General features: G+C 38.8%; 1 protein-coding gene across 1 annotated transcript; it reads right to left on the bottom strand.

Annotated features, from left to right (window-relative positions):
• Positions 1-49,643: 49,643 nt before the first annotated feature.
• Positions 49,644-70,189, bottom strand: tin (tinman). Its single transcript, XM_067773814.1, has 3 exons — positions 69,995-70,189; positions 57,561-58,543; positions 49,644-50,161 (listed from the first exon to the last, which is right to left on the bottom strand). Exons 1-3 carry the CDS (start codon positions 70,147-70,149, stop codon positions 49,770-49,772), a joined length of 1,530 nt encoding a protein of 509 aa, XP_067629915.1. The 5' UTR covers positions 70,150-70,189; the 3' UTR covers positions 49,644-49,769.
• Between the last annotated feature and the right edge of the window lie 1,900 nt (positions 70,190-72,089).

Below are 72,089 nucleotides of genomic sequence, written 5' to 3'. Positions count from 1 at the left end.
TGTGAGTGATACTTCCACCGATGATTGCCTACTTTTGGGAGTATCTCAGATATATGCATTTGTTTGTGCTCTCCGCTGCGTGCATGGACATATGTATAGACACAATGATTTATTTGTTGATGTGCATACAAGTCACTGCTTAGTATTTGCTTAGAGATGATAGTATCCCTTAGCGTTGCTAATATTCATCATACTTCCCTCCACCTTAGTTTAATCGTCCCGATTGTTGTAGATGACATCACTGATCCTCTTCACAACTCTGCACGGGACTTCCCAAATGCACCAAAATTTGGATGCAACACCTTTCCGCCGGTGAGGGTTGTATAGCAGTACCAAATCTCCCTCCAAGAAACCTTCCAAATTATAGTTCTTATCGTACCTGTGTTTCGCCGCCGGTGAGGGTTGTATAGCAGTACCAAATCCCCCTCTAAGAAACCTTCCGAATTATAGTTCTTATCGTACCTGTGTTTCGCCGCCGGTGAGGGTTGTATAGCAGTACCAAATCTCCCTCCAAGAAACCTTCCAAATTATAGTTCTTATCCTACCTGTGTTTCGCCGCCGGTGAGGGTTGTATAGCAGTACCAAATCCCCCTCTAAGAAACCTTCCGAATTATAGTTCTTGTCGTACCTGTGTTTCATCCTACTACTCATTGCCCTAGGCCGTTCCCTCACACTCTGTTCTTTGGCCATTAACTACTTCGTAGAACTTGCGCTTGACGGACTGGCTTCGCATAATCAGTATCGTTCCCACGTTTCACAGCAGTAGTGCACCCTGGCTTGAAATTACCCTCGGATTCATTCTGGGACATTCTTTCCTTCGTTTTTGTGCGTCCATTTGGTTTTGTCAATGCCAATGATTCTCTCGCAGGTACTTTCGATTTCGCTTTATTTTGCCAATTCGATCCATCAACCTTTCCCTTTGACTTTCGTGGTCTTTGTCGAGTCTTCTCCACCAGTACTCAATTACTGCTGAACCCTTTCTCCAAACTGAAGTTAAGTAGCACATCCTGGTTCTTATAATGCATAGCCCTTCTCTGCATATCGATCTTGATGTCATGGTCACTAAGAAGTCCACTCCCAATATGACTTCATCAACAATCTCCGCCACAACGAATTTGTGTACAACCATTCCCAATTAAGACTTCACAGACCACTTCTCCGCGGACTTGGTTATATTCGCCAGTGACCGTACGCAACCTTGCTCCAGGTAATGGCTTTATTCTCCTGTTGACCAAATCAGATCTAATCAAGGAATGAGAAGTGCCCGTATCAACAGTCAGTACACGTTCTTTGCCATCCACATTCCCTCTTACGGTAAGACTGCTTGATTTCCTTCCAATTTGCGACACAGATATCACAGGATCATCGCCTCCAGCTTTGTTATTAAGACCACCCATGCTGTTGAAACCACTAAGATCATGTTCGCAATGACATGCAATGTGACCGGGCTTCCCGCATTTGGAGCATTTGATAACTCTTTCACTCCGCTTTTACGATCCTTTCAGCGCCTCCAATATTGTGTTCACCCAGTCTGGCCTTTCAACCCCCACACGGCGTGCTTTGAACGCTGGCTTACACAGAAGCTATGCTCTTTCCTGAATCAGAGCATGTGATACAGTTTCTGTGAATGTAGGTTTTGGGCTTGCGTATGTCGCTCACTTCGTTTCCACGTCCCGTATGCCATTTATAAAGCTCTGCATTTTTACCCTTTCCGTGTATTCCACGGGTGCGTCCGCATTCGCTAAATGTGCCAGCCTTTCAACATCCGACGCAAACTCTTGACATGTTTCACCAGGCCTCTGGAAGCGGTTCAGTAACTCCATTTGGTATATCTGTCTCCTATGCTCGGTTCCGAATCGTCTCTCTAGAGCGCCGATCAATGCTTCATAACAGTTCCGTTCGCCCTCTGGAATGGTTTGTAAGATCTCAGCAGGAGGCCCTTTCAATGCCATGAACAGTGCAGCTGCTTTGTCATCCGCATTCCAGTTGTTCACTGCAGACGTCTTCTCAAATTGTAGCTTAAAGACCTGGAAAGGGACAGAACCATCAAACGTTGGGGATTTTACCCTCAGAGTAGACGTTGAAGTGATTGGTCGATTCAATTGTAACTCCTGAATCCGATCTTTCAAAGCATCCATGTGGGCCTCCATTTTATCTTGTCTTTCACTAAAAACCTCCAGCTGCGATGAGAATTTTGTTTCCTGTGCCTCCAACTGCGAAGATATGCGATCTTCTTGTGGTTTCAACTGCTCAGCCAACAGATATATGCATTTGTTTGTGCTGTCCGCTGCTTGTAATGATATATGTATAGACATAATGATTTATTTGTTGATGTGCATACAAGTCACTGCTTAGTATTGGCTTAGAGATGATAGTATCCCTTAGCGTTGCTAATATTCGTCACAATTCTTTAGGCCGAGCTTCTCTTCCAATTTGCGTCGTGCTCCTTTTGTTTTTTTTTTTTTTTTTTTTTAATACAGCTTTACCTACTCGTTTTATGCCGAATCCGAACGGCATCTGCGTTTTCACTGAGAGCTTTTCATGGCAGAACTACAATCGGAGTGCTTGCCAAACTCTGACGAGGGGCGACCTCGCTTAGAAAATTTTTCTTCTAATTGAAAAATCTTGTTTGTAAAATGTTGATATTGCTTTGTCCGGGGTGCGAACCCAGGATTTTCAGCGTGGTACGGCGGTCGCTACTGTCTAATAAATAACTCATATAATCAGTATATAAATATATTTTTTATTTACCACACTACTATTGCAGTAGTACTTCACAATTAAATTACTTGTATACCTACGCCACATACTAAATCAAATTGATTGATTATTCCTTGGCTTGCGATGTTTTTATACTCTCAGTTGCCTAGTGCGTCTATTTCTCCAAGGGTGTAGGCTTTTTTGGAACAGCCTTCTCGATTAGTTATTTATTTCTCTAATACCTCTGCATCTCACTATTGTCTTCTATGTGTATAGGCGTGTATATATGTGCGTAATAACTCCTGCAATTTTAACTGATGTTTACACATATGTGTAATAATGTCTGGGCTCTTATTCTCTCTCCCTGTTGACTTCTATGCATACGTGTGTATATTGCTGAGTAATGTGCGCTGTCTATTGCTCTATGTGTGGCTGTTTACTCTTTCAGCGACATAGTGACCTACCGAATAAAATGTTGTCTTAGTTTGGCTGTGGAATAAAGTTTTTCACTTTTTTGAAGTCAAAATACAGAATTTTATGATTCAATTACTTAAAGTTTGTTGCGTAGTGACAGCAAAAATTATATTGATATATACATGTATTTTATCAATTTAGAAACCAATTTCGTTCTTCTACAGGGTGGAGATTGCCCCAGGAGACTCATTTCTATATGCCCTAAAAAACAACATTGTTTCAGAAAGAAAGGAAACAGCGAAAGTGTGAACGGGTATTGGCTAAAGAGGACAGCCAAAACATTGCAAGAGCCTTCCATAAATAATACGCAAAGGCCCAGAGGCTCCACTGTCAGGCTATAAAAGGCGGTCTTCAAGCCAGATATAAAATTTCTTCGACTTACAGTGCCATATGGTGATCTACGGTAAAGTTATAGTGAAGTTTGAATTTGTACTACCACTATGAGTTAAGTATTTGTTAGCAATAAATGGGTGTATTTTTTTGACAAATTGGGAAACAAACCATTACTTCTAAACGCACTTAGCTCGCTATAACTTCCGCTAAGGAAAAGCACCCAGTGCAGGTCTCCCCTTCCTCTGCTTATAAATACGGGTACCGATAGGAATGGTTTCTGATCCGGGAATTGTATTTCATTCTAACAATATGGCTTGGCATCACGGACACGGGCGTAAATCTTCTAGAGAACTTTTCTGCCGAGTATTGAATGCACCATTCCAACTTCTTTGGACACTATTCATTATTATAAACAGAGATAATATTCGTATGTTGATCTGAATACTTTCTGGTAATATTTTTTTTTAACCAAGTTTTCGGGATACCTTTTCTCCTCTTATCTTCTTGTTGAACGTAATTTTTTTTCCTCGTGACAGGACTTAAATAGTCCATAGTAGCACTTGACGGCAAGAGTAATTTTACGTTGTATTTTTAGGCTCACATTATTTTCGCCGCTATAGAAGGCTCACAGATGGACCAAGTTCTTTTCAATTTCGAACTTATTTCAGCCATCAGTGATGTTGCAGACAAAGCCAATAGTTTTTTTTTTTTTTTTTTTTTTGTGATACTTCGTATTGTCCTCATTGTATCGGTAATAGATTATACCAATGTAGTTTGGAACTTCACTTCTACCCTCAAAATTATGCCCCTATTACCGTTTACAACTCAACTTAGTTGGTTGTAATTAAAACAACTCAACTCCTGTTTGGTATTACGAATTACAACTTATTTCAGTTGAAGTTGAATTGGTGTTGCCAACCTAGGAAAGTGATGATTTGACAGATAAATGAACAGCTGATCAATTTTTGGCGCAAATTTAAGCATTTGCAAAATTGATTTTGTTATTACGAGATATTATATGATATGAAATCTATTTTATAATGGCGAAAATGTTGGTGACTGACATGTCGCGAATACGGAAAACATTCGCGTGATCATTCCTATCCCTTGGAACTACCAAGCACCAAGTAAGAAAATGTTTAAGTGACAAATGATGAGCTTCAAATGAAGTAATTTTGCAGCTTTGAAAGGAAGCATTTTCCTCATTACTAAACACAATTAAGAACCATTTCTGCAAACGCGTTCGAGGCAGGTTTTTATCCCTATTTTAAAATTATGCGCCACACACAGAGTCCTTGCTGATATGGCAGCTATCAAAAATGATGTGGAAATGATTTGGTGTTGGACTGGTTTTAGATATTATTGAGGAGCATATTTGTGCGAAGTGGATTAAAACCCAAACAGCAAAAATTGTATTTTTTTATATCTAAAACAGGATTCCCAAGAGTAGTGATTAGTATCAATGGGACTGACGAATGGAACTGCGGCCAGCCTCGTGCAACTTCGGAATATCGATCCATAAAGTCAAAAAGTTATTCAACGTAATCCTTCGTTTAAACGTTGTTTTTCTATAAATTTGTACAAAATTGTTGATTATTGTTTGATTGAAAAAGGTTTAACTACCGTCTTTCAATTTTTTGTTTTTATTCGGTAACGTTTTATGAGACCGTGCACCGTCTAACTCTTATCAAAGGTGGTAGTAAGACACGTGTTTCGGTCTCCGTTTTTAGGATTCGAAAGCGGAAATTAAAAATTTTATTTCTGTCGAAAAATATTTACAAAAACCCCCAAAATGGCCCCGATAGGGTCCGAAATATGAGGCCCGATCCATAGTTTTTTTGCACAGAACATCTTTTTGCGTGGAAGGCCTTCGGCCGCGATTTGTAAAAATAACCCTGAGTGGAACCATTAGGGTGTGCAAAAAATCCGGCAAAATACAAGAACCACATTACAATTTTAACCGAAGTGATATGACAGAAATTAAGTTTTTAATTTTTGTTTTCGGATTCTAAAACCGGAGGTCGAAACGTGTCTTTTGATAGCAACTTTGAAAATGTTTGTTAAAAATTAGGTGATGAACCGTCTTGTAAAACGCTACCTTTTTTAAAACAACTGCAAAATTGTATGAGATAACTGCTAGTAATCAGTTGTAAGATTTTGAGGTCTTTGACAACTACACCAACACAAGGTTGTAAACGGTAATGCCACAAAAAGTTGTTAGCTAGACAACTCAACCGACATTTTTTTTTGACAGGTTGATACCAAATTGTGAAATTTCAACCCAACCAGAGTTGAGTTGTAAACGGTAATAGGGGCGTTAAGTCCTCTCTTAACAAACAAAAATCATGCTCAAAAATCTCTTATCGTACTTGTCCGGTTGTATGCTGCAAAAGCATGGACGGTGACAGAAAAGTTCTTCGAAAGACCCGAAGAGCTATACGCGTTGGTAACGGCGAGTACCGAAGGGGCTCACAAGTTCTATACAGACATCAACATAGTCCATTGAACTTAAACACGGTAGCTTCGCTGGCTAGGCCATGTTATGTGAGTGAAAGATGATGCTCTGGCCTAGAAGTTAATCTTATCGGAACCTGCCTATAAAAGCAAAGGAAGAGGGCAGTTCCCATGCAGCTGGAAGTACCAGGAGGAAAACGATTTGAGTTGCCTTAGTGTCGCCAATTTGTGCCAATTTGCTCAGCCAAGAAGCCACAAGCCAAGATCGTTTCAACCGCTAAGCATCAACTTTATAAGTTTACCTGGAATCTCATTTTATTTCGAACGGCTTGCTAATGGCATCTCTAAATAAACCCAGACATAGCCTGAGCTGCCTTTACTCTCGTTCATACTTTCGAAGGTGGCAATATGCTCTACACGGAGTTAAGTCCAAGACTTAGAGTATAGTGAAAATTGGACTAATTGTATATCCAATTGGTCTTAATACGGTGCGCTTCTTAGTGTGCCAATACGCTAAATAGTGCAAAGAAATTTTACGTTGTTACAATCAACTCGCTTGAAGATAATGCAAATCCCTAACTTAATTCACAAAGGCCCTAACTAAAAAATTTTAAATTTTACAGGTGAAGCAAAAAGCATTTTTTCTTACGATCATGGAGTGGCGTAACTCCCTTTTAAATGCTTCTAATACTTTCAAATTTTTCCTGGGGGTGTATTTTAAGATATCATACCGAAATCTGCGAACAACACAGTTTCAAAATACTGTAACGAATTTACTTGCAAATCCTCTTATTTGCAACCTTCTGCTAGTTCGAATCACTAAACTGTTGAATAAATAACTCCAATATTGAATAATGGAAAAATGGCCTTTATTAAAGTATTTCACAATAACACTTATACTTTGCAACTAGCTGGCTTAATAACCAAACTGAATGATAGCTTAAATGAAAACTCTTTCAAAATAATACTGCTATTGCTCGCTAGATAGCGTCTTAATCGAAAAACTGCCCATAGCGCCTCTACCGCTGATGCTTTTATACTCTGCGATTTCCTCGTGGCATCTTCTAGGCGCTTCCAGAATTTACTTAGTTACCGCCATATAATTATAACTACAGATGCACGCATACAGCTTCTCATATGCGTGTGTATTTGTGAGCGACACTTCAACAATTACAATTGCATACTTTTGGGAGCATCTCAGATAAGATATCTGCATGTGTTTGTGCATCTCTTCTCTGCTGCGTGTACGTACATATGGGTAGACATAATGTTTTATTCGTTTATGTAGATACACGTGACTGTCTGCTTTATTGTTGTTGTGACTTCATTTGCTTCCCTGCAAAAACTGTTGGATTACGTATTCCATTTTCTTCATGTTGGAGTACTCTAACAATACTCCTTTGCAATGCGTTTGCGGACCACCATCAGCCGATCATTGCTCGTTTTTTAACGACCGTGATCACGACACGATGACGATCGAACAGAGTTGCCAAAAGTAAAATATTGCATGAAATTAACAGATAATAAAATTTTACTATGGCAACTCTGATAAAATGCAACCGCGCACTGGTTTTATGTATACATACTATAGTATGTATAAAGAATATTAGATTCTTTATTCACGAAAATGCTAAATAACATAAGAATATTCGTAGTATAAAATATAAAAGTTGTATTGCCCCTCTTCATTTACTTTCATTTTAAATTCAATTCACTTCGATAATTCTTTCCGACACAATTCCTCTTTAGTACTTTGGCATATGATCCTCTGTGGGTGTTCCATGGAGTACTGAGGTGAAAGTACTTTGGAAAGATTAGTTTTGGACAGTCCCTATACTCCTAAAGGTGTACTCGCGTTTTTTGAAGGGTTAGCATCAGACTAGGGATGTGAGTATCACTTAGTGTCACTCATATTCGTCACAATACCAAAATCTGCGAACAACACAGTATCAAAATACATACTGTATGTCTGTATGTATTGAGCACCACTGCGTATGACGAACAAATGCTTCGACACAAATGTGTGTTTTGCGTCATCTACCGGTGAGTAGTATTAACTTGTAGTCATCTTGTACAAGCACCCACCTCAACAAAAGTTGCTATAAATTTATATTTACTTGTGATTTACATATGTTCCTCTGCAAAAAACTTCATCATGGCAAAGAAATCAAAGAAATTGAAATTTTCTTTGAAGAAATTGAAATTTCAATTTCTTTGATCATGGTTCACGTTGGTTGTTCTTACAGAGAATAATAAATTCTTTGAAAAACTTAAGCCGTTTTTCTCAACCCAAGTTTTGTTTTACAAATTCAAGTAAGTGCAAAGCCGATTGCGGCAGATTTTGTTTGAAGAAGAGGCATGAAAATGTTGGTGGCTATAAACGTATGAATGAAAAAAACGACGCATTTACGAAATAAATTGATAAATTGCTTTGATTTGAAAAAAAAAAAAAACAGCTATTGAACAAAGAAGTCAGTTTGACTTTTTTCAAGAGGATTATTTGAGATATTTTAATATTAACTTAACTTTAGCTGTTATACAATACTCCATGTGTAAGAGAGGGCAAGAGGATGCTAGGATGCCTATCGTCTAAACTCTCACATTGGGTATTTACGGCACGAGTTTGGTGGATTGCCACGAAAAAAAAAAATACGTTTACCAAAAACCTTAAGAGAGTTTACAGACCATCAATGATTAGCATAACAAGTGCGCAGAAAACTATCCCAACAGCAGCTTTGCATACCATTCTGCACATCCTACCTGTAGACCATTTGGCAAAAAGTATAAGCATGAGAGTAGGCGGTATGGCAACAGCATTATGACGCCATTAAAAATACGATGAACGGACTACATGTCAAAACATACCATACGCGTGTATACCAACTCTTCCAAATTAACGGAAAGTGTGGGGTCTCATATGTTCTGTGTCGATCAAGAAATAAGTAGATCCTACAGACTGCCAAATCACTACAGTGTTATTTTGTGGACAGAAGCGCGAGGCTGAAAAATTCTAAGGTCGTGTGCAAATCTTAGGAGGTTAGACTCACAAAGTTGTTCATATCTCTAAAGAGACAAACTAAAGGCTCACGATGGGCATATTAACTAGATACTGCCTTCTGGCGTCACACGCTTATAAGTTAGGCCTTATCAGTAACAGCAGATGTAGGAAGTGCGAACTTCAGGAAGAAATGTTTGAGATTGTTCTGTATTCGTGGCCTGCGCTCATGAGGTTAAGGCTCCAGCTACTAGAAGCGGCAGAGTTACCAGACTTGGAGGAAACTTATTAGCAATTAAACAAGGTCCTAGAAAACTTGTAGTGGTTGCGTAGAGGACGGAGCTATTCTATAAGTCCTGGTTCCTAATTGGGGTTTTTCCGTTTGGTGATCAAACAAACTCTGGCAACACTATGGACACATTCAGTCTATGTGAAGTCCTCGTTGACCAGCCAGGTCAACCTAACCTAACCTAACCTATAGGAAATATGCCCGAACATTCTACCAGACAACCCGGCGCATAATGAAGGATTTTAAGACTCAAACAAACTTCCTTTTAGAACTATAGTAGCGATCTTTTAATCGCCATACAGCGCGAATTGAAGCTATGGACAACGCTTTTTTATTTGCTAGATTTCAAGGGAGACGACGAATCCGATTTCCTAAACTCTGACTACGCCGCCACCAAAGACTGTAAGCAGAACAGAATTGGGTGTAAATTTCATGCCACCACCTAACTATGATGTAGTGAGAATAGTAACAGCTCAGCTAAACTATAATAAAACGGGCTACCGGCCGAAAGCATATATCAACTCGTATGCAAAATCTGAACAGGCAGGTGTCAGCCCCCACAAGTAAGACAATCCCGCTAACCACATCAATTACTGCGACCAATACCGCAGAATCAGGCGGCTAAATTGCACAAATAAGGTTCTATATAGAATATTGTATGCTGTCTCCACTTCTTCTTCTTGTGCATATTAAAGACATCATTTGCGAAACAAATGCTACTTTGGGCTGGATAGGCAATTGAAAAGTAACGTCCAGTCTCGTCGAACAAAAATCACTATAAATAAGTCTTTCATCATACGTCCTGGTGTGTGGCTCGTAGTCATAAGCGATATAGGACGAAGATCGCGCAACCTTAGGGTATTCGAGAGAAAAGTTCTGCAGAATAAACAAAACCCTTCTCAAGAAGACAACTACGTACATTGAATATACGAACTTAGTGTGCGATTCATTTCTTTTTGTTGGTTTTTGACAGGGTTGAAAATTCTATGGGAATTGGATCGATTTTTCTTCATCTAATATATAAAATTCTTCTGTCACGGTTTTTGAGCATATTGGGTAGGTCTGAGAATCGGCCAACGTCTACCTTTTTTTCTCTACGTGCCTAGGGTTTTGAGATCAAAACGTGGACCCGGGTACCTATAGAAAGTGTTTATAAAATGTGGATAACAAATGAAAGCTGTTGATGAGTGCTTTAGTAGAGGGTAGATCTCATACCTATTGGTGACTAGGGTCTCGAGATATAGGCCAAACATGGACCCGGATACACCTAGAATGAGTGTGTATTATGGATATCAAATGAAAGCTGTATGCTGAGAGCTTTAAATTAATTTTCATTGTGACATTCGATTTAGTCGCATGAACCTGGCAAAACTGATAAATATGCATGCGAAGCCGAAATAAAGACATGAAGTAATAATACCCACATACCTATTTACATACGTCCTATTCGATTTGCCTGAAATTTGGTATATCAATTTGCCTATATTAGTATTTACGACGCTTTTTTCCGGGAAGTAGACCAGAGACGGACTGGGACTGGTATTAGGACTAGGGCTGGGACTGAGACTGAGACTGAGACTCGGAGTTGGACTGGGACTGAGACTCGGAATGGGACTAGAACAAAATACATACCACCTTCTGGGACTGGCAATAAGATATGAAGAAGAATGAGAAAAACTTGAGAGAAGAGAAAAGAGAGAAGGAATGTGAGAAAGAGATATAATGAGACGAAGATGGAAATAGATGAAGCGAAAAATAGGGAGGTAGGAGTGAATACAAAGATTATGAAAAATTTAGGGGGCGAGGGCAGAGTTAGACGGAAAAGGCTTATTAAAATGTATGCAGATAGACCAAATTTAGGGCAGAAGAACGTCTGCGTGGTCTGCTAGTCCTTTATTAAATTTGGTTTTTATGCAGTGCCGAAAGAAATCTATTCTAAAGATAAAATTTTAATTACAATAATAATAATAATAATAAAACAAAATTTGGATGTTGCGTCGGCCGGAAATTGAGTACAGAAAGTATTCCTATTGACATTCGTCTTTGGCGGCAGAGGAAGAGTGAGACCTCCATTGTGATGAAGAAAAATATGATGGAGGAAGGCACCATTTATCACGAAACTATGTAGACAAGCCCGCCTTTCTACGCAGCTTCTAAAATCGCCTATTCGCTTAAAAGTCTGTTAATACATATACACACATACATATGTACATTTCAAACTATAACTATAACTAAACTTTGTTGAAAAAACAAAAAAAAATTATTTCGGTTGATTGTTAATTAATTTGACTTTAATTGTCCTAGAACTTCCACTTGAAATTTTTTAAGATCAACGCAATTTTATATAAAGAAAACATTTACTAAAATATTATGTTAATAAGTCTATAAACAAAAATGTCACAGATTCCCACATTAAAATGTAATAAAGTGGAAATAAACATCTTAAATTCCATCTGAATATTTACATTAGACTGACCCACAAATACATAATTAACGCCGGCATGGGATATCATTCCATCTCGGCTGCGAGTGTGGAAACGTCCTATATAAGAATTTGTTCGATGAACTACCTTTACCTTAGGTTTTTTTATAAACGCCCCATCTCAGCTCAAAATATATCGAATTTATGATGAGATAAGGTAAACAAAATTTTGAGTTAGGGCGCTTTTAATTAAATTACAGTAAAAAAAGAGTTTCTGCTGTTTTAGAAGAGTGGAAGAAGAACTTGCAGAGGAGAGAAACTTACTCACGGTTACGGCTTTCCAAAACGTTCCACCAGTCGCTTCTTTGTAGGGTTAACTGGCGCCAATTCGTCACACCAAGGGAATTTAAATCGTTTGAAATTGTTTAATAAAAAATATTTTCTTCGCCGGAGTATTATATTTTATTCGCATAACATGGCCTAGTCAGCGTAGCCGATGTGTTTTAATTCGCTGGACTATGTTGATGTCTGCGTACAACTCATACATCTCATCAATAAATCTTTTTCGGTACTCGCCATCGCTGACGGGTAGAGATCCGTGAGTTTTCGAAGAAGTTTTCCTCGAACACTTCTAGAGCCGCTTCATCTGATGATGGCATGATCCATGCTTCTGCACCATAGAGCAGGACGGGTTCAATAAGTGTCTTGTAGATCATGATTTTCGTTTGCCGAGGGAGAACTTTACATTTAAATTGCCTACCTAGTACAAAGTAGCTCTTAAAGGCACGAAGTCTTTACAGGTTCGAAATTATGGCCACCAATAGTGGCGTCATACACCATCAAACCCATCTTTTCCATTTCTTTTTCCAGTTTGAAGAAAACAAGACCCACGACGCGGTTATTCAGGCCAATGATATCAATATCGTAAGCATATGCCAGTAATTGCACGCAGAAGATTGTTCTAGAGGAGTTAAGTTCTGCACATTTGTTTATTTTATCCAGCAGCAAATTAAAGAAATCGCACCAAGGTATAATCAGTTCTTTTTTCCTGTTTTTTTTTTTTTTTGATATTTGGCGTATAGCAAAAAACTGGTTTATGATAAATTTACCAGGTCTGAAGAGGCACTGATAGAGTCCAATCAGCTGATTCACGATGAGCTTCAATCTTTCGCAAAATACGCTTGACAGGACGTTATGTTCGGTATTGAGATGGCTGACTCCGCGAAAATTGCCACAGTTTGCAGGATCCCCTTTTCTAATCAAGTGTATAAGTAAGAAGTTTACAGGCACATAGTCGGCCATGAAAATCAGTAGGCTTTGAAATCAATGAGCACAATAACAACAAGCGAAAGTAAATCAATTAAAAAACAAGTAAGGAAGCTTAAGTTCGGGTGTAACCGAACATTACATACTCAGTTGAGAGCTATGGTGACAACATAAGGGAAAATAACCATGTAGGAAAATGAACCGAGGGAAACCCTGGAATGTGTTTGTATGACATGTGTATCAAATGAAAGTCATTAAAGAGTATTTTATGAGGGAGTGGGCCATAGTTCTATAGGTGGGCACCTTTTCGAGGTATCGCAATAAAGGTGGACCAGGGGTGACTCTAGAATGTGTTTGTACGATATTGGTATCAAATTAAAGGTATTAATGAGAGTTTTAAAAGGGAGTGGTGGTAGTTGTTTATGTGAAGGCGTTTTCCAGATATCGACCAAAATGTGGCCCAGGGTGACCCAGAACATCATCGGTTGGATACCGCTAATTTATTTATATATGTAGTATCTGCCAAGATTTTAAGGGTTTTTTATTTCGCCCTGCAGAACTTTTTCATTTTCTTCTACTTCACAACCATTTTACAAAGTTTTTTCTAAAGTTATATTTCTCGTCAATAAACCAATCCAATTACCATGTTTCATCCCTTTTTTCGTAGTTGGTATAGAATTATGGCATTTTTTTCATTTTTCGTAATTCTATTCTCGATATCGAAAAAGTGGGCGTGCTCATAGTCGGATTTCGTTCATTTTTCATACCAAGATAAAGTGAGTTCAGATAAGTACGTGAACTAAGTTCAGTAAAGATATGTCGCTTTTTGCTCAAGTTATCGTGTTAAGGGCCATGCGGAAGGACAGACGGAATACTGTGTATAAAAACTGGGCGTGGCATCAACCGATTTCGCTCATTTTCACGGAAAACAGTTAACGTCATAAAATCTATGCCTCTACCCAATTTCAAAAGAATTGGTTAATTTTTGTTCGACTTATGGCGTTAAAAGTATCCTAGACAAATTAAATGAAAAAGGGCGGAGCCACGCCCATTTTGAAATTTTCTTTTATTTTTGTATTTTGTTGAACCATATCATTACTGGAGCTGAATATTGACATAATTTACTTATATACTGTAAAGATATTAATTTTTTTGTAAAAATGTCACTTTAAAAAAAAAAATTTTTAAAAGTGGGCGTGGTCGTTCTCCGATTTTGCTAATTTTTATTAAGCATACACATAGTAATAGGAGTAACGTTCCTGCCAAATTTCATTATGATATCTTCAACGACTGCCAAATTACAGCTTGCAAAACTTCTAAATTACCTTCTTTTAAAAGTGGGCGGTGCCACGCCCATTGTCCAAAATTTTACTAATTTTCTATTCTGCGGCATAAGTTCAACTCACCTACCAAGTTTCATCGCTTTATCTCTCTTTGGTAATGAATTATTGCACTTTTTCGGTTTTTCGAAATTTTCGACATCGAAAAAGTGGGCGTGGTTATAGTCCGATATCGTTCATTTTAAATAGAGATCTGAGATGAGTACTCAGGAACCCACATACCAAATTTCATCAAGATATCTCAAAATTTACTCAAGTTATCGTGTTAACGGACGGACGGACGGACGGACATGGCTCAATCAAATTTTTTTTCGATCCTGATTATTTTGATATATGGAAGTCTATATCTATCTCGATCCTTTATACATGTACAACCAACCGTTATCCAATCAAACTTAATATACTCTGTAAGCTCTGCTCAACTGAGTACAAAAAAATGTACCTACCGTCTTTTTCAAAGTTTCAAAGTTTAGTTGCGTTGGGGCACCTCTAAACATACGATGAGTCAAATAAAAAATTTCAACCTTATTTCTGGTCTAGAAAGGCAACTTTCTGGAGGTCAGCCAAAAGCGATATCGAAAAAATATAAATTCACTCCACCCTAATTTATATACATACAAGTATAAGTGTTTCAACTTTCAATTGTTTGCTTTTTTGTGTGTTTGGGGGCTGTTTGTGGCGGAAACATGAGTAAAAATCCACTTGACATCTTTCGATCACAAATTGGGCAACAATTTGATCTTGACGCCAACATGTCAAGCAGCGAATGGAAGAGCTCCCAAAACAAAAGTTTGAAAACTAATCAAATTCATATTCGTAACAAAAAAGCGATTTGAATATGAAAGCAAAGGCTTAGATTTATGGAAGCCAGCAAAAAAGAAACAAATTGTTTGTATTTATAGTGCACTACAAATCCATGGCTCAACTACATGGTTGGCTCATCTCTACAGCAACAACATACCTTTGTTCAGATTGTCAAACTCTGCGTGTTGGTGTTAGGCGAATGGAATGGAATGAAAATGTAAAACTTAGTAGTTTTTGTGTGTTGTAAGGAAATGTTGCCAATGTGTTGGTTTCAGTTCAAGTTTGTCATCTCTTTTTGACAATGCCTACTCCAGTGATATGAAAAAAATAAAATCAGCTGATGAGATGGGCCAACCATAGAGTTAAGCCATGTACAAATCGCAATGCATATACAAGAACGCAGTTGTGTACGATTTCATAATTTTAAGTATCTCAACTTTATTAAATTGATTCATTTATTTACTTTTATAATTTTAAATATGGAATTTTTGGCACACAAAATCCAGATTTCGTGGGCGTATACAAATTCTAAATAAATAATAAACTGAACTAGATCTAGAACCTGCACTCAAAACAAAAGTTCCTAAAAGCACAGACTTCCCATCAGGAACTCATGCTGGAGAATTGTGTAACAACATATACACTCCAAATACGGAGCGAGCAATACCAAGATTGGTGACAAATGCCAAAATTGAATGGGCTATCAAAACTTTTGCTAATTTCAAATCACCGGGTCCATATGGGATACTCCCTGCCATGTTGCAAATGGAACGATTGTAGCATGACTTAGAACAATCTTTGGGCTGCATAAAAATGAACCACGTCTCGCAATCTTGGAGAACGGTTCGAGTAATCTGCATCCGAAAGACTAATGCTTTGAATTGTTTTCTTCCGAAACCGTAGAGTTATTAATAGATGTAATTCTCTTTGGCTCAACATGCTTACGCCAACGGCAAGTCTGTTGATAGTGCATTCCATAGAGTGGTCTTGAATATAAAGAAAGTTTTGGAATACCAGAAATATGCCTTAGGTGTTTTTTCTGGATATTGCCGGGGCTTTCAACAATGTCCCGAAATGAGCAAATGCAGTAGCCTCAACTCGATTGATGTACATCCGGCCTGAAATAATTGGATTGGCACCATGTTAAGCTGCAGAATGATAACGTCGCAATCGGGTCTATGCGAGGCCACAATATCTGTAAACAGAGGAATGCCGCGGGGTGGGGTTTTATCACCAATGCTGTGGACGCTGGTTATCAACGAATTGCTTAGGCGGTTCGACGGAGGACCAGTCAAACTTACGGCATATGCAGATGACGTTTCAGCCAATCTGAGCGGCAGATGTCTACCAACAATCATCCTCAGGTGATTCGGGAAATATAAAGTCCCTCATTTGACTAAGCTAAAGCTTGGAGGGGTAACCCTACAAGAAAAATGCTGCACAAAATATCTAGGAATTATATTAACTTGTAACTGTGGGGTTCTAGTTTGGTATACAGGCACACAAAAAAGTAATTTTACCAAAAAACTAGAGGAGGTACACAGATTACCAATGATTAGAAAATAAAAGTAACCCGAAAACTACCCCGATATCAGAATTGTATGCCATTCTGCACATCCCACCGGCAGTTCTGATAGCTAAAAATATAACGCTAGCAACTGAAACCAGGCTAAGCCCCGTTAAATATAGGACTACATGGCCCGGCGCCTGATCTTTGAAAAAGATCTTGGGGCAACAAAAGATCCGAAGGGCTGAGCAAGGTTACGGAAATGGCAGATCATACTATACACGTGTATACCGATGACTCTTAAATTAATGGAAGAGGTCGGGTCTGCTGTTTATTGTATCGATCCAGAAATAAGTAAATCCTACAGGCTGCCAGATCACTGTAGTGTCTTTCAAGCGGAAATTGTATATATATATTCTGGCGATAACGTGCTTAAGCTCACGTCAACTTACATATTGATACTCAGGCGGCATTCAAGGCAATGATCTCAAACAGTACTTCGTCAAGAAGTGTCCTGGGATGCAAAGAAGCATTGGAAAAAACTTCACTTAGGCCTGACCATACATCTATCATAAAGAGATAGAAAGTGACGAAAAGGGGGATGATGCCGACTCCGAACGGAGCAACTTTTAGAGCTTGATTTTTGATCGCCGAGAGAGGATTTTGTTTTCCGATTGCCCAATCAGTCCAAAGTAGCTCTTTTTTTTCTCGGACTTTGTGGCAGCGCACTGCCCTCAAGTGGCCCGATGAAACCAGCCTAATCCTGATAGTTTTTTTTTTTCATACATAACTTTTTTATTCTAATTCTTATTTAAGTTTGATTTTTAATTTATAATTTTTATTTTTACCGAGTCTTTGAGAGGCACTAGCTTCTTAAGCGCCGAGATCTAAAACTGCTCAGCTACAGAGAAACTCATCAGCTGAAAAATATAGATTCACAAATACAATAGGTTAAAAGTATACATATCGCACACTAACTACAAAAGAATCACAACTTAAAATTTTTCAAAATCGGTTTTTTTTCCATAAACCAATTCACAGTACACATCTCTAACTGCCCCTTAAATTTCGTTGTCATTATTTTCTTCATAACCTGGAAAATTACCGTTATGCCAGTTTTGGTGTTGATTGCATCGCTGGCGCTCGATCAACTAAAGAGTACTATTTTTAGTTGTGTCAATCTGCCTAAGAACAAGTGAACAGTTTTTTACGCATAAAGTGTATTATTTTAAATTCTGACTATCTTGTTGCAAAACACTTTTAACTTTGTTGTGTATTAATTAAAATTGTGTCTTTTTATACGTAAAGAGTGAGTAAAGTTGCTTGAATTATTGTGAAATGTGCCCTCCTTGTTGAAATAATTATGAATGTACGAGTAGTAAGTTTTCTTAGAAATAGTCATAATTCAAAATTGCTATATATTTTGTCCGTAAACAAATAATTACAACAAAATTTCGTCAATTCATTTTATTATGAAGGTATCCTTCTTTGTAAAACTGGATTTCAGTATAACATTACAGACGTTTTCGCATAAACCGTTTTCTTCTCCCCTGAAAATTTACATTTTTTCAATTTGTGACTCTTTTGTAGTTAGTGTGTGATATATTTTTTTAATTATTAAAAGAAGATAGAACCGTTTCTTTCATGACAAAGATCGAGTCCGAAACATCAATTATTCTCGTGTGAGAGTTATAATTTTCACACATATGTAGAAGAGGTTCGTTTGGCTGGAAATTGTTTCTGCATTGTTTAAAAATTATAGGTTTATAATGCCTTGAAACTCGGCATGGAACATTCAAGTTTACTTCTTTCAAAAGAAATGGGCATGAAATCGATCCATTTAATAGTTTAGCCATAAGTAGTACACCTAGCATTTCTCTACGACTTGCAAGGGTAGGAAGGTTTATTAGTTTTAACTGATTAGTGTAAGGAGGAAGATCATACAAGGATTCACATTGAAGATTTCTCAAGGCGCAAAGTAAAAACTGGTTTTGAATTGATTCTAGCCTATCCACATGAACTTGATAACGCGGATTCCAAACTATCGATCCATAAAATTTTTGAATATTTTATAGTTTTGGAAATATCTTTTATAAAGAGCAAAAACAGAATCGGACCGAGATGGCTGCCCTGAGGCACACCGGTGGGAACATCGATGACATTCGAACAAATGTTTTTAAAAATTACTCCTTGAGTTCTGCCGCAAAGATAGGAGGAGATCCAGCGAGTTAGGCCAGGTTGAAAGCCAAGCAATTCGAGTTTATAGACAAGCAATGAGTGGCATACTTTGTCGAATGCTTTGCTGAAATCAGTGTATATAAAGTCGGTATGATGATTGTTTCTAAACCCATTAAAGACGTGAGTTGTAAATTCAAGCAAATTGGTTATGGTTGATTTACCGCTACAAAAGCCATGCTGAGAATTATCTATCAATGTAGAAATTGAAAATGTAAGGTGATTAGAAACGATTGCTTCGAAAAGCTTAGGGATATCGGAGAGCTCTGCTATTCCGCGATAGTTTTCAATAGACTTGCTTCCTTTTTTATGTAGCGGGATAAGAAAAGCCTTCTTAATATCGCATATAAGGTCCTTTCAAGTGTATTGTGCGAAAGCCGTGAACCGGCTGATTGGCCCTTATCAGTACGGCTTCAGACCTGGTAAATCTATGTATGTATGTATGTATTTATTTAATGATCAAAATTATTAGTACAATAAGATTTGAGGTCTTTTATAGTACAACATGAAAGGAAAGATAGTTATAAGTAGTAGTACAAAAAGAAAATAAACAGTTACATGATACTGATATAAACAGATATATATATATATATTGTAAGCCTATCCATAAAACCTAATTCTAATTTATTCTAGTATCGTGATCAAATACACGGCCAGTCTACATACTACTATCAGAAAAGTTATAGATAACATTCTTATAGTTGCTCCTACTTATACTATTTCTTATAGCATTGGGAATAGAATTCCAAGTACGTATAGTGTTCACGAAGAATAGTCTAGTCGACGCAACAGATTTAAATGTGGGTACTATAAGGTCGTTTGAACTAGCGGATCTTTTGAAAGAAAGCTTATTATAAAGATATAGGGGCGTCTTAGTGAGCATGAGTCGGAAAAGGAAAATGCAGCTCCTGGCTTTGAGATAGTCGGATATTTGACATCCCAGAAGGCTAGATTTCCAACGGGATATTTGGTCGAACTTCGAAAGCCCATACAAATAGCGTATTATATGGTTAAAGGCCACGTCTAACCGATGAGCCGAGTGCGAGTCTAGCTTATTGTATATCAAATCAATCAAGATGTCAAATAAGGTAAAATTAATTGGATAGCCAATTTATGGCGGATGTTATGAGGAGTAAACATCGCCGATAGCCTCAGATTTCGCAGTGCGCCATACACCCTTCCTATAGCCTGGTTAATGTGGTCAACAGAAGTCAAACTGGAGTTGACTACAAAGCCAAGGTTTGTAATTTTACTCACCAGTTTAATTTGGTCGGTACCAATACAAATCGGTGGGATACCCGTCTCAGCCAACTTTTTCTTTGATATAGGTAAGACGTAAGTTTTATTTGCGTTAAGACGAAGCCCGTTGTGATTAGCCCAATGGAAAATTTCTGAGATGTCAGCGTTAAGTTTAGAACAGAGATCATCAACGTCATCAATCGACTAGAAAGGTAAAGCTGAACATCGTCTGCATAAGCGTGCATAGTAACAAATTTACAGACTGTAAAAATGTCGTTGATAAATAAGCTAAACAGCAACGGCCCAAGTTTTACCCCTGAGGCACACCGCAGACTACTGCACTAAGTCGTGACATTTGGGACCCCATAATTACCCGTTGGTATCGGTTGGCTAAATAACTTTTAATTAACGCTAATGAATTGTAATTAAAACCAAAATAGGACTTCAGCTTAGTGCAGAGCAAATCGTGGGAGTCAAATGCTTTGGAAAAGTCAAGCAGACACAGCAACGTTAGTAAGTTTTCATCGAAGTGAATACCAATATCGTCGAGGATCTTAAGCATAGCTGTTGCACATCCATGATTCGCCCTAAATCCAGACTGCAAAGGTGACAGAAGTTGATATCTCTGCACAATGCGCCAAATCTTGGAAAAAACTATTGAAAAGAGAATCGACACACATCACTTCTTCGTCGACTTTAAAGTCGCCTCGACAGCACGAAAACGAGCTGCCTATATGCCGCTATGTCTGAATTTGGTTTCCCCGCAAAACTTATACGGCTGTGCAAAATGACGTTGAGCAACACCATCAGCTCAGTCAGAATTGGGAAGGACCTCTCCGAGCCGTTCGAAACAAAACGAGGTTTCAGACAGGGTGACCCCCTTTCGTGCGATTTCTTTAATTTGATGCTGGAGAAAATTATACTATCTACAGAACTTAACCGCACTGGAACAATATACTACAAAAGCGTGCAACTACTGGCATATGCTGATGACATTGATATCATCGGCCTAAACACCCGCGCTGTTAGTTCTGCTTACTCCAAACTGGAAAAAGAAGCGGTAAAGATGGGTTTGATGGTGAATGAGGACAAAACGAAGTACCTGCTGTCATCGAGCAAAGAGTCAGCACATACGCGCCTTGGCAACCACGCTACTGTTGGCAGCCATAATTTCGAAATAGTAAAAGACTTCGTTTATTTGGGAACCAACACTAGCAACAACATCAGCACTGAAATCCAGCGAAGAATCAATCTTGCCAATAAATGCTACTTTGGACTAGGTAGGCAATTGAAAAGTAAAGTCCTCTCACGGCGAAAGAAAATCATACTCTACAAGTCACTTATCGTACCCGTCCTGCTATATGCCGCAGAAGCATGGACCATGACAACAGCAGATGAAGCGGCTTTGGGAGTATTCGAGAGAAAAGTTCTTCGAAAGATTTATGGATGGCAATGGCGAGTATCGAAGAAGATTTAATGATGAGCTGTACGAGCTATACGCAGACATCAACATAGTCCAACGAATTAAAACGCAGCGGCTGCGCTGGCTAGGCCATGTTATGCGAATGAAAGATGATGCTCCGGCCAAGAAAGTGTTTCTATGGGAACCCCCCTATGGAAGCAGAGGTAGAGGGCGGCCCCCACTCCGTTGGAAGGACGAGGTGGAAATCGATTTAAACTCCCTTGGTGTGACCAATTGGCGCAGGTTGGCGGAGCGAAGGAGCGACTGGCGCCTTGTTGGACGGCCATAATCGTTTAGACGGTTAAGCGCCAATTAAGTAAGTAAGTAAGTAAGGATAAGAAAAGATTCCTTCCAAGCCGTCGGGAAAATGCCATTTTTTAAAGAGAGATTAAACAGATCAATAAGGGGCTCGTAAATGTATTCCGCACATTTTTTAAGAAAGCATATATGGATAAAATCGGGACCGTACTTGAAAGATTCTTTTAGGGTCTTTAGATGTAACAGAACATCTTCAGGCAACAAGTGTGGTGAATATATTGAGTTCCTAGAATAGTGATCATATGGATAATTTGTTGGTGATGAATCAACCACAGCAGAGTAATTAGAGTGAAATAATTGAGCGAAGAAGTTGGCAAGAGTTTTTCTCCGTTTGATTTCTAAACTGGAGTTATGTTCGTTGCTTCACAGATACACGAAATTATTCATAATGTAGAGTTTGGATCAGGCAACAATCACGTCGTCGTCAATTCGCGAATGCGCCAATTATTTCTTGGATAACAGCAAGTACTTTTTCTTGTCCTCATTTACCGCATGACCCACTTTTTTGCCCCCTTATACAATCTAGAGAACGCAGAACTCGCGGTGCGTTTTTAAGGCCAATAATATCAAAGCCAACAGCATAGGCCAGTAATAATATAAAGGTCTGGAGCCGCACTGATTTGAATCTTAGTTGACTTTGAGCCTCAGTCTTTCGGAGTCTGTTATTTAGAACCTTACACGCGATATTAAGCAGGACGTTTCCGCGATGGCAGGCGGCCATAATGTGGTGGAAGCATTCTCCGCCTACCACACCGAAGATCCCGGGTTCAACTACCGGGCAAAGCAACATCAAAAATTTAGAAACAAGGTTTTTTAATTAGAAAAAAGTGTTTCCAATGCGGATTCATCCATCTGCAGTGATTTGGCAAACACTCCCAGCGTATTTCTGCTATGAAAAGCTTCTCAGGGAAAATTCATCTTCCTTGTAGATGCCGTTCGGAGTCGGCATATTATATGTAGATTCCGTTCCGCCAATCTGAAGGAAAACTAAAAGGAGCACTACGCAAATTGGAAGAGAAGCTCGGCCTTAAATCTCTTCGGAGGTTATCGCGCCTTGTATTTATTTATTTTGTCTTTCCGCTATAATTAGCTCAGTTTCAGTGATCGTCTTTCTTGTGGGTTGGACAGATCTCACTTTAAATCCAATCTAGGGACATGCGCCCATCCGACCCGATATTGCATATGAGTTGATGCAATTCTTCTCAGATCGCCTCAGTGTTTGAACTGTTCGGTAGATAGTCCGTCGCTGCCGGGCGCCCGGCGCTAAAAAGTTATGGTTTCCCGGGTTCACTACGGCACTTACGACCAAACTATCGTGGAATAGCAAAGCTCTCCGCTATCCCTAAGCTTTTCGAAGCAATCGTTACTAATCACCTTACATTTTCGATTTCTACATTGATAGATAGTTCTCAGCATGGCTTTTGTAGAGCCAAATCAACCACAACCAATTTGCTTGAGTTTACAACTCACGTCTTTAATGGGTTTAGAAACAATCATCATACCGACGTTATATACACTGATTTCAGCAAATCATTCGACAAAGTACGCCACTCATTACTTGTTTATAAACTCGAATTGCTTGGTTTTCAACCTGGCCTAACTCGCTGGATCTCCTCCTATCTTTGCGGTAGAACTCAAAGAGTCATTTTTAAAAACCTTTGTTCGAATGTCATCGATGTTCCCTCCGGTGTGCCTCAGGGCAGCCATCTCGGTCCTATTTTGTTTTTGATCTTTATAAACGATGTTTCCACGACTATAAAATCTTTTAAAATTTTAATGTATGCCGACGACGTAAAACTGTTTAAGTCATACGCGTCGGTTGAAGAACTTTCTGTACTCCAGGCGGATTTAAATCGTTTAGTTACTTGGTGTAATGCGAATTTTATGCCTCTCAACATAGAAAAATGTAAATCCATTTGTTTTTCACGTGGGAACATACAGCCAGCTTCCTACACAATTAATGGCCAAACTCTGGAAAGCGTTGATGTTTTTGTCGTCTTGGGAGTTAAAATGAATTGCAAACTTAGTTTCAACCATTATATTAATGCCACAGTCAATAAAGCGAGAGGGGTTTTAGCATTTGTGAAAAGATGGGCAAAAGAGTTTGGTGATCCTTACGTTACAAAAACCCTTTTTACATCATTGGTGAGGCCGATATTAGAATATGGATCGATAATTTGGAATCCGCGTTATCAAGTTCATGTGGATAGACTAGAATCAATTCAAAAACAGTTTTTACTTTTCGCCTTGAGAAATCTTCAATGGGACTTTCCGTATAATCTTTCTCCTTACACTAATCGATTAAAACTAATAAATCTTCCTATACTTGCAAGTCGTAGAGAAATGTTAGGTGTACTATTTATGGCTAGACTTTTAAATGGATGGATTTCAAGCCCATTTCTTTTGAACGAAGTAAACTTGAATGTTCCATGCCGAGTTTCAAGGCATTATAAACCTATAATTCTTAAACAATGCAGAAACAATTTCCAACCAAATGAACTTTCTATATTTGTGTGAAGATTATAACTCTCACACGAGAATAATTGATGTTTCGGACTCGATCTTTGCCATGAAATAAACGGTTCTATCTTCTCTCAATAATTAAAAAATTATATTTTTACTTTTAATTTACTGTAGTTTGTGAATCTATATTTCTCAGCTGATGAGTTTCTCTGTAGCTGAGCGGTAACAAAAAAATTATAAATAACACATAAATAAGAATTAGGAGACATAAAAAAAAAAAAAAAAAAAAAAAAAAAAAAGTTGCAACGATAAACTGAGCTCATCTTTAACTGCAGTTTAAACTCACTTTTAAGAACTGGGCATAAGTAAAATGCATTAAGCGAAGCTAAACAACAAATCTGATTTTGCTTATTACAAAACATTTATTTTATTTCCATTTGCATGATATATTTATTATCCTCCATTGAAAGACTAATATGTGAACGATTTTGGACGTCGGTTGCCGATGTCTTTGATCCTTCAGCGGTATAATGTTGTGGCGCTTAGAAACGTTATTACATGTTCCATTAAAAGGGATGCAATTCACCCACTTTCTTCGACTAAACGCTGCCGCCGCATTTCATATGTGTACATATTCATACACATGTACATTAATACATACTTACATATGTACATTTGTATGTCTGCAGCGGGTTTATCTTTACTGATCTTGCTTGACGTTGGCTGGTAGTGAATTATGTAAATGACAAATTTCTCCACTTGAAATAGTCGTTAATATAGTTCTGTTAGTAAATAGTTTGCATACATACATATGTACATATGTGTATGTGCATACATATTTACAAATGAATGTCAATATAATTGCGTTTTGACAAGAAAAAATTTCGTTTTTGTTTACTTAAGTGAAAGGAGCTGCCCTAATTTTGAGGTTACCCAAATACTAGGACTAGTTAAAAGAACCGCTTTGTATAACGGTATGTAGCGTTATACCGATTGCGTTGGTGTAATTATTTCATGCCGCAACTCGGTGATTGATCTTCGGGTCCAAATGGTTTCCGAATAGTAATATAAATCAGCTGATGATGTCGAATCATAGCTGAAACAAAAGATTGCTACGAGTGAATTTTACCGCTTAGCAATTTTCCTTGCCTCTCTTACACTCGCACTTGAGGCCACAATAGAGCCGGAGGATTGACGCAAGGGTGCGAAAACGGCGAAGCGTACTATACAAGTGTATACCTATGGTTCCAAATTAACGAAAGGGGTCGAGTCTGCTGTTTACTGCGATGATCCAGAAATAAGAAGATTCTTTAGGCTGCGAGATCACCCATGTGCCTTTATCACGGCTACTATAGCCGCGAAAGATGCAGCTGAAACTGTGGATGAAACCTGATTAAGCTGCAATATCTTCAAAGTATCTATTGATAGTCAGGAGGCGATTAAGGCAATAATCTCACACAGTACTTCATCAAGAAGTTTCCTGATATTCAAAGAAGCATTGGTGAAACTTCGCTCAGGCCGGACCATACATCTATAATGGGTCCACGGTCATAAAAGGATAGAAGTCACGAAAATGCAGATGAGTTGGCAAACGAAGGAGCAGCTCTAAATGATTAGACTGAATAGATGTCCCAATGGAGAAATCAAAAGAAGACAAGAGTTGCATATGATCTATAAAGCAGGTATTTTAAAATTTCTTAGGTCATGCGCAAATCCCGCGTAATTAGACTCACAAAGTTGCTCATATCCCTAAAGGGGGAAGACTTACGGCTTACAAGGAGCATACTTACTGGATATTACCTTGTGGCGTCACAGTTTTCAGTTAGCCCTAATCATTAACAGCAGAAGTAGGAATGGCGACGTGTAGGAAGAAACACCTGAACACGTTCTGTGTCCATATCCTGCCCTAAAAAAGTCAAATATCCAGCTACTAGGGGCGACAGAGTTAACAGGTATCGAAATTAAACTAGGTCCTAAATTTTGGTATTTTCCAAGATCACGGAGTTGTTCTATAACATTAGTCTCGGTAACTAATTAGGGTTTTACCGTTTAGTCTTCAAACAAATTCTGTTAACACTATAAACACAGTCTATGTGCGGTCTATTAACCGTATAGTTCAACCTAGTATCGACTTCTCCATGTGGTAGCTTAAATCATGGCTCAAGCTCAGGGATCAGTTTCCCGGCTAACTTTGCTGCAGTACTACAGGTGGTTTATAAATTTCCTTTCTTTGACGAGGGGTGAATCATTATTGTTCGCGGAATAACAAGGTGATCTGAGGCGATTTCATCCACCCAAATTTCTGCACCGTACATGAGTATAGAATCCGAAACTGATATAACCAGCTTTCTGTTACATTATTTTGACCTGCCTAAATTTTCCTATAATCGACCCTATGGTCTGCTGCTCAGTCTACTTCCAGGTCCAATACATGATAGTTTTCAGCGAAGATTACCCCCCTATCGAGGTTCACGTCGAGTTATTTCGTTGAGGTTCGCGTTTCTAGTTGTTGGTCCACGGCCTTCAGTTTAACTGCGGCTAAAGTAAACGGCGGCCACCGTGGTGTGATGTTAGCGTGCCCTCCTACCACACCGTGTGCCCTGGGTTCGCACCCCGGGCAAAGCAACATCAAAATTTTAGAAATAAGGTTTTTCAATTAGAAGAAAATTGTTTACATGTAGGTCCCGTCCGGTCAATTTGTAGGGAAAATCAAGAAGAGCACGACGCAAATTGGAAAAGAAGCTCGGCCTTAGATCTCTTCGGAGGTTATCGCGCCTTACATTTATTTTTTTATTTTATAAGTAAACATAATTTAACGAATCACAATAACAATTGAAGCAATCGTAGTTTTAAACGAGAAAGGGCGGTACTGCCTTCTGATGCGCCTAAAACGTAATCAATCTTCTAAATGTGATTTAATTGTAATATGATTAATTTTTTTTTTTAAATTAAGTTGATCCTAGAACGAAAGCATAGTGGAGGAGTCAACTATTTCAGCGACCGTTACTCCAACGCGGTCTTTCAAATGTCAAAGATATAATTTATTGTTATCCCTTTTACAGTAGCCATCTACATGAGACATTTATGATTAAAATCTAAATATCTGGACAAATAGAAAATTAGAAAATCACACGCAGTGCTATGCCGGTGGTAGCTCAAGGTATAGTTGATAATTTTAGGCACACCTTAATGTGTTAAAATGATAACAGTAGCGACTATGGAAATACCATGTCATAAATGTACTTTCATTTGTTTTTGTCACATTTACTTTTTAATGTTAAAAAAAAGAAAGATAAATGTTTGTATATATGAAGATCCAACTGATCTCATTTCAGCAAAATAAATGCTCCACACAGCGCCAATGTGACGAGACAAAGAGCAACCACAGGACACCGTCTCTGGCGATTTCCCAGCCACGAGACTATTTTTTAGTACTCATATGAGACTGTGTGTATGTATGCATGTACATAAATGTGTATGTTTGTATTAACCTGACACCGGCGACGTGTAATATGAACCCACAGCGCCTGCCCTTGTGGTCAACATCAGAATGTCCTTGTTAGAATAGTAATGGATGAGGACGCTGGGCAAATAGTTGTGCCGTTTAACAGGCATACATACATATATACCTACATATTTTAAACGCTTATGTTTGAGAATGTATGTGCGCACTAAGAATAGATGGGATGGTGATTATACGCCCAATTGAGGATTTTGTATTGACATGAGGCGTTGCTTTTACGTAATGTAATACATGTGATTTAAATATCTACATATGTAGGTATATTGTATTGTTTTAGCAACGCGAGGGTGTTCTGTTTGTATTTAGGCAGTCCTTCCTCAAGAGATTATTATTAGAACGTATTACTAAGATAAGTTGAAAATGTGTCCCCGGGTTCAAATACTTAAAAAGAGGAAATTTCACATATGTATGAAAAATTTGTTTTTTTTTCGGCACCCTGTAAAAACTAGATTTTTTATAACATTTCTATTTGATCATTGGTTTCAATCGGTGCACAATTCGTTCAATAAGATCACCTGAAAATTGGTTTTGAAACTGTGGGTGGCGACCCTTAGGTGGGTCGCGGCTCTCTTGATTGCGTGTCAAATAGAAAACGTTGACCGAATTCAAAAATTTATCAAAAGCGATGCTTTGTAATAATTTTCGAACGAAAATACCACGATTCAATTACTAGAGGTTTATTTTCTAATCAAAGCAGAGCTTTGAAAGCCCCAAGTTCAAAAATCAGGACGAGTTGCTTTTACGAACGAAGAAAAATGAGGAATAATTTGATCCCCTGCACGAAAAACGCAGTAGAGAAGTACCTAAAGTAGTAGTGGTAGTAATTTTGCTTATATTAACTTCACTTGTATGTATGCTTGTTTGTAAATCTCTAGGTTAGGCGCGCAAAGGAGAGTTGGGCCAACCTGGCGGCAATTATTGAAGACTCGCGGCTGTGGTTAAATAATACGCTACAAAACGAATTAAGCTGGAGACATTGGTGCTTTATAGGTAACCGTATCCGGTAACCTTTTAACAGCTGATTCGACCAACCTTATGAGAATCAATGCAATCGATTATTGGTGCCGCTAAGGTCGTAACCGTATCGTAGCCAACCAATTGGGTTTTGGTTTACCGTCGTAACGATAAACAGCTGATTTCGTTAGGGATACGACTACAGCGATACGACATACGGCACCAATGACTCCCGCTTTATGCTTAATAGCGGAGATACGAACCTCCGGTATACGGTGCTGTCAACGTCAAATATCTAATTGGATGGTAGATACTAAAACGGCACCATATTTGCGTGATTTTTAGTTTTTTAAACTATATTTATGTTATTACCAGCGTCGGATTAACAAGTAGGCAGAAAAGGTAGTTGCCTGAGGCCCACGATTTTAGGGCGCGTCCGAAAAATGAAAAGGACTTGTAAAATTTTCTTACAAATATAAAATTCTAGAGAGTGAAAGAAAAATATAATCAGAAATGAAAACAAGTAAGGACGGAACTGTCTTCGGCTGTGCCGAAGACTTCATACCTTTCATGAATGTGGCTGAAAAATAATCTTATCCCGTTCGTAATCACCAAATAATCGGATGTATAAGATAAGAAATATATAGTGAATAGATGTACATACCTAAACGATTTTTAAGGTAAATATAAAATAAAAAATGGCAAAAAACCCCCTTATCTGACCGATCGGTTGTATGGGATATATATTATATATAGCTCCGATCGAAATGATTTTTACAGGAAATCTTCTATGATGTATTAGAATATATATCACCGAGTTTCACGTTTTTAATTTCTAAATTGCGGCAGGAATGACCAAAATCGTCTTATCTGAACGATCGGTTGTATGGGAGATATATGCTATAGTGGTCCGATCCTGCCGGATCCGACAATTGTCTAATATAATACAAAAATACATCCTTGTGCCAAATTTCATTGAGATATCTCAAAATTTGAGGGACTAGTTTGCGTTCAAACAGACAGAGGGACGGACGGACAGACGGACATGGCTATATCAACTCAGTTCGTCGCCCTGATCAATTCGGTATACTTAATGGTGAGTCTATCTTCTATATTTCTCAACGTTACAAACATCGGACCAAAGTTAATATACCATTTCATGTTCATGAATGGTATAATAAATTTTACTCAAATAAATAAAACTCAATTGACCGCATTCAAAGGCGACGACCGACGAACTAGACAAGATTCCAAAAAAAGGATATTTCCGACTCATTTGACAAATTGTATGGGCGTGCAAAGAAGTGTATCGAAGTGAAAGGTGAGTATATTGATTAATAAAAAAGAATTATCTCAACATGTACACGGGTTGTTTTTATTTTGAAAAATTTCGGTTATTTTTGGAACATAGGGTGTAGAAGCCTTCAAGCGGAATTTTGAACTAGAATTATGAATGAGTGAATGATTAATGATGGGTGAAAAATAAATGAATGTATTGTAACGAATTTGGGGATTTCCTGATATTTTTTGAACAGATCGTTAGAAGAGAGTTTAGTTTCATTGCGTGAAAAGTTCAATAATTTCGAGGAAAAAACAAAACAATTATTACCTGGTGAAGGTTATACAGAAATCGTAAAACGTACTCGTCGTAGAAAAAAACAACCGAATAACTGAAATGCGCCAGAAGTCCAGAAGTAGAATTTTCGCCTCACGATGATTTTAGGACAAAAGGTTCCCTCGAAATCATCGATAATCTTCACAGTTAAATCAAACGAAGTGCGAAAGTGTATATGCAAGTTTTAGAGAGATTTGCATTTCTCATCAACTTTTCTCTAAGTGATGGAGACCTCCACGAAGCTATAAATAACTTAGTTCGTTTTTATTCTAGAGATCTGGAAGAATTTTTCATTGAAATGAAACAATTCCTAAGTTACGTGAACTCCAGATATACTGATGCACAAAAAACGCATAGAAAAAGACTGGTAAAATCAACCGAATTAGGGGTCAATTCAACCGAAATTTCTGTCAATTTTTTTCCATAGCAACAAGATGTTGAATCAGCTGCGAACAAATCGTTGATTCGTAACTGACCGTTTTAGTAGTCAAATGAACAAAAAAAAAGTTGTTGCAACAGCTTTGTACGAAAGTACCTATGTTGCGGCATTTGCAAGGCAGATGAGTTTTCACTGAGATCTTTTCATGGCAGAAATACACTCGGAGTGCTTGCCGAACAGTGCCGAGGGACGACCCCGGTTAAAATTTTGATGTTGCTTTGCCCGGGGTGTGAACTCAGGGTCTTCGGTGGGGTAGGCGGAGCACGCTACCATCACACCACGGCGGCCGCCATATACATACGTAAATATGTGCATACATATAGTACACAGCATACATACCCAGCAGCGAAAGTATGCACCACGTAATCCAATACTTCTCCAACACTTCGAATTCAGTATGCAATACAGAATCAATTACAATCAATATTACTTTTCCATAAACGATATCCGAACAATCTTCGGATGTTTATTACTCTAAGGCATACTTTTCTGAAATTATAATCGGCATTGTAGAGAGGTCACCCACATAACGATACACAAATCTGAAGTGGTAAGTGCTCTTGGAACAGAATCACTGTACAACTTAGTGTACAATTCAAAGGCAGGGTAACAGCAAAGTAAATTGTGTATTTTCATTTATTCCATTTGTAAAATATTTACTTTTATTTCATTTCATTTATTAATAAATGTATTATTACAATAAGAAAAGTAATTATATTTTAGTACAACAATAGTAATTTAACACGTATCAAGGAATATTATTGCTATTTATTAATTATTATCGGCGGCCACCGTGGTGTGATGGTAGCGTGCTCCGCCTATCACACCGTATGCCCTGGGTTCAACTCCCGGGCAAAGCAACATCAAAATTTTAGAAATAAGATTTTTCAATTAGAAGAAAATTTTTCTAAGCGGGGTCGCCTCGGCAGTGTCTGGCAAGCGCTCCGATTGTATTTCTGCCATGAAAAGCTCTCAGTGAAAACTCATCTGCCTTGCAGATGCCGTTCGGAGTCGGCATAAAACATGTAGGTCCCGTCCGGCCAATTTGTAGGGAAAAAAAATCAAGAGGAGCACGACGCAAATTGGAAGAGAAGCTCGGCCTTAGATCTCTTCGGAGGTTATCGCGCCTTACATTTATTTTTTTTTTTTTTTATTAAATTATTATTTTAGAAATTATTAAATTTATATGAAATATTTCAACAAAAAAGCTTCAAAAAACTTAAATGGCAACCACAAACCTAACCTATATATGTACTTATAATTAATAAAAAAACTCAAATATTGTATGAGAAAAAAAACGTCAAAAGGATAAAAACAAGCTAAAATACGAAGTCCATATTTTTCTTATAAGTATATATTTGGTGACTTCTTATGTACTACCAGCACCTTCAATATTTTCCTTGTTTTTAATTTGTTTAATTTTACTGTCCTATTTTAGTTTCGCTAAGCGACTCATCTGCGTTTTGAACGCTTGTCGTATAAATTGTTTATATAGGCGCTCATTGGAGCCATCAATTTTTAAAGCATCTGTAAATAAAAAAAAAAAATTAGGACTTGATTTGCATATATATATAAATATAATAAATAACACAGTTCTACACAAAACACAAAAGTGTATTGGGGTATTCGCAGCTTATCAACTTATGTTAATAAAAATTATTTGCCTCTAGTATATTTTGTTTTTGGTAGTAATGAAAAAAATATACCACATTAGCATATAAGCTGATAACTAGGCTCACGTTAATACCACATATATGTCTGGGAAATGATGTTTTTATTACAGGTCTCGTCGGGTAGAACATAAATTTGGGTAGGAGATTTTGCAAACACACCCAAAATCTTCAGTTACGGTAAAAAAACTGTTTTAATGGGAAGAAAGGTATCTTCCTTTCCTATGATACATAGTTAGGAAACTTTCATATGTGTGATATTGTTCAACATAACTCAAGATTTTAAAGATGTTTCGCAGATTTCGCTTGCTTTAAGCAAGTTGCTTAACCCCTTTTTGCTACTCATATTAATTTTCCTTTTTGAATTGGAATAGTAATAATATTACTAAGTACACAAATTACGAATATGTTTTTAACTATAAGCTGATACTGAACTTTTATAAAAAACAATTAACACACAAGTTTTGCACGCAAATACGTATTAGGAATATAGGTATATATGTACATAAAATCACAATATATCAGTAGTTCACAGAACTTACCGTTATGCTTGCTGGAACTCCACAATGCACACACTAAATAAGAAGAAACCTATTATTATAATATGTAAATCTAAGTAATTCAACAGAAAAGCTCACTTAAATAGTTTAAATTTGTTTTTATTATTTATTGCCTGAGGTTTTTTGCTTTTCAATTTTTTCACTACTATTTACAGCGCACAATCTTCACACGAATAATCGACTGACGCGTGCCACAAAACGATCTACATAAATGTACATATATATGCAAAAGTATGAACATACATATATATGTATATATGTATTTTACACGACCCTTCACGAAGTTTTAAAATCGCTTTACGAAGAATGCAGAGAAATTTCTTCATTACAACTCAGTATACAATCTAAGTGAATGTAATACATTACTTGTAAGGGGTTCGTAATGCATAACGTGGAAGGATCGCAGACTCACTTCGCCGCTGGGTAAGTACAAAGTAGAGAGCGCAGTAAGCGTAAAATTCTCTATGAAATTTACTCATGCATTGACTGTTGATCGCTGTTGAAATGACCAGTGAGATAAGTTGTGTTAACAAAAAAATCAGTTAGATTGATTAGGAATCTGTCAATTTTAAAGAATTTTGTTAACTTAAGAGCGACCATTTCTCTTCTGTTGAAATGACTAAACTAATTTGTTGGCTTGAGAAAGAACTCGGTCGAGTTAACCATAATTCGACCAATTTCACCGAATCTCCGTTAAGTCAAGATTTTACTAGCACCATTTCTTTCAGTGTAGATATTAATTTTATTGATATTATTACATTGTCACAATAAAACTTTTATGAAGATATAAGTTTGTATTTTTTAATCGAAAAAAGAAGGGAACGGACGTGAAAAAAGGGCCCCAAATTGATGGTTGCCTAGGCTCCCATTAAGGGTTAATCCGGCCCTGGTTATTATTTATTTATTTACTTATTTATTTATTTTATTATTTATTTCTTGAAATGGTGAAAAGTTATATAGCTTCTTCATTTTGTAAGAACTTATTTGGAGAAAGGCGTACTTAGGAATTTTATTTAAATATGCACTATCTGAGCATAAATTCAATACATTTTGAAAAAATATAGGGCGTTTATGGAAAAGATGCAGAGATAGGATGTTCTTCAACCTAGTTTTGATATAGATAGATTAAAGAAATCCTGAGATGAGTCACATGAAGAAAAATATTTTGAGGTATGGTGATACTCCATTTAGCAGTCAGCATAACCTCATAAAAAGAAACAAAAATGGCTGATTTTCACAGAGCCTTAAATTCAGGGTTTGTCTCTCACAGAAGGGTTCATCATAAGCAAGCTTCGTATTTGCACACGCACATGAGCTGCATGCTCATTGTGTGTTGACTCGTTAAAGCACATCCATATGTATGTGCTTTGTATACAAAATATTGATGCCCACACTCTTGTGCTGTGTACAAAAAAAAATATGAGCCGTGTGAGCAATTTTCTTTGAAAATAATGCACACCATTTTTCATGTATATTTGTTTTAATGGTGTGTTCAGTTTATACTTATATTTAAGAATTCATGAGCTTAACACTGGCGTATAATAATTGAATTTCAATTATTATGTTTTCTGAGAGAAACTGAAAAGAAAGAACATTTACTGGCATATTGCGATGGAACCATTTCGAAAACCGCCAACGTAATCGTCATCAGGCAATTTTGAAATGTTATCAAAGGTTTCACCGGTATTCGAACCGTGAATCACATGGTGAAACTGCAGGAGAGCCTATGATAACATTACAAAATTGCCTGATGATGATTACGTTGGCGGTTTTCGAAATGGTTCCATCGCAATATGCCAGTAAATGTTTCTTTCTTTTTAGTTTCTCTTAGAAAACATAATAATTGAAATCCAATCGAAATTTAAAAAAATAACAAATTTCCTTTTAATATTCGTTATAAAAAATCCATTTATAAAATTCCATCGAAGTTATGTTTTTTTTTTTTTTGGCCGGCCTTTTGTAGTATTATCTACCGGTCGAGCAATAGTTGTAGATGTTGGCTTCAAATCGACGTAGCGCATCTATTTTTTCGCTCTACGAATCGAGATTACAACGTTAGGTGGTAGGGTTCAATGCGTTGATAATGACGCGTTTTGGCGCGGATCGCCCCATATGAATTTACTATGTTTATTAAGTAAAATTTCACCTGAAATAACCTATGCCCTTTGATTTTAGACTCCTTCCCCTTTTGGCCCAAACAAGTGGGTGAGATTGTATGTTTTGTTATTTGTTTATATTCCCGCTGTTAAATTATATTCGAAAGCGACGGGTGTCAAGTAAATCAAATAAAAATGAAAGCGATCTTTAAGTGTAATCAGCTGCTTCCATCGCTACCCCAAAGCATGAAATACGAAATACACAGTTTGGTCGTTATTCGTTGAGCAAGTGCAATCGCATTGATGACTCCACGACATAGATGAGCACCCGGGTGACTATAAGTAAAAATCAAAGTGTATGAATTTTTATATACCCAGCGTTACTGGGTACAAATAGCAACTTACACTCAAGTGCTTCATATGTAAAAGCACGTAGACTTTATTGTAAGACTCCACTCAATGGTATTAAGCATAGAAAAGTTGAATTTCAGCTAAAAAAAAGGAGAGCGACTCCCTTCCCATTGGGTGGGAACACATACTGTGGTCGGATTCTGCGCTTGCGAGGTGGAGACTCCAGGTACAAGGGGCATCAGAATTGTCAGGCCGCGACGAAGGAATTGAGTTAGATCTTAGAAAACTGCTAGTATTTGCGGAGAGGACGGAGTCACTTTATAACATGAGTCCTAGTACCAAATTTGTAATTGTTATAGGTGTGTTATCGACGAGTTACCGATTTGTTATCAAAGTATTATAAATTTGATAACGATCATTTTACTATCAAAAAGTTATCTATTTACCATCAAAAAGCTATCGATATGAGATCAAAAAGTTGACGATTTATTATCGAAAAATAATCAATATTTCGAAAAGTTATCGATTGTTTATCGCAAAACTATTGATTTGTTATTAACAAATTATGAATTTTGCTACAAAAAATTATAATTGATGTTTGTGTTATAGATTTCCACGATTCACTGGTTTTTTTATGAAACAGATACCGATAAATTGATGATATATGTGCATATCTCGAACTTTTGCTCGAGAGAAGAGTTCTTTGCAAAATTTAAAGCGACCGGGACTGTGAGTATCGGCGAATATTTAATGATGAGCTGTCCAAACCTTATGCAGACACCAGCAAATGAGAACACAGCAGCTAGACCATGTTATGCGAATGAAAGATGATGCTCCGGCCAAAAAAAGTATTTTTTTTACCGGAACATGCCTATGGAAGCAGAGAAAGCGGGCGGCCCCACTCCACTGCAAGGACAAAATTTTAGACGATTTAAATTCCCTTGGTGTGACGAATTGTCGCCCGTTATCCCAACTAAGAAACGTCTGGCGCGCCTTTGCTTTAACCCCAGGGCGAGCTCTAGTTAACTTAGAAACGTCAGTTTCCAGAAGTGCACCTGTGTGTTCACTCATCGAACTTTAGAAGTATTGGGCACCAACGCCTTTTGTTTTGGGTAAAAATTTTTCCCCAATAAAAGTTATTTGTAATTACTGCTTGGAAGAAATTTCGAAGTATCGATTATATCTTGCATGTTTGTTAAGTTTTGGTCTCTGCTGACTACTTCCTCTTGGCAAACTTCTACCAAATTTATAGTAGACTTTCATTTAGCCCATGTGGGTATATAAAGTTCGATTCTGCTAAAGTTTAAACCGATTTATTCGATTTGTGAGTGCGCGTGTTTATGAGGGGCGTTTGTTTATTGAGTAATTGATACGCCACTCACGCGTCCATATGACTTTAGAACATGCAGATGACGACCCTCCGCCCTCTATGTGATACCAATACTATTTCGTCCCCATCATCCTTTAGCTGACTTCTTTTTGCTAGTCTGTCATAAATGTCGGCTAAATTGAGTATTCACTTATTTATGAACTGAATCATGTTTTGTTGTTTTTTTTTTTTTTGCTTGCATGTACTACATACCAATGTACAGTTAGTTGTCTGTAAGTGCATATATCACCGTTGCATGTCAGTGCGCATCGGAAGGGCACACTGGAAGTACGTGTGGTTTCAAAATCAAAACTAAAATAAATAAAACATCAATTCGGTTTTTGTAACTTTATCGCCCCCTCTCATACATATGTAGCTTCCTTGTACATTAGCTGCAATTCTCTACATATCAGTTTAATTGTTAAATAAAAGGTTTAAATAAAAACTGTTGCATCTTCTCTGCCATCACAGAGGCCATCAATGAAGATATGTGTTGCGAGTATGTGTTGTTGTAATTTTGTTGTTTTTCATTTTTCGAAAATTGATCGTTTCTTTTGATAAAAACTAATTTATATTGCCATATTCATATCCGCTACTGTTTGCCCATTATTTATTTTCCATTTTGTCTGCTGTTTGTGTGACCGCTAATGGATCGATAGACTGGCGAACCGTTCGAAATCACATAACAGACTCCCAGTTCAATATGCCAAATCGATTTAAATTATTCGTGTGCTGTTTTCAAACAACCAGAACATTATAAGTTCACATTTTACAATACACTTTTGTGTATGGAGGGATGTGAGTTAAGGTGTTCTTAGATATGAATGAATGAAAATTTAAAAATAATATTCGGCCAAGTCAAGGCATTCGGCCGGTTCACCTGCCGGACAAAGGGATACGGAACCCGATCCCGCAATCGATGATGATGTCATTAATGTTCCCCCACCCGATTATGACGAAGCCAGAGTAGCAACAACCGGATTAGAAAACAACAAGCCCGCGGGCGCTGATGGATGGTGGGGAGGAGTGAATAAGACGCATGCATCAGCTTCCTTGCAAAACATGGTCGTGTGAGTGCACGCCTGACGATTTGAATCCAAGTGCTATTTGCCGAGTCTACCATAATCCTGGAAAAAGAAGCGGAAGAAGTGGATTTGATGGTGACTGAGGAAAAAGCAAAGTACCTGCTGTCATCAAGCATAGAAGCAGCGCATTTGGCAAACACGCTACTGTTGGCAGCCATAATCTCGAAGAAGTAAAAGACCAGCATTTACACACACAACAACTTCAGCTTTGAAGTCCTGCGAAGAGTCACTCTTGCCAATAAATAAAGATATGGACTAGGTAAGCAATTGAAAATTAAGTCCATTTCTGCAATTGAAAATCATTATCGACTTGTCACTTATCGTACTTGTCCTACAATATGGTACAGAAAGATGGGCCATGACAACATCAGATTAAGAGTCTCTGATAGTGTTCGAGGGAAAAGTTCCTCCACATATTTACGGACCTCTACGCGTTGACGATGGCGATTACTGAAGAAGATTTAATGATGAGCTAGCTGTACGAGCTTTACGCAAACATCAACATTGTTCAGCGGATTAAATGCATATACTACGCTGGCTAGGACATGTTATGTGACTAAAAGATGATGCTCCGGCTAAGAAAGAAATTTTTTTAGAACCCGCCTATGGAAGCATAAGAAGAGAGCATCTCCCACTACAGGACCAGGTGGAAAACCATTTAAATTCCGTTGTTGCTACCAATTGAAGCCAGTTGGCAAAGCGAAGAAGCGCGCCTTGTTGGACCGCCAGAGCCGCTTAAACGGTTAAGCTTCAATTAAGTAAGTTAATAGTAAAAGAATATTGTAACGAATTTTGGGAAATTCCTGAATATTTTGCAGTTTCTCGTTCGAATCTCTGAAGTGTCGAATAAATAACTTAAATATGCAGCAATAGTAATATTTCCTTTATTAAGTCTACTTTGGGAATAGTACAATTACAATACTCGCGCACTTCGTTTAAGCGTGTTAAATTCAAACTGATTCTTGATTCCTCAGCTTGCACTGCTTTTATACTCTCGGTTACCTCGCCAATTTCTCCTAAGGTCTAGATGTTTCACGAACATGCCATCTAGAACAGTTGTATCTCATGCTTGGTTATTTAGCTACATACATATATATCAGTAGTTTATGTTTTTCTTCTAGCAATATGCGTGTGAGTAACAACTTCTGCTCTTAGCTGCCGGCTGCATACATATATGCATGTGAAATATTCTCTTCGCGGTCAGATTTCATGTTTACATGTACAGATGAGTGCATTTATTTTGTAGCAGCATAGTGATTAACCGAAATGCTTATATTCGCCACAATATTTTAACGCAGTGACCATCAATAACTTTAAAGCCCCTGGGCTTCCATCGTTAGCTTTTTATACTCAGCGCGCTTTCCACAGAGAGTATATTAACTTTGATTGGATAGCGGTTGGTTGTACAGGTATAAAGGAATCCAGATAGATATAGACTTCCATATATCAAAATAATCAGTATCGAAAAAAAAATTTGATTGAGCCATGTCTGTCCGTCCGTCCGTCTGCCCGTTAACACGATAACTTCAGTAAATTTTGAGGTATCTTAATGAAATTTGGTGTGTAGGTTCCTGGGCACTCATCTCAGACTGCTATTAAAAATGAACGAGTTCGGACTAAAACCACGGCCACTTTTTCGATATCGAAAATTTCGAAAAACCGAAAAAGTGCGGTAATTCATTACCAAAGACGGATAAAACAATGAAACTTGGTAGGTGGGTTGAACTTATGACGCAGAATAGAAAATTAGTAAAATTTTGGACAATGGGAATGGCACCGCCCACTTTTAAAAGAAGGTAATTTAAAAAATTTTCAAGCTGTAATTTGCAAGGCGTTGAAGATATCATGATAAAATTAATATCTATAAAATACAAAAATAAAAGAAAATTTCAAAATGGGCGTGGCTCCGCCCTTTTTCATTTAATTTGTCTAGAATGCTTTTAATGCCATAAGCCGAACACAAATTTACCAATCCTTGTGAAATTTGTTAAGGGCATAGATTCTATGACGATAACTGTTCTCTGTGAAAATGGGCGAAATCGGTTCAAGCCGCGCCCAGTTTTTATACACAGTCGACCGTCTGTCCTTCCGCTCGGCGGTTAACACGATAACTTGAGCAAAAATATATATATCTTTACTAAACTTAGTTCACGTACTTATCTGAACTCACTTTATCTTGGTATAAAAAATGGAAGAAATCCGACTATGACCACGCCCACTTTTTCGATATCGAAAATTACGAAAAATTAAAAAAAATGCCATAGGTCTACACCAAATATGAAAAAAGGGATGAAACATGGTAATTGGATTGGTTTATTGACGCACAATATAACTTTAGACAAAACTTTGTAAAATGGGTGTGACACCTACCATATTAAGTAGAAGAAAATGAAAAAGTTCTGCAGGGGAAATCAAAAGCCCTTGGAATCTTGGCAGGAATACTGTTCGTGGTATTACATATATAAATAAATCAGCGGTACCCGACAGTCACCCTGGTTCACATTTTGGTCGAAATCTCGAAAAGGCGTCCACCTATAGAACTACTCAGTAACACCTTTCATTTGATACCCATATAGTACAAACAAATTCTAGATTCACCCCTGGTCCACCTTTATGGCGATATCTCGAAAAGGCGTCCACATATAGAACTAAGGCCCACTCCCTTTTAAAATACTCATTAATACCTTTATTTTGATACCCATATAGTACAAACAAATTCTAGAGTCACCCCTGGCCTAGAGATACACGCCGCCGATGTTGGTCATTTTTTGCACGCCGCCGTCGAATGTCAAAAAAATATCGGCGCGGCGGCAGCGGCGGCGGCGTCCAGCGCGTTACTATATTTTCTCGTTTAAGACTGTTTAGGCCCTTTATTGTTCAAGTCGAAAATTGGTCGGATATGGTCGAAAGGGGGTTAAGGGATGCGCATCACTGCCAGTTATAAGAAACTAATTGCGAAATTTAACTCTTTCTAACTGTTCAAAAGTTATTTAAAAAAACAGGCGTTTTCAGCTGAACGCGGACTTTGCATAGCCCAATCTACCAAGTTATTAAAACAAAACACTGAAAGAAAATTTTTTTTTACAAAAGATTAATAATGAACAATGAATTCAAATAAAATGACCCACGGCGAACATGTTTTCAAATTATCCTCAAGTTGTTAAAAAAGCAAATTACCCAAAAAAGGTGCCGATTTTTTTTTTTTTTTAATTTTATATTGCGATTGGCTGAAAGAATAAGCGAAATCAGTTATGCAAAATTCTTTAGTAAGTTATAGGGGCATAAACACCCCTTTTAAATGATTCTTACCTCATACTTAAGTTGAGGATATATGTACGTATGAGAAGGTTTTGAAAAATCACTCGGGCTTACATTCAAACATCTGTTGTTTATTTGCAAAACTATGCAAAGCGTCTGAAATGTCAATTTTGATTTTCACACTTCATCGTTCAACACCCAAGTCTCCCGGTTTGACATGTCCTAAAGTTGACGGCCCTATCCAAAACTAGTCCCTTGGAGTGAATGACATTGATTACAGCCTATCAACCAAGTTTAAATATCGCTTACACGTGACGGCTCCTTTTACAAATGTGAATACGAAGGCACATATATTTCAAAGTGGTGATGTAAAAGCTTTCCCAAGACAGTCGAACTAATGACCGTGTGTGCTACTGCCCTAATGTAATGGGCAGTCGAACTAGTCTGAAAACAGAAGCTATGCGGTCATCCATAATGAGCTCTTATATCATAAGGCCGGAAAACAGCAGTTAACATCTTTCAACTTAAAATCGGTCGACTTTCATTTGATTTAACGAAGACTATTGAAGTCAATGTTGTGAACACAAAAGTCTGCAAACTTTGGTCTACATTTTAAAAATGTTATCCAGAGTCCTTGTAAAATTTTAATTATGTAGATGCGCCGAGGATTATACGATTTTCACCCATGAGTTACGCAATGACATTCACTTAGACAGCTTATGATTTCGAGGGCGGCATCCTTGGCCGAATAGTCACTCCCTAACGTTTCAAGGTGTTTCTCTAGTGTAGCTCGGCAGCATAGCGCAACAAAAACATCCGTTAGAAAGTTTTCGGAGCTACACCTAGAGCTTCTAGGAAAGTGACGTCGAGGAAGGTATGATTTCGAAGTCGCAGTCTTTTGGCTTCTGTGCTGGCATATGGTGTGAGGTTCAGGAGGCGTGGTAGCGGCTGGTGGTCGCGATTGCTACTGTTCGCACATCGGGAATTGTAGCTCTTACAGCCGAAAAAACTGGAAGCGCCCTGTGCCACAAGAGTCATAAGTCTTAATACACCATTAATAGCAACCGTAAGCCGCCTTTGTGCGTGACCGCCAAGGAGCCACAAATGATATAAAGAAATTTTGTTCGCGACGATTATTTGGAGTTAACCCCAGGTGAAACTACGCTTTGCACGAGATATACAGACAAGAGTGTGACCCTTTTATGTATCTACATTTCTTTTCAGCAGACGCAGCAGTACCAATTCCAAAGACCGGGGTTAGGTTCGAATCCTCTCTGGAGTAAGTGAACGAGGGACAGTCCCTCCGTAAGGAGCTACTCCTGAAAATTTTTGAATGATCTTTTGGGGAAAATCCCCGGATCTTTCCGAAATGGCCAAAACGTTGATTTCCTTAAATACGTACAAACAAAACCTTTCCTAAATATTATTTCTTTAAATAAGAAAAATCAAGGTTTTTAAAGTAAGAACACCGGCGTATGCCGGCGAGCCGATCACGCCGCCGTCGCCGATAAAGTGATCAGCGTAAACCTTTACCCTGGCCCACCTTTATGGTGATATCACGAAAAGACGTCCACCTATAGAACTAAGGCCCACTCCCTTTTAAAATATTCATTAACACCTTCGATTTTATTCCCATATCGTACAAGCGCATTCTAGAGTCACCCCTGGGCCACCTTTATGGCGATATCACGAAATGGCGTCCACCTATAGAACTATGGCCCACTCATTTTTAAAATACTCTTTAATACCTTCCATTTGATACCCAAGTCATACAAACACATTCCAGGTTTACCCTAGGTTCATTTTCCTACATTGCGATTTTCCCTTATTTTGTCTCCAAAGCTCTCAGCTGAGTACGTAATGTTCGTTTACACCCGAACTTGTTAAAACTAAAGCGGGAGTCATTGGTGCCGTATGTCGTATCGCTTTAGTATCCCTAACGTAATCAGCTGCTTATCGTTACGACGGTAACCAAAAACCAATTGGTTGGCTACGATACGGTTACGACCTTAGCGGCACCAATAATCGATTGCATTGATTCCCATACGGTTGGTCGAATCAGCTGTTATAAGGTTACCGATACGGTTACCGATAAAGCACCACTGTCTGCAGCTTAAGTTAGTGAAAATCACAGCTGGTATCACAAGCGAAAAATCATAAAGCTCAAAAAAATAGCATCGTTGTAAGTTATTGAATTTCACTATTGAAGCAGTTAAAAATCATATTCGACTACCAAAATAACAAAAATGAAAACACAATGCAAAGATTTTTGTAGGGAAATTAGGTTGTGCAGAGCTTGGCGTCATAAACGGCAACGCAATTTGAAATATACCGTTTTTCACTTCAACTCCAGCGTAGATGCTTTTTCCAGAAATCTCCCCCTCTCAATCGGCTTCAAAAATTAGTTTCCAGCGAAAGGTTGCACTTTGCCACGGAGTATACGATATTTAAATCGCATGAATATTAAAATAAAAATGGTGATTTGTTTAATGGCACTTTATTCTTAATTTTTTTGACTAATGTCAATTATTGTCATCTTATTTACAAAATTATTTTAGAAACTATTTTTATTTATACGCAATTGTAATTATTTTTTAGTATTTGCCTTTTATGATAAGTACTTATTCTAGTAAATATTCTAATACTTGCTGTAAGAGTCACGATTGGTTATGAGGTTATATAACATAGTAATTTTTAACTACACAGATAACTTAATAGCCAGAGGCTTGTTTCATAGAAGTGACACTTGCGACAGAGTCAAATATTGCGGACAATTTTTCTGTTTCATACTTGGCTCAACTATATGGTGGGCTCATCTCATCAGCTGATTTTTTTTTTTTTCATTTCACTGGAGTAGGGATTGTCAAAAGGAGAAAGCAAACTCATAATGAAACCAACACATTGACAAGATTTTCTTACAACACACAAAAGCTGCTAAGTTTTATTTTTTCATGCCATTCCATTCGCCTAACACCCACACGCAGATTTTGATAATCTGTACAAAGGTATGTTGTTGCTGTAGAGATGAGCAAACCATATAGTTGAGCCATGGTTTCATATCTGTAGACAAGTGACAATTGACAATTTTCGAGCTGACAAAAGTATTGTGACAGTAATAGCAAAAGAAAACAGCTCTGCCGGAAGTAATAAGAATAATCCTTCTTGAACTCTGATCGCTTTACTGCAAACACTGCTAAAAGCGCAGTCATTGGTGCCGTTTGTCGTATCACTGTAGTCGTACCTGTAACGTAATCAGCTGTTTATCGTTACGGCGGAAAACCAAAAACCAATTGGTTGGCTACGATACGGTTGCGACCTTAGCGGCACCAATAATCGTTTGCTTTGATTCCCATAAGATGGAATCAGCTGTTATAAGATTATTGATACGGTTACCGATAACGCACCAATGTCTGCAGCTTAAGACGTTCATTCAAAAATATCAATAGAATTTGCTTTTCACCTCCAACATTTTCGGGCATAGCACCTTTACTTTGCGTACAACACATATTCTTATTGCGACACAGATATATGCAAATCACATTTCAATCCCGTGTCAGTAGTATAATGCTGCAGCAAGTTCGGCGCGTCCTTCGATTTCACAAACACTTAGGATTAAGGTCTTGCCTTTGCAAGTTTGTAAAAACTCCATTTAACTGTATCAAGGTGCTAATTATGTTCAGCCTTATCAACTTAACTTCATTGTATCTGCTGATTCGGAGAGTGGTAGTGGTTATTTCGTTTCGTACCGAAACATTCTGGACGTTCCTCAGATCAAGTTCCGATAGAGATTTGCTTATAGGAATACCTGCCATCTATTAGCGCAGTCGACAGGAACTGAGGAACTGCCTTGTCAAATCCTTTCTCTTCTTGGCGATAACCGGAGTCTTAGCGCTTGCTTCTTTTAGAATCTTTGAGTAAACTGCTTTGTAACCTGTCTTTAACTTATCAATCACTTCTTGACAGTAGCACCTCTAGCTGTGATAGAGCCATCGTCACTGCACATAGTGGCCTAGAGAGAGAAAAGCTTTGTTCTCCTATATATGTAGTATGGCGCTGAAGAGTTCGGCTATGCCATTACATAAGTGACAAACTGGCTGCGCTATCAATGGCCTAAGAGGCCCTAAGTAGCTTTTCATATTCTTAGCACAATCTGCACATGGCGCAGTTGTTTCCCACTTCCTATTTTTGCAAGAAAAGGCAAGTAGAATTGCAAACAAAAATATCGTTTTGAGGTGTTCACTTTTTAGGGATTTGGCAGCGCGGTTTCAAAAGGAATCTTGAAAACGCAGTTTATGTCAAATTTGGACAATGGAGGCGAAGAAGAATTTGTGGAACTATCTCCCTATATTTGTATCTTGGAAAATTGTCAATGCTGTCGCTTTTGACACTTCTAGGAAGCATGTCTCTAACTGTAGCATTTATTTGAAGGTACTTGTTTATAAGTTTCTTCAATAACGTATGAAACTTCGTAGATAAGTACAAAAATATATATTTAATATCTAAATTAGCAAAAAGAAACATGCACAATATTTCGTACCTTAGCTTACATAAAGTTTCGGTAAACCACTCGATGCAAATTTTTAGTATTTACTTAAATATTTCCATACCTTTTGTTATTTATTTATAATTTAAAAGCGAAAATGCCTTAAAAGATTTCTAGAAAAAGTTCTTGTTTTGGCTGTATACCCAGGCCATAGTCTACACCTGGCTGTTTTGCTACTAAAGCAAAGATTTTTTCACACGGTTGAAAATGTTGGTTTAAATCTTAAACTGATCTACATATACATATGATCAAACTGGTCTGATCTACACAAATGATCAAACTTATTTCGGTTTTAAATGCAGACCTTGCAAGTTTAAAGAGAAACGAACTGATATGAGTGGTTTTTTTTTTTAAACAAGAAACACTAATATGGAAACAATTCGGTTTGAATCCTAAACTTAATTGTTCAATTGTGAAACCAAAAAATACCACAACTAAAACTTTTCGGTTTTAATTGATGTGCATTCCCAGCAGCATATGCCACTAAAATAAAACTTAGTTTTTATTGGAAGTTTATTTAAGAATACAAAATTATCTTACATACCAGTTTTCTCAATATATTGTTTTTATTTAATTTACTTTTTGCAAAAGAAACTAACCGTTAATTTCCAGAGAATTAAGTTTCAACAAATCAAACGTCCACGTTACTCTCCTTTTTTCACGAAATTAGAATATTTAAAATAATTTAAGTAATTACATAGGTAGAACTTTTTGGTTTTAACTTTAAACCACCCATTGGCCTAAAATTTAAACATTTAAAATATTAAAAATTAGTCCACTACTAGTCTAGAATGTAAGAATTTTGGGTTTCAATTTCAACCAGTCATTAGGAATAATAGCTTTCAAACTTCTGGACTAAAATTTAAATGCAAAAATACAAAAAATTCGACATATCCTCTAATAGTTTAAAAAACAAACCGAAAAAGTTTAAAAATGGGGTACGCGTAAAAACGTTTTGGTTTTAATTTTAAACTTTTCATCGAAAACGATATTTTTCAAGTGCACGCACTAAATTGCAACCAAAATATCTGAGAAATTGCTGTAAACTATTTATCGGTTTGAAAAGTAGTATAAAAAAGTTTAAAATCAGAAGTGAACTCTTCTAGGTATAAAAAATAAACGAAAATGTTTGACCGTGCAATGCTACACTGTGAAAGCGAAGAATTTTCCAAACTTTGCTAGGAAACAGAGACTCTGCTTATTGATCATAGTATCTGGTTTCAACTGGCTTTCTGAAATGATCTGTTTTAACAGGGAACCAAATACCGATTAATATTTTAAAATTTAAACAGTTTCAGCATCATATAAAAATGTCAATTTCTACTTCTGTAATAGTTCATATTTTCGTACTTGTACATACATATGTATATTCATACGCTTTTAATATACATACTTAGGTAATTCACTAGGTATCCTATTCATCGTATGTGCTATGCAATGTGAATTCATACAAGTGTCGAATTTTGGAAAAAAAAAAAAAAACACGTTCAATCGCTGCACATAGGTAGATTTTAGACATTTAGAAGGCCATAATTGAATTCCTGAAAGTTTCCAGAATTTCAAAAAAAGCACTCACGCAGCTTAAGAATATACAGGGGAACAATAATTCTATCCCTTCCCATCCATCGCATACCTGGCATTAGCTCTCAAGTAATCGGAATTTAACTATTTCTGAAACGCATGTTTTAGTTTGTTTTTTTTAACCTGAATATTTTTTACGTGAATATTTTAAGTTTTAAGACAATTGAATTGAGTAATTGTGATACATTCTGATATTTCAGGTAAATACTAACATTATTAATGGTGTTTGTGATTTTCAAAAGTCATAAATTGATAAAGAACCTATTTTATTTAGGATGTTAAAAAAAAAATTTTATTATTTTTTTTTTTTTATTTTTGGTGTTCAAAACCAGTTTTGTTATGTTTCCAAGTCCGTCCAAATGAAAATTAGTTTTGAACATGGAACTTGGCACAATTAGCTTGCCAACTGCATTAAATTTAGCTGCAGATAATTGCAGATAGGGAGTTATACTATTTTCACACAGACGGCTTATTGAATAATAAAGGCAGTTTTCTACATTAAGACGCTTATTGAGCTCAATCTTCCCTACAAAATTCGAATCTATTATTATTTCATTAGTAGCTAATCGAATGCCTAATGAAGTCAAAAGCACAATGCAACTCTGTTGGCAGCGTTCCGCTTCCGTTTCCGCTTCTTAGTTTTTGGTGTGTTCAGTGCTTAAAAATGTCATTTGTCAAAGCAAATGTCATTGTCTGCATGGCGGTCGTCTGCAGGTGGCTGCATCGAACAGCTGATTATAACCTTTTTTATTTGATTTGATACATCAACTACCGGCACAGTACGATTTTGACATTTGTCCATCGAATTTACAAGTACATGGAATTTTTTTTGTTTGTAGGTATGTCACCATGCTCCCACCTTGTATCGTTCCGCCCTGATTGTCTGTCTCATTCTTCATACTAATCGAGCAGTTACTTCTGTGTGAAAGCAAAAAATTTACGATTTCATTAGCAGGTGAAATGAGATCATTAAGTTTCTGTGTGAAAACAGTATTAGATAGAGGGTTTTTTTTTTTGATTTTTGGTGTTCAAAACCAGTTTTGTTATGTTTCCAAGTCCGTCCAAGTGAAAATTAGTTTTTAACATGGAACTTGGCACAATTGGCTTGCGAACTGCATTAAATTTAACTGCAGGTAATTGCAGATAGGGGGTTAGATAGAGGGTTTGATACACCCTTGTTGCTGTACAACAAGAAAAATAGCCTCACTGCGCAGGTATTTCTTAGTGTTACACAGTTTAATATCTAGTTTTTTAATATAACCGATTAATTACCCAAATTATTATAATTTATCATTTATTAAACAGTTTTAAGAAGATATAGGCAATAAAATAATTTTGGCCACATAAAACTTGAAAATCTATCTGTGTGCGCTGTTCGTTTACTTAAATCATTCAGAGCATTCAGTGTTTTACAAACATTTTTGTAGACGACTGGTATATTGCATTTTTTAAATATTTTAAAATCTTTGCAAAACTGTTTGCTCATATTTTATCTATTGACTAAATTGTAGCATTGAATATTAAAATGAAGTCTGTCTTTTTGTATACACATTTAAAAGAAACGCTGATTTGAAACACAAATGGGCAAATCATGGGACTTTAATTTAATAACAGCGAGAAAAAGACAAACCTTTTTTCCATTTTCTCGCCATTCGCGACAGCCAATCTCCCTGTCAGCTGTTATTTGACAGATAGGAAAGGCAATGGATGAATATAAAAATTTTGCACTTGTATGAATTCACACTGATGATATGCTTTAATCAAATTGTATATTGGAAATCATGGGAACAACTCAGATCTTAAAATTGTACATGAATACCGCCATTGTGAATGCATACAAGTGACGAATGTTTGAAAAAAACGTTCACAATAGTAAACAGTCTCGATCACCTGTTCAATCGCTGTTCAATTACTTAAATTATTTGCTCAATAGTGTTTTTCAAACATTTTTGTAAACGACTGGTTTATTGCATTATTTACATATTTTAAAATTTTTGCTAACTGACTGCTCAGATTTTATCTATTAACTAGATTTTTGAATTGAATATTAATATGTAGCGTGATTTTCAGTATAAACATTTAAAAGAGAAGCTCATTTGAGACACAAATGGACAATTCATGTCAGTTCAATTTAATATCCGCGAGCAAAAAACAAACCTTTTTTCCATTCTCTGGCCATTCGCGACAGCCAATCTCCCTGTCAGCTGTTATTTGACAGATGGGAAAGGCAGTGGAGGAATAGAAAGGTGTTTAACTTGTATGAATTCACAATGGTGCTATGCTTTAATAAAATTTTATATTGGAAACCATCGAAACAACTCAAATCTTAAAATCTTATATGAATACGACACTAGTGTGGTTTGCCCAACTATTTGAAATTGTATTAATAGAAGAAAAAAATAAATAAACAAATACATTTTCCTGTTATGAATGATGCATCACTTGTATTGCCGTTTGTTGTGGATGTGTTTGATGTTGACGATGCAGTTGACCCCACATAGTAACTCCACCTGATGTCATCATGCTTGCTGTGGTGTCCGTTTTCAATTTGACCGAGGGCATGTCACCATCAATTTCTCCACGTTTTGATTTATATCGCCTATTTTGAAACCAAATTTTCACTTGTGTGGGCGACAAATTTAATTTGTGAGCAATAACCTCGCGCTCGGCGCCTGTCAGGTACTTTTGCATACGAAAACGACACTCCAACTCCAACACTTGAGCTTGCGAAAAAAGTACGCGTGGTTTGCGTTTACAACGTGGTTTGCCATTTTTACGAAGCTCTGAACGCGAAGAAGTTACTTGAGAGATGTCTCCTGCGAATAGATAAAAGAGAACAATGCAAACAAAGGATAATAAAAGAAGTTTTATTTAAAACAATTTTTTTGTAACAAATTAAATTTTAAGCTAATAAATGATTTGAGAGAGAGATAACAATCCTCGGGTGCGAAAATAAATCGATCAATGCATTTCCAACCATTTGTACACGCGATAAATAAAAAATAAATAAATAAATGTAAGGCGCGATAACCTCCGAAGAGATCTAAGGCCGAGCTTCTCTTCCAATTTGCGTCGTGCCCCTCTTGATTTTCCCTGCAATTTGGCCGGACGGGACCTACATGTTTTATGCAGACTACGAACGGCATCTGCAAGGCAGATGAGTTTTCACTGAGAGCTTTTCATGGCAGAAATACACCCAGAGCGCTTGCCAAATACTGCCGAGGGGCGACCCCGCTTAGAAAAATTTTCTTCTAATTGAAAAACCTTATTTCTAAAATTTTGATGTTACTTTGCCCGGGGTGCGAACCCAGGGCATACGGTGTGGTAGGCGGAGCACGCTACCATCACACCACGGTGGCCGCCGATACCTACGCGATAACTTAAGAAAATATTCAGATAACTTAACTAAAGACAAAATCGTATCGTCGTCAATTAACCTAGTTAAAGATTCGAATAGCTATTAAAATATTTTCATTTAAGCATCTTCCATATGAAGCCCCAATGGGACGTACATGTCGGGAAGCTCCTCTAGAGACGCTACACAACCAATGCACGTTCTCTATTTTATTCGACTTCGGGTTATATATACTCTAGATAGAACTTCCCTCAACCGCGTTGCCACGCTCACTCAATGTCCGCACAGACATTTTTTCTGAAGCATTTTCATTCTTCAGATTTCCCATTTATAGATCTTCAACAGATTCCTAGACTCATCCTGGCTGGATATGGTTTTTGCGCACAGAAATATTTTCCAAAGCATTTTTATACATTTCATGAAAATGAAATGGTATATTAATTTCATCACGAAACCAAAAATTTTAAGTCCTTAAAGGAAAATAGATAGACCCACCATTAAGTATACCGAAATAATCAGGATGAAGAGCTGAGTTGGTTTAGCCATGTCCGTCGGTCCGTCTGTCCGTTTGTCCGTCTGTCGGTTTGTATGCAAACTAGTCCCTCAATTTTTGAGATATCTTGACACAATTGTGAGCGGGTGTACTTGGGTGTCCGATTAGACATTTGTCGGAACCTGCCGGATCGGACCACTATAGCATATATCCTGCATACAACCGATTTTTCAGAAAAAGAGGATTTTTGTCATATCTTCCTCAATTTAACAGATTGAAGCTTCAAACTTCACCATATACTTTCGTATATTGCACATATTATTGTCTGAAAAAATTGATGAGATCGGTCGTATATATAGTATATGTCCCCCACAACCGATTGTTCAGATAAGAAACTTTTCGTAATTACTGCCCTATTTTAAGAGCTAGAGGCTTCAAATTTCACTAAATGCTTACGTATATAGCATATATTGTTGTCTGAAAAAATCATAGAGATCGGTGGTATATATATTATATACCCCATATAAACTGTCATTTTTGCCCCTTTTTTACGGCTAGAAGCTTCAAAATTCATCAAATTTCATCAAATAGTTACGTTTACGTCATATATTGTTGAAATACGTGATTCGTAGTCATAGTTTTTACACGCAGACCACAAAAAACCTGAAATTTGCATCCTCACACAAAGTACCTACCTATTTTTATACTCAGTTGAGCAGAGCTCACAGAGTATATTAACTTTGATTGGAAAACGGTTGGTTGTACAGGTATAAAGGAATCGAGATAGATATAGACTTCCATATATCAAAATCATCAGGATCGAAAAAAAATTTTATTGAGCCATGTCCGTCCGTCCGTCCGTCCGTCCGTCTGTCCGTTAACACGATAACTTGAGTAAATTTTGAGATATCTTGATGAAATTTGGTATGTAGGTTCCTGGGCACTCATCTCAGATCGCTGCTTAAAATGACCGATATCGGACTATAACCACGCCCACTTTTTCGATATCGAAAATTTCGAAAAATCGAAAAAGTGCGATAATTAATTACCAAATACGGATTAAGCGATGAAACTCGGTAGGTGAGTTTAGTTTATGACGCAGAATAGAAAACTAGTAAAATTTTGGACAATGGGCGTGGCACCGCCCACTTTTAAAAGAAGGTAATTTAGAAGTTTTACAAGTTGTAATTTGGCAGCCATTTAAGATATCATAATGAAATTTGGCAGGAAAGTTACTCTTATTACTATATGTATGCTTAATAAAAATTAGTAAAATCGGAGAACGACCACGCCCACTTTTAAAAAAAAAAATTTTGTTAAGTCAAATTTTAAAAGAAAAGTTAATATCTTTACAGTATATAAGTAAATTATGTCAACATTCAACTCCAGTAATAATATTTCAATATGGGCGTGGCTCCGCCCTTTTTCATTTAATTTGTTTAGGATACATTTAATGCCACAAGTCGAACAAAAATTTACCAATCCTTGTGAAATTTGGTAGAGGCTTGGATTCTAGGACGATAACTGTTTTTTTTGTGAAAAAGGACGAAATCGGTTGAACCTACGCCCAGTTTTTATACACAGTCGACCGTCTGTCCTTCCGCTCGGCCGTTAACACGATAACTTGAGCAAAAATCGATATATCTTTACTAAACTCAGTTCACGTACTTATCCGAACTCACTTTGTATTGGTATAAAAAATGGCCGAAATCCGACTATGACCACGCCCACTTTTTCGATATCGAAAGTTACGAAAAATGAAAAAAATGACATAATTATATACCAAATACGAAAAAAGGGATGAAACATGGTAATTGGATTGGTCTGTTGACGCAAAATATAACTTTAGAAAAAAACTTTGTAAAATGGGTGTGACACCTACCATATTAAGTAGAAGAAAATGAAGGCGAAATCAACAGCCCTTGGAATATTGGCAGGAATACTGTCCGTGGTATTGCATATACAAATAAATTAGCAGTACCCGACAGATGATGTTCTGGGTCAACCTGGTCCACATTTTGGTCGATATCTGGAAAACGCCTTCACATATACAACTACCACCACTCCCTTTTAAAATCCTCATTGATACCTTTAATTTGATACCCATATCGTACAAACACTTTCTAGAGTCACCCCTGGTCCACGTTTATGGCGATATCCCGAAATGGCGTCCACCTATAGAACTAAGGCCCATTCCCTTTTAAAATACTCATTACCACCTTTCATTTGATACCCATATCGTACAAACAAATTCTAGAGTCAGGCCTGGTCCACCTTTATGGCGATATCCCTAAATGGCGTCCATCTATAGAACTATGGCCCACTTCCATTTGATACACATGTCATACAAACACATTCCAGGGTTACCCTAGGTTCTTTTTCCTACATGGTGATTTTTCCTTATTTTGTCTCCACCGCTCTCAACTGAGTATGTAATGTTCGGTTTCACCCGAACTTAGCCTTCCTTACTTGTTTATTTTATATTTATCTTAAAAATCGTTTAGGTATGTACATCTGTTCACTTTGTATTTCTTATCTTATAAAAAAAAAAATAAATGTAAGCCGCGATAACCTCCGAAGAGATCTAGGGCCGAGCTTCTCTTCCAATTTGCGTCGTGCTCCTCTTGATTTTCCCTACAAATTGGGCGGACGGGACCTACATGTTTAATGCCGACTCCGAACGGCATCTGCAAGGCAGATGAGTTTTCACTGAGAGCTTTTCATGGCAGAAATACACCCGGAGTGCTTGCCAGACACTGCCGAGGGGCGACACCGCTTATCTTATACATCCGATTATTTGGAGATTACGAACGGGATAAGATTATTGTTCAGCCCCATCCATGAAAGGTATGAAGTTTTCGGCACAGCCGAAGACAGTCCCGTCCTTACTTGTTCATTCTTAGGATTTCCCATTTATAGATCTTCAACAGATTCCCTACACGCTTGGGTTTTTCGCCTTTTGCTCATTGAAAATCCTCTTGCACATGTATTCTCAAAAGATACAGCTCCTTATACTATCGTGGTGGCTTTGCTTTTCCCTAAAAGCTTTGTCATTAGCGTCTTTAGATTACTTCTCTTCCTGGCAACCTCTTTGGCCATCCAAGTTTTATTTTTATTTGTTTCGGAAAGTAGGCCTAGGCCGTTGCCCTAAGGTTTCTAAAGGTTCCCCCTTCTTTACCCTCTTTAGTGAGATAATGTAGCTAATAGGTGCATGGTACCTGCTCGCCCTCCCGCTCGGCGACCACCCCTGCAAGGACCTCAGCAATGGAGTTATGTAGCATACATGAGTCGAGCTATTTCTTCTTCTTCTTGTAGTGATAAAGGCACTCACCGAAGATTTTAGGGAGTGTTTTCAATGTGGATGGTCCTTTGTTGATATAGATCCGGTACGTTCTGTTAATGAGCACAATTAAGGTACTAGCCCGACGGTCTCTGAAACGATTTGATATGACCACGTGCAACCTTCAAGGTTATTCCGCCCTCCAAATCCTTGTTCTATGAGAAACTTAGGGTTTCCAGAACGGCTGTATCAGGATTCGCCTCGGGAAGGTGAGTTTAACAATTGGGTTGGAGAAGCTGTGAAGCCATAAAGGTTTGTATAGCGCTAAACAACTCCCTCTCTCATCCTGGTTTCAGATTTTGCATTGTAAAAGCCAAACCCACGGGAGCTGAGTCCAAAAACATTTCCTTCAGATGAGAACCATGGCTCCTGTATCAGCGTCACGTCAAACAAACAATCCTGAAGGGTAAGGAGTGATTCACGCTATGCTGAAAGTTTATATCTAAGATTTGCAGCACCATTGGGTTCCTTGTCTTCCTGAGGCGCTTCTGTCTTTCCCAAGCTAAGTCAACAATATATTCTCCGCCTGCTTGTTAATTCAAAGGGTATCGTACTGATCCTCCTCGGTATGCCGAGGTATGGAAAACACCTTCCAATACTGTGTCATGGTTCTGACTCTGCAGAGACGTCAGCCGTTCCCCGGCTTCATCACGCACAGGACCCTTACCTTGGCCGTGGCTATCGTGAAGATCTGCACTCCATCCACAACCGCAATCCGTGCACTCGTTTCTTGTTGCCTTGTTTATGAATCTGGACGGGTGCCGCGTATGTTTATGTTTTACATATCGAGGCTCCCTTGCCCACCCGAAGGAGTAATATTATTTCCTACTCCGATGACTTCAAGATAATGGCAACAGCTCTGGGCCCTTCCATTGGTCAGTTAAATTAACAACCATGTCCCTAGTCTTTCTATTTTTTTCGCCTCGTGTAACTTGGCTCTATCACCGTCCGAGTCCTCGGACATACACGTTGATGACATTACGCTATCGACTTTCCGGCACCCAAAAATTACTGTCGTTCGTTTATGACCAGCACTTTGACGGCTATGCATTCACCATTGTAACAACATCCTTGAGTCCCTCCCTGACAGCACTTGGAGTATAAATAAAGAAACGCTCATAGCTATGAGGAAGCTGCTGTTTGACCTATCAAAATACTATCCTTTTCTTATGTCTCTGGAACATCATCTACAAAGTGAGGCGGCAATATGCCCCACAAAGGAAGGAAATGAAATGCTGGAAAATTATTGATGTTAAATACTCAGAAACCTGGTCATCATCAGACATCTGATTAAAGAAACTCCACGTCACAGGCATATAAGGAGTCATCTCCACGAGCACTATGAAGAAATCTGGCACACAGAAATTCAGCCGTTTGAGCCAAATGAGCATAAGCAGGCTCTCGGTCCCTTCCACAAAGAGTCAGCAAAGTCTTACGCTAATAAATGACCGGCTAACTCTGATCTCAGATTCCAATAGCCGAAACTCGCAGTTAAGGAAAAATATTTCTCAGGAAGATGCGTGTTATTGTGGCTGAACTTTGATCTTGATACTGTAATGGGTTAAACCCTTACTCATCCAGAATCAACTCCGATACACGCAATATATGTATATTAGGGCGGGTCGATTTAAAAATCGCTCATTGCTCTGTGAAAATCGTATTCTAGGGATCAAAATGAGAAACTGAAGTAACCATACCTCTAAAACGAATTCTGATGTCCCCCCCAGGTAGGGGTAAATTTTGAAAAATCCCACTTTGACCCATTTAGAGTGCTCCAATCGAGTCCAAATGTATGACCGATCCCCACTAACTTTGTAGGCCCGACCCACCGATGCCAGTGGCACACCCCCTGGAACCTTCCTGGGGGTAAAGTGCATGTAAAGTGCAAAACCGGTGATTGATCCCTAGAATATGATTTTCATAGAGCAATGGGCGATTTTTTTGCCTTCCCACAAATCGGCCCGCCCTAATATATATTCTTCAGTTAATGTGTCCCCCTTTACACCAACCATATTTTTAGTTGTATCGTAGAACAAAGGACAATAACATCTATATGAGTTTAGTCCAGTCCTATTGCAACTGCTAGTTTCCGTGGCCTTCCATTTGAGGTTATTGATGACAATTTGTGAGTGATCTCACCTATTGGATGGGACAAAGTAAAGTTACAAGAAGAGACCGCCAGCGGGTTAGGAGGTTTAGAATATACCCGCGGTAGGTTTGTCTGTCGTAAGAACCGAATAAAATACCAAATTGATTCAAGGGGTTGTGTAGCGCAACTTTCTCAAGGGGTTATAAAATAAAAATAAATGTAAGGCGCGATAACCTCCGAAGAGATCTAAGGCCAAGCTTCTCTTCCAATTTGCGTCGTGCTCCTCTTGATTTTCCCTACAAATTGGCCGGACGGGACCTACATGTTTTATGCCGACTCCGAACGGCATCTGCAAGGCAGATGAGTTTTCACCAAACACTGCCGAGGGGCGACCCCGTTTAGAAAAATGTTCTTCTAATTTAAAAACCTTATTTCTAAAATTTTGATGTTGCTTTGCCCGGGGTGCGAACCCAGGGCATACGGTGTGGTAGGCGGAGAACGCTACCATCACACCACGGTGGCCACCAAGGGGTTGGCAGCGCAATATATAGCTTCTCCAACCCAATTGTCAACCCCACCTACCCGTGACGAATCCTGTTTCATTAGCAGCCGAGACTCTGGCGACCCCGAACTCCTGATGGATTTAGAGGGTGGGTAGGCGGATGGCCTAGAAGGTTTCATGTGGTCATACCAAATCGTTCCCGTGACGGTCGGGCTAGTATCTTAATGGTGCTTGGTACCGGAACGTATCGGATCTACATCCGGCAAAGGAGAATCAACATCGATAACACTCGCCAAGACCTTCGGGGAGTGTCCTTATCGCTACAACAACAACAACAACAACATGAAGGTATTTCGTATGTGTGTAAATTCGATTCGTCACCGAAAAATTTTTAAAAGGTAAAACTTTTATTCAGAATTTTAAAAAAATTACTTACTGCGTTTAGCTACTCCATAGTCCACGCTGCCTCCGTTTGTTGTAACACCGTCACTGGATCTCGTCATACTCTCTAATCCATCCTTTTTAGAGCACAAATTCCCATTTAGACTATTTGTATCATTGCCACCGCTTTTTGATATGTGCTGCAGGGATGTGTTGCTGCTGTTGTTAGTGGTTTCCATTAGACTCTGCAGAGATTGTTGAGATGGTATCGCCGTTTTACCGCTGCCATTACTTTTCAAAGGTAACGAAGTCACTTTTGACGAGTAATTTGTTGATGTATTCGAAAGTTGCTGCTGTTGTTGTAGTTCGGCCATTTCAGTTGAATTATTGAGATCCAAAGTGGGCGATGGCGTCACATAAGGCGTGGAAGTGTAATCACTTTTACTACTAGCAATTTCTATGCCACCAATACCACCACTCACATAAGCATCACTTGAATGTTGATAATTGTAGTTGTATGCTGCTGTTGAATGTGTTGTAGGTACACCATAAATGGACGCTCCCGGTGATACACTACCACCAGGACCACACATCGTAGCACCGTTGGTCACTGATGCAGATGGTACATACCATTGTACAGCACCGTAATGTTGATAAGGCGGAACATGATGTGAATGTGTATGATGAGTATGCGGCGGGAGCGGCGCATGCGCTGGTGGGTGGCTATGTGAATGGGTGTGCGCATGAAGATGTGTTGGATAGGCTGAAGTGACTGCGTGTGCTGCATTGGCATAATCACCAAAAGCGGGATGAGCATGATGATGAGGGTGGTGATGATGTGGCGGATGAGGATGATATTGGTAGCCAGCAGAAGTTGATGCGCCGACCGCTACCATTGTCGCTGCCGACGCCGTTGCTGCAGTCATCGGTACTTGTAATTGTGGCATAACTGAAGCTGTAACGAGTGTTTCCTGGTAACTTTGTTGTGTGTCATAATCGTTGACGCAAGATGCGGGAGTTGAGACACTGGGCATACCACTGTAATGTGAGATGAAGAAAAAGGAAAAAATCAGTGAACGGAAATGGTCATTTGGTAAAAAAAAAAAAAAAATATTTTACTGTAAAACATAGAACTGGAAAATTGTCACCACCCCCCGTCGGCATAATTAATGCAACACATATGTTTTTCGGGTTGACTGTTTGGCGCATGTGTAAGTTGATGGACAAATATGCATACGTCTAACAATAAAGAGGCATGTGTGGGCTCAGCACGATATCGTTATATGGGAAAGAGCGACGCAGCAAGAAAATTTCGCAAAGTCCCGCCGACTTGCACTTGGCAATAAACCTTTGTAGTTCTCTTAAAATCAGAACGATTGCAACGCGACAACACAACCAAACCGGACACAGTCGGCAGTCCAGTAAAGATGCAGGCAATTCACATATGTGACACATAAAAGTAAATAATATTAGACATGTGCAGATTGGTTTAAAAAATTTGCTTCCCAGTAACAAATTTCAAAACCCAAAAGTATACTTTGAATACATAGTCAGCCACACTAAAATGGAGACAGTCTAAATAATAGTTCGTTGTTGGATAGATGGGTCGAAAGTGCTGAGCTATTAGGGAGGCGTAAAGTTCATCAATTTTGGCGCCTCGAACCTTCAGGCCTGCAGATTTTATTCGCCTAATACAACGGGTGTGGTGGTAGCGTGCTCCGTCTACCACACCGAAGATTCTGAGTTCACGCCCGGGCAAAGCAACAACAAAATTTTAGAAATAAGTTTTTTCAATTAGAAGAAAATTTGTCTAAGCGGGGTCGCCCCTCGGCAGTGTTTGGCAAGCACCCCGAGTGTATTTCTGCCATGAAAAGCTCTCAGTGAGAACAAATCTGCCTTGCAGATGCCGTTCGGAGTCGGCATAAAACAAGTAGGTCCCCTCCCGCCAATTTGTAGGAACAATGAAAAAGGAGCACGACGCAAATTGGAAGAGAAGCTCGGCCTAAAATCTCTTTAGGGGTTAACGCGCCTTACATTTATTTTATATTTTTAATACAACGGGAATGGCTTTCCGCGAGGATATTCTAGTCCCCTTAACACGCGATGGTATGGAGGAAATGTACAGACCTAACCAACCGTATGTCCCCGACTCAAATGACGAAACAATTATCATCAGTTTTCTGGAACGAGGTCGCATTTGTGCAGTGGTTTCACAAGCCCTTCGGGTGTATTTCTGCCTCATAAGGCTTTAAAGCGGCCGCCAACAGAACAACATCAAACATTTAGAAAGAAGTTTTTTCAATCAGAATAAACTTTTTTAAAGTTGAAAAGTGGTTTTCTAAAGAATTTGATGTTGCTTTTCCGTGCCTTAGACCTTCGGTGAGCACGCTACCCCTACACCATGTTGGCCGTCTGCTGCGTTTGTGGTCTTGTAGTCCGTATTGCGCGACGTGAACATTCAATAATTCTGCAACTATTGACATCCGTCATCGATAAATTTTTCTATAAAGATGCCTTAGGCCTTTTGCTCCACCATGGCACCCTGGCTCCTGAATATCCTTACACGGCATGATTTATTGTGGGCATTTACTAATGTGTTTGTTACGTTGTTTTCGGATTCCTCCACCCACCTCAGGTCCTCGTGTGTATTAAGCGTTTTTGGAATTGCGCACAGTTCGTTGGTTTAGGATTTCTAAATGCCTTACCCTGTTCTAATCTCTTTGGGAAGGCATATAACTTGAAATAAGTTTAAAGATCCCTCTAATCATATTTTGAAATATTACAATCAGAACATAGCGTTACATGAAGCACAATACTTTATGTTGGCTCAACATACATATGTAGGAACACTATCCACTTCCTACCCTACCACTAAATGGAGATTTGCCTCTATCATTTGTATCGCCTCCTTCCAACGCTTTTTGGTGCGCGTTCGCAACCGCCCCTTATGACCAACCATTCTTTGCGCCCTTCTCCTTCCCCCAGTACTTTACCCTCCTTAATAGTAAGGGAGAGTTTTTCCGACCCTTTATGGTATTAAAGGTTTGTCTCTGGGCTTTTAGTCCCACTCCAACACCTTCGTTGTAACTTTAACACCCTCCTTTTGTTCTCTTGATTTTAGGCTCTCGAGGTCCCTTTATAGTACGCCCGCTTCTAGCTTTTTAGAATTGTTATCCTTGAGACTTCTGCTTCTGAGATGAAAATTAATTCTGATTTAGCCCCAGGACATTCCCGGCATGCTTGTTTATTTGGCGGATAATGTGCTGACTTTCCCCCGTACACCCATTCATTTCTCTCTCCGTATATTGGGGTTCTTTTTCTACAGAAGCCGCAACACATCCTCCGACTTGATCATGCATGCAATCCATGCGTTGGTTTTTGGTATTGTGTGGATCTGCAACATATTCATCACCTCACTAGGTTTTGGTTCTTCTGTCCCACAGCTTTAGATCCACATGTCTTGACGATACGGGTAGATTGCCTCAACATACTGGGATTCCGTCCTATCTGCGCCTTTAAAGCACACTTATCGCCTTCAGTCGAATGTCACCTCTTCATTCTGTACGAACCGTACCTGTACCATTCAGCAAAGCTCTTGTCAGCAAGCTGCCATCGATCTACCTTTACTGCCTCAGAGACCCATGCCAACTGTACACTTCAGTTGGATCGAACACTCCTCCTAAGCGCAGGACGACACTGTCAGATGACTCTCGTACGCCCTCTGCTCCTTACCCTTTTTCCTCGTTCGGATTCACTTGCCACGCCATAACGGAGCTCGCTTGAAATGGCTTGTCCATTAAGACCTTACATAGACTGAATGAGTTCATAGTGTAAGCTCGCTTACTCTCCGCTACTTTCACTCCCCGAGTGCGGCGCATTGTTGTTGTGTTTTTCTCTTCCATTGCTTGCGACTCTATTCTGGAGTTATAAACCGAAGAATTTGACTAATTCAATTTAGTCCTATGACCACCCGCCCTAAAAGACGGACTCAGCGGTCTTAAATAAAATATGGGAAATAAAACGTCCGTCATAGCAGCGATGCTTACCGTGGTAAGGCCACCGCTACTACCCGAGCCCAGTATCGATAAAAAAATAAATAAATTTAAAGCGCGAATAACCTCCGAAGAGATTTTAGGCCGAGCTTCTCATCCAACTGGCGTGGTGCTCTTTTTAATTTTTCCTACAAAATGGCGGGATGGGACCTACATGTTTTATGCCGACATCGAATGGCATCTGCAAGGCAGATGAGTTTTCACTGAGAATCGTTTCATGGCAGAAATACACTCGGAGTGCTTGCCAAATCACTGCTGAGGGGTGACACCCCAGGATCCTCGGTGTGGTAGGCGAAGCACGCTACCACCACACCACGGCGGCCAATATCGATAAGGCTCTATTTAATACAGCTGAACACACCCGCTGCCTGCAAATCATCCAATAGGCGCGGTTAACGAATTAAGGAGGTAGGCACTTCTTGGTCAGCGGCTTTCCGCCGATCTTCTTATAGGTGGAACGGCTTCGACGTAAACTTATAAAATGATGGGAAATGGGAAATATGTGATTTTCTCTGATTTTATAATAAAAAAAATTAGGGAAACAAAAAAATTTATGCAGATTAATTTTTAGCTGGTGACCCTCGAAAAAAAAGCGCCGCGACCCACAATTTGAAAATCACTGACCGACCTAGAGATTATACATAGATAAAATTTAGCAAGTACTTCTTACTTCCTCGGTTGTCTACTGGGAATCGCACACATACATTAACAGCAAATATTTAGCATACATACAAATGTGTTACCTACATCCGAGCTGCATTCCCTCACGACAAACTCAAAAGTCAAAGACGGTCATCATCTTCTACGCAGGCGCCCATGATACAACTTTCTATTTAGCTCATTTCAAAACAGTACAAAAAAATGTGTCAGCAACATTTTAGTGAATATGAGTTAAGCAAAAAAAAAAAAAAAAGTTAACCACCAATTTGCATTTGTGTGCACATGCCTTTGCTGGTTAAAAAAAAAAAAAAACAAAAAAAACTGTTTCCATGATTTGACAAAATTTGCTGAGTTTAAAATAACAACAAGTTTTATGAATTTCAAATAATAACATTTTTTTTTTTTTTTTTGTATGACTGCTTTGTTGGACGTTGGACGATGAGCCATGTTGTTGCAGTATGTGCGTACAGTGATGATCAGAGCATCAAATACAGACAGACATATATATTTGCGTAGGACGTTTTTCATTCCGATCTTCTTCTATCTCATCTTTTTTCTTGAAAGTAAAGACTTTAACATGCCTTTCTTTCCTTCCCATACACTTTTCTGATTTGGTTTTAGTTGTGGTTTGACGAATTCATAAATTTTCGTGTGCATCCGTTGAGCCTATAAAAACACAGACTGGGATGTTGTGTATTTTCTTAGGAAATTGTTCGAAAATTGTTTTTCGTAAGGCGTTATTATTAAATGTAAATAAATAGTTAAGAAAATACAGTGGAACAGCAGCATCTTAGCTTGGCATAGCTGCCTGGTTGCCCTAAATTATTTGGAGTCATGCTACGAATTTTTTCACACAAAATTTGGAAAGTAATAAATTAAATATTGCTTTTTTGCAGAAATTAGTAAAAAAAACAAAAAAAAACGAAATACAAACAAAAAAACGTTCAGTAAATATGGGTCTCCCCATAGGCGATTTAGTCGCCACTGCTTCCCATGCGCATTTCTCTGCGCTCTCTTTCGGCATGTCCAATAATACATGTCTCTGCACATTGAGGGACTAAATTCCTAATGGAAGGTTCCTCTCTAAAAACGTATAGCAGTGATGTACAGAGAGTCTTTCGTCGTGAAAACGATGGCAATGAAACATTATGTCTTCAGCGTTTTCCAATTCGGTGGGACAGTGTGAACAGAAAGGATCCTCCTCTACACTGAAAGAAAAAGACTGGTAAATTCAACCGAAATTTCTGTCCATTTTTATCCATCGCATCAAGATGTTGAATCAAGCTTCATCTGCACTTATGAAGTTGTTGCGCAAAAAATTAGTGCTAAAAAGTGCGTGTCTCTTCAATTATTCTCTAAAGCACGCACGATTAATTATTTGTAATTAGTGCGAATTTTCGTCAGGACCTGGATCCTGGTCTTTCTCTGGTTGATTCTGTTCGTTGTCAATTGTAAGATAAGGCCATTTTGTCGGGAGATTTGAACGTTCATTTACATATCCTCTAGCGCAGGACACGAGCACAAAACATAGCAGTTCATCTGCTATCACTGACCAAGCCTAATTTAAAGGCATGTGACACTAGAAGGCAGTGTCTAGTCAGGTCCGGTCCCTTCAATTTAAAGGAAAAATTAAAAAGCGCACGACGCAAATTGGTACAGAAGCGCGGCCTAAAATCTCTTCGGAGGTTATTGCGCCTTACGTTTATTTATTTTTAACTTTGTTAGTCTAACGTTGTAAGACTTACACACTATCTTCGACACTTTACAGCACCACGCTTCGGTCTATGCCTTTCCCGCTAAATCAATCATATGCAACTTGCACCATCTCTTAATCTCACCAAATCTAAATGCGACGTCTACGAAGCAAGCTGCGAGGGATGCGCCATTTTTAGCTATTTCATCCACCTTTTCATTCCCATCTATTGCCTTATGCTTACTTACTTACTTAATTGGCGCTTAACCGTCTAAAGGGTTATGGCCGTCCAACAAGGCGCGCCAGTCGCTCCGCCAACCGGCGCCAATTGGTCACACCAAGGGAGTTTAAATCGTTTTCCACCTGGTCCTTCCAACGGAGTGGGGACCGCCCTCTATCTCTGCTTCCATAGGCGGGTTCCGTTAGCAACACTTTCTTGGCCGGAGCATCATCTTTCATTCGAATAACATAGCCAAGCCAGCGCAGCCGCTGCGTTTTAATTCGCTGGACTATGTTGATGTCTGCTTATAGCTCGTACAGCTCATCATTAAATCCTGTTCGGTACTCGCCATCGCCAACGCGCAGAGGTCCATAAGAACTTTTCTCTTGAACACTCCCAAAGCCGCTTCATCTGCTGTTGTCATGGCCCATGCTTCTGCCCCATATAGCAGGACGGGTACGATAAGTGACTTGTAGAGTATGATTTTCGTTCGCCGAGAGAGGACTTTACTTTTCAATTGCCTACCTAGTCAAAAGTAGCATTTATTGGCAAGATTTATTCTTCTCTGGATTTCAGTGCTGATGTTGTTGCTAGTGTTGATGCTGGTTCCCAAATAAACGAAGTCTTTTACTATTTCGAAATTATGGCTGCCAACAGTAGCGTGATTGCCATGACTCGTATGCGCTGACTCTTTGCTCGATGACAGCAGGTACTTCGTTTTGTCCTCATTCACCATCAAACCCATCTTTATCGCTTCTTTTTCCAGTTTGGAGTAAGCAGAACTAACAGCGCGGGTGTTTAGGCCGATGATGTCAATGTCATCAGCATATGCCAGTAATTGCACGCTTTTATAGTATATTGTTCCAGTGCGGTTAAGTTCTGCAGCTAGTATAATTTTCTCCAGCATCAAATTAAAGAAATCGCACGATAGGGGGTCACCCTGTCTGAAACCTCGTTTAGTTTCGAACGGCTCGGAGAGGTCCTTCCCAATTCTGACTGAGCGGATGGTGTTGCTCAACGTCATTTTGCACAGCCGTATAAGTTTTGCGGGGAAACCAAATTCAGACATAGCGGCATATAGGCAGCTCCTTTTCGTGCTGTCGAAGGCGGCTTTAAAGTCGACGAAGAGGTGATGTGTGTCGATTCTCTTCTCACGGGTTTTTTCCAAGATTTGGCGCATTGTGACAATCTGGTCGATGGTAGATATACCAGGTCTGAAGCCGCACTGATAAGGTCCAATCAGCCGGTTCACGGTGGGCTTCAATCTTTCGCACAATACACTTGAAAGGACCTTATATGCGATATTAAGAAGGATGATTCCACGATAGTTGGTGCATTTTGCAGTATCCCCCTTCTTGTGGACTGGGCAAAGAACACTTAGATTTCAACCGTCGGGCATGCACTCGTCCGCCCATATTTTGCTAAGAAGCTGCTGCATGCGCCTTACCAACTCCTCGCCGCCATACTCGAATAGCTCCGCAGGCAATCCATCAGCGCCCACGGCCTTGTTGTTTTTCAATCTGATTATTGCTATTCTAACTACGTCATAATCGGGCGGGGGGACATATATTCCATCATCATCGATTGCGGGATCGGGTTCTTCATCTCTGCGCTGTGAATTGCTGCCTCCATTTAGGAAAGCAGAGAAGTATTACCTCCATAATCTAAGCACTCTCTGGACATCAGTTACAAGGTCGCCGTTTTCATTCCTACAGGAGTTTGCCCCGGTCTTAAAACCTTCCCTCTGTCGCCGTATTTTTTGGTAGAATTTTCGGGCGTTATTCCTGGTGGCTAGCAGCTCAAGCTCCTCGCCCTCACGCCTTTCTGCTTCTGCTTTTTTCTTCCTGAAAAGGCGTCTCGCTTCCATTTTCAACTCTGCTGTAGTGCTCACACACTCTTCTTGTTGCGCTCGCTTTTAACGTAGCCCTGTAGGCAGTGTCTTTTCTTTCGGTTGCAACGCGGCATTCTTCGTCGTACCAGTTGTTTTTTCGTGGCCGCCAGTAACCATTTTTTTCCTCGGCGGCAGTACCAAGTGCTTTGGAGATATGCTCCCACTGCTCCTGTATTCCTTCAGGATGAGTTGTGCTCTCAGAGAGCAGGTGTGAGAGTCGAGTTGCGAAATCATTGGCAGTCTTTTGTGATTTAAGCTTTCCTTGTGTTTTTTGTTCCTTTGTTTTAGCCGCGTTGAAGCGGGTGCGTTTTTTGGCTGCAACGAGATAATGGTCCGAGTCGATGTTAGGTCCTCGGATCGTGCGCACACTGGAGGCATGCCGTTCGTCTATCATAACGTGATCGATCTGATTGCGAGTATTTCGATCAGGAGACAGCCATGTAGCTTGATGTATCTTTTTATACATGAACCTCGTTCTGGATATGACCATGTTTCGAGCATCGGCAAAGTCAATCAGCCTCAGTCCGTTAGGAGAAGTTTCATTGTGTAGGCTGAACTTTCCGACTGTAGGGCCAAAAACACCTTCTTTGCCCACCCTGGCGTTAAAGTCGCCAAGCACGACTTTTATATCATGACGGGTGCAGCGCTCGTATGTGCGTTCTAATTGTTCATAAAAAGTGTATTTCACCTCACCGTCTTTTTCGTCTGTCCGCGCACGGGCGCAGATGAATGATATATTAAAAAGTTTTGCTTTTATTCGGATAGCGGCCAGACGCTCGTCCACAGGCGTGAACGCCAGCACTTGGCGACAAAGTCTCTCTCCCACCACGAATATGGGCACTCCAATAGATGTCACAATTTTTGATCTTCTTTCTTCCTTGCTTCGTCCAACGCATTTCTTGGATGGCGGTGATGTCAGATTTTACTTTGACGAGGACATCAACCAGCCGGGCATCTGCACCAATCCCATTCAGGGAGCAGACGTTCCAGGTGCATGCCCTCAATTCATTGTCCTTCAAACGTTTGCCATGGTCGTCATCATAAGAGAGTGTATTAATCCGAGGCTTGTTGTTATATTTCATTGGAGTATGGTTTTACGTGGCGGGTCCCCAGCCCAGCACACAACCCGCTCAGCGGGGGTGAAAATATTACTTGCACGCTTATATAGCGAGCGGCTACCCAGAGGATACTTGGCCGCAAGCGACCGGCCGTAGTGAGCTGCTTGAACCGCATGCAAAAGAATCGCTCTGGCCATTCCCAGGTGAATGGCGGTCAGAAGCTTTCCCCACTTTCGTGGACCTCTACACACGGCTCCACCCTCCATTGCCTTATGCCCTGGGACCATTTATAGATGTATGCTTGTCCCTATCTCGATTTTTTCGCGAAGTTGTTGTCTTAATTGCTGCTTGGCTGCCAATATAAAAGTTGGCGCGGCTGCAGTTTAAGCTATTTTCATCCAGTCTTTCTACTGCTTTGGTTGCGCCTTCTACTTCCACCGGAAAACGATGCAGTGATCTGGAATCTTGTAGGATCTGTTTATTTTTGGATCTGCACAGTATAACGCAGACTCTACTCCTTGCACTACTTTGAAACCATCGATGTACATGTGTATCGCCTCGTCCACCATTTGGGCACCTTTGCGCCAACCATTCACCTCTATTGTGGCTCTAAGGGCCCCTTGAAGCGCAGATACGGAATTAGGTAGTCTCTTCGTCTGTAATTGATCACGCTATACTATGTTGGCCGTGTGGTCTGCGCTCAAGCCGCCCGAAGCACTGAGCCTCTTTTCAGATCTTTGTTACCAGGTCTACAGGTGGAATGTGTAGAATGGCATACAGTGCAGTCCTCGAGATTGTTTTCAGGTCTCCCGTAATTCTAAGCATTGATAACCTGCAAATCCCCTCTAATTTCTTGAGGTAGGTTCTTGTTTTGAGGTTGTCCACCAAACAAGTACTGCATAGTATAGGATAGGCTTTATAATCGCTCTTCTATGAACGCAGTGCCTTTAAATTGTTTCCGAAAACACGCTATCTCAACATGAATGTTCCTCTGGCCAGTTCTAAGATTAAATGTTATGGTGCAGATATTTATGAAGAAAAAGTGTCAGATAGTGGTATCTTTAAACAAACTCTCCTGGGTATTGGACCAAACGAGGTTGTTTGAAGATATTGATGCATAAGCTACAAATAGTTCACTCGTTTTTGGAAAAAAGTCACTGAAACATAGATATTTGTTTTCGAACTTCGTAATTGGACCCGTTTTAATATGAATATTTTTGTATTTGGCTGTTCCTATTCGTCCGGAAAATTCAATACACAAACTTCCAAAATTTGTTTTTTATTGAATGTTGTTGTTGCTGTTGTTTGTAGCGATAAGGTTGCTCCCCGAAGGCTTTGGGGAGTGTTATCGATGTGGGTGGTCCTTTTTCGGATACAGATCCGGTACGCTCCGGTACCATAGCACCATTAAGGTGCTAGCCCGACCATCTCGGGAACGATTTATGTGGCCACATTAAACCTTCATGCCATTCCCTCCCTCCCCACCCCCAAGTTCCATGAGGAGCTTGGGGTCGCCAGAGCCTCGTCTGTTAGTGAAACAGGATTCGCCGCGGATAGGTGAGGTTGACAATTGGGTTTGGAGAAGCTATATATTGCGCTGGCAACCTGCAGGGTTGCGCTACACAGCCCCTTCAATCTGGTATTTTAGTCGCCTCTTACGACAGGCATACCTACTGCGGGTATATTCTGATCACCTAACCCGCTGGGGGGTTTTTATTGAATGTCATATTGGACGATAAAGAAAATTTCCGAACGAATAGCCATTTCCTTTTTATTAATTGGGTTTGATAATAACAAAGTCAGCATGTAGGCGGGTATGTTTTAATGTTCAAGGTGAACCGGGACCAGGTAGGTGGATTTGCACTCGTCGCACCAAATTTCACATTACCAGATCCACCAACTTTTAATTTCGAAGATCTGCTTTTGTTACCTACTAAACAGGAAAAGAAGGCAGACCACGCCTACATGTTTATTTTTTCGAATATAATAAATAAATAAAATATGTTAGCAAGCACGGGTAAAACAACGCACTTCGAAGGCTTACTTCTAGGTTAGGTTAGGTAGAACTGTCCAGATCGTGAGGACCTCACATAGACTGAATGAGTTCGTACTGTGACCAGAAGTTTGTTTAACGTGCAAAATGAAAAAGACTATTAAAAACCAGGACCTATGTTATAAAATATCCCCCGTCCCCTTAGAAGGTCTAGAAGCTTTGTAGGACCTATGCCACTTGCTGCTTCTACATCGGACAGCTGTATCACTCCAACTAGCTGCAGATTTAGCCTGCCAAGCGCAGGGCACGAGCACCAAAAGTCCGCGATCGTTTCCCCCTCCAACCCGCACTCCCTAAACCTGCCCCACTGACCAAGCCTAATTTAAGGGCATGTGACGCCAGAAGGCAATGTCCAGTCAGAATATTCGTCATAAGCAGCGGTGGGCACCACTACATTTACACAGTTACCAAATTGAGAATGTGTTAGTAAACACGAATGTGTAGCGAGCGCGAAAGCAAAGTGAATTATTTATTTAGTTTGATTTCAATGCTTGAACGGTGGGCACGTGTCACACGCATTCTTTGGTACTCTGTTTTAAGCGCGCGTGCGTCACTTCCTTACTGTTGGACCATCGAAATCAAACTAAAAGCGCTGTCGTTCATTTTGACGAAGTGGCCGTTGTGCTCTCGCTTATCGTATACATATATGGTCGCTTAGCACGTGCTAAGCTTACGCCCACCCCGGGTCATAAGTCTGCAATCCTCTCATTTTAATGATAGTTGTAACTTTGTTAGTCTAAGGTTATAACACCTCCACATGAACTTCGATCTTCGATATTTTACTACTAGAAACGGGGAACTAATTTTCTGTTAAATTTTCTTTGTTTTAAAAATTTCAAACTTAAGCGTTTATCGAACTAACCTTTCAAGCGTTCCAAAAACTTCATATGCTTCATTCTGGTTAACTAAATTTAAAATATCTTTCACCGAAAATGGCGTCGTATTTAGCGAATCCGAAGATTGACTGTAATCGTAATAACCTTGTGGCACCTGTGACTGTTGTTGGTGTTGTAGCATTTTGTTTTCATTTGGCGACGGCTGCGACACTTTACATTCGATATTCACGTAGGCACTTTTCACGCTAAAATACACTGTCCACTTGTCAAGCCGTTTCACACACTTGTTGGCGGAAATTCAATAAGAACCTTTGCTTTTGTTTATTATAATAATTTCCCACTCGTTTTCACTAGTTATTAAACAACTTTTGATATTTATTTCTTTATAGGTATATAAGTATGTATTGTTAATTTTTTTTTTTGCAATTTTTGTTGTTGTAACAAGTACAATTCCTATTATTAACCGTCACCGAATTTGCAAACACCGAATAAACAAAGTTCGAACCAAACACTCGACTGGTTCCAATTGACTGGTTTCTTCTTATAATTATCTAACTGTAAACCAAAAGAGTCAACACATCAACGCACAATAAGCCGACGTGTCATGAAGCGCTGATGAGTAAACAAGTTGTTGTAATTGTATTCTCATACACAATCTCTTATGCCTACAAACGATTTGCTTATTTGTTTGTATGCAGCAAACCCAACCTTTTTGATTTGTGTCCCGTTAGCAATCGCAGACATCGTTTGTAAACACATAAATGGCTTATTTTAAAAATGGTTGCTGTTCAGCCAATCAAATTCGAGCGAAATGTTTCGTTCCATTGCTTAAGGCATTTCCATTGCCTTTGCGTTACTGTTTGTGCGCTGCCATTGGTTTAAGTTATTTCGTTCCCTTTTTTGTCGCTTTCCATTAGTTTCTTAATTAAAGTACATATTTTTTTGTTTTTGCATATTATCATGGCTATTTTCTGAAATAACTTCCACGCATTTGTCTGCATTGTTTGAAAACTGTATGCAAGTTTAAATTCAACAAGTAAGGAAGGCTAAGTTCGGGTGTAACCGAACATTACATACTCAGTTGAGAGCTGTGGAGACAAAGTAAGGGAAAATCACCATGTTGTAAAAAGAACCTAGGGTAACCCTGGAATGTGTTTGTATGACATTGGTACACATGTAAGGTGTTAATGAGTATTTTAAGAGGAAGTGGGCCATAGGTCTATAGATGGACGCCTTTTCAAGATATCGCCATAAAGGTGGACCAGGGGTGACTCTAGAATTTGTTTGTACGATATGGGTATCAAATGAAAGGTATTAATGAGTATTTTAAAAGGGCGTGGCCCTAAGTTCTATAGATGGACGCCTTTTCGGAATATCGTTATAAAAGTGGACCAGGGTTGACTCTAGAATGCCTTTGTACAATATGGGTATCAAATGAAAGGTGTTAATGAGTATTTTAAAAGGGCGTGGGCCTTAGTTCTATAGGTGGACGCATTTTCGAGATATCGCCATAAAGGTGGACCAGGGGTGACTCTAGAATTTGTTTGTACGATATGGGTATCAAATGAAAGGTATTAATGAGTATTTTAAAAGGGCGTGGCCCTAAGTTCTATAGATGGACGCCTTTTCGGAATATCGTTATAAAAGTGGACCAGGGTTGACTCTAGAATGCCTTTGTACAATATGGGTATCAAATGAAAGGTGTTAATGAGTATTTTAAAAGGGCGTGGGCCTTAGTTCTATAGGTGGACGCCTTTTCAAGATATCGCCATAAAGGTGGACCAGGGGTGACTCTAGAATTTGTTTGTACGATATGGGTATCAAATTAAAGGTATTAATGAGAGTTTTAAAAGTGAGTGGCCCTTAGTTGTATATGTGAAGGCGTTTTCGAGATATCGACCAAAATGTGGACCAGGGGGATCCAGAACATCACCTGTCGGGTACCGCTAATTTATTTATATATGTAATACCACGAACAGTATTCCTTCCAAGATTTCAAGGGCTTTTTATTTCGCCCTGCAAAACTTTTTCATTTTCTTCTACTTAATATGGTAGGTGTCACACCCATTTTACCAAGTTTTTTTCTAAAGTTATATTTTGCGTCAATAGACCAATACAATT

This window comes from Eurosta solidaginis, chromosome 1 (genome assembly GCF_040869045.1).
Source record: "Eurosta solidaginis isolate ZX-2024a chromosome 1, ASM4086904v1, whole genome shotgun sequence".
Classification (NCBI taxonomy): domain Eukaryota; kingdom Metazoa; phylum Arthropoda; class Insecta; order Diptera; family Tephritidae; genus Eurosta; species Eurosta solidaginis.
Note: the sequence above shows the minus strand (reverse complement) of the source record. Positions and strands in the feature narration are given on the sequence as shown.

Bases quoted from the DNA above. Each gene is read 5' to 3' on its own strand.
- tin (XM_067773814.1), bottom strand. From the start codon at position 70,149: ATGCTACAACACCAACAACAGTCACAGGTGCCACAAGGTTATTACGAT. The intron at 58,544-69,994 runs GTTAGTTCGATA...CTCACATTACAG, and splicing joins GTTTTTGGAACGCTTGAAAG to TGGTATGCCCAGTGTCTCAA. The intron at 50,162-57,560 runs GTAAGTAATTTT...ATCTATTCGCAG, and splicing joins CTATGGAGTAGCTAAACGCA to GAGACATCTCTCAAGTAACT.